A 72,089-nucleotide genomic window follows, 5' to 3' on the forward strand; every position below is an offset into this window, starting at 1 on the left:
GTTTTTAAAAAAGAAAATCATTTATTTATACAAAAAATATTTTAATACAAATTGATATTAATAAACAGATAATAAAATTAATTTATTTACTTCAATTAATTAATTTACAAATATTGTAAAACATTTTAAACATTTTTTTAATCACAAAACTAATTGCAATAATTATATAAAAATATTGATAAAAAAATAATCATTATTATAAAATTAAAATATTATAAAAAAATTTAATAAATTACTAAAAACAAATTTTAAATATCAATATAAAAAATTCAACTAAAATTTGATTAAAAATTAATCATACTTTGCAATGATTTTGTATGCAATTTAATTTGTTGAACAATATCACTATGCCAACGAATTTGTTGAAATTTATAGCCGATAAAATATGCGGCCACGCTTAATAAGAAACTGAGTAGGCATAAAGCAAATTTCCCTGGCCATGGTAATACTTTGAAAACATAGTAAATCCATCTGCCATATTCAAAATATGTACCCATTAATCTAGAATAAAAATTAAAATATATATTAAAAATAGTCATACAAGAGTTCTTTTTCAAAGTGTTATTATTAAACTTGGGGACACTGACTCAAAATTTCAAACCAATTGTTACATAATAGCAGTAGTCCATTAATGGGCCATATTACGTAAATATCCTGTAGCCAAAAAATAACGTCTAAAACAAATTATAATATTCATCCTTCGGTTAGTTTCCGGCGACCAGCGCTGTAGTTATCATTTTCCTTTTAACAATTACGCCATTCGATCTATTAACGAGTCGCCATAGTGTAACAATGAGACTGAAATTTTCTATTTTAAATCTAACTTTATGAAGTGGCAATTCGAGCAAAATGGGATTATTCTCACTAAAAAACCAAAAATTTACTTACACAGCAGTATAAACCACATGTACAGTTGCCAATACTGTTAATGCATCTTTATGATGAGGAAGATGCATTTTACAAAATAATAATTCCACAACAACAGGAATTATAATGACTGTGTGGAGTGCATGATTCAACCATGATGGAACCACGGCATCTAATACTTCAGATAATACTAATTCACGATCAATTGACCATAAAGTCCAAAACATACAAACCACAAACTAAAAAAAAAATTCAAAAATCATTATTTTATCCGAAATGTTTTCATTATTTAATGATAATTTATGAAATATTGAAGTTTTGGAAAACTTTATCTGTTTATTTTCAGACCTGTTTAAAAGACCTTCAATATTTCACAAACTCTCTGTTTTACAGAGAGACTTACAATTGTCGATGGGGCAACCAAACATGTAAATATGTATCCTTGTAACCTGTTTGTAAATATTTTAACACGTGATGAAACCCAAGGCTTGAATACCTTCTGGTGAATTGTTGCATTTACCAATGCTACCATTAAAAATAATATTTGAAATCCCTGGAAGGAATAAAAATAAATAAATTAGAAAATTTATTCTGGTTGGAAGTATTTGAATTTTAGGGGAAAATGACAAATATTAAGGTACAATTTTTATGTTTTGTTTACGTAGGTACATATTTACGTAGGTATACATTAAGGCTATAAATTTTAAACATTCTTTGATTGGCGTGAAACTTTATAATTTTAAATATTGATTGGTAAAAAAAAGATTTATAAAGAAAAGCAGTTTTGCAGATAAGAATGATTAAAGTTACAATTGAATTTCACTATGATTATACCCTTTACTCTATCGATTTAGTCTCAAACGAAAGAAAACTTTTCTTTCACCATTTTAATGAGAGGGTATTTTTACCTGCTCCGGAATTTTTCTTATTTCACTGTACATAGTTGAAAATGAAAATTGGGAAAATTAACAACATTTTCAAAAAATAAACCACTAATCAGGGCAGATAAAATATGAATACCTATAACATATCCAAATTTCAAATCGATAGAGTAAAGGGTATAATCGCAGTGCTTGAATTTCAACTGTAACTTTAACCATTCTTATCTGAAAACAATGCCACCCTTCCTAACCACCCTTCTCATAATTTTTTAAACAAAAACAATGCCATTAGGGGATATTCAGAACTTTCATATAAAAAACAGTGTTGATTAGGGGGTAGGTAAAATTGAAAAAATAAAAATTATTTGAAGTTTTGAAATCGATATGCGATTAACGAGTCCAATTTCGTTCTTCGTTAATCAACGGTTGTAATTATGAGAATTTTTCGATTAATATAAAAGAACTTTATTCGAATTTTTACCAATACATTCACTTTGCTTTTTTTATGCAATAGTTTTGATAAAATAGATATATAAGTATTTAACTTCTTACCACATTCCATCCAGTAAAAAATCGCTTTGAAAATAATTTTAAATCGTATGCACGTTGATCTTGCACTTTTGTCACATCCAAATTTTCACAAACATTAAATGCAATAATATGACTACATAAAATTGCTACACGATACAATTGCAAGAATGCCATTATAATACTTTACTTCTTGCTAAGGTCTAACAAGATTAATTAATCTAATTAAAATGAAATAACTATCGACTCTTTTTTATATTTAAATAATAAATAAATTTAAAAAATGTATAAAGATAACACAAAATGTTTGAAAAAAAAATCATAAATAATAATAATAATAATACGTTGTTATCGTTCCATGAAACTACCAGACGATTTGTTTTGGATGTCTTGAAATGATAAGATATAATGAGTATAACCAAAACATTTCATTCAATGCAGATCTGCTCCCGGATTTATAATCTTTTGGGGTTATTCAACCATTTTATAATATTAAATAATTTTGTTTGTTTAATATAAATAATGTGGCCTTAAAGTATTAAAAATGAGGTCATTCCAAAAATATTTAATTTTTTTCTTCAATTTTTTATAGTTTTATATTTTTGATTAGTTATTTTTTATCTACGGTCATAACTATAGGAGAGGCATAATCAATTAACCAGTCAAATATTAATAAACTAGAATTTTAGTAGGGTTTTTCAATTTTCGTTACTTAATTCGTTTAGTTAAAAATCCTTCAACTAGCGCTGCTTCCAAGACATATTCGAATTGTACCCAGTGATTAGTATTGTAAATAGCTTGTAGCATACAGAACACCTCTTTAGCTCCTCTTTCTTCATGGTATAGTTGTTGGGAAAAACTTCGACTCCATAATTCATGGATGAGCTGAAGTTGTGATATACTCTTATCTAAGGAATTATAATGTGTCTTCTGCAGACTTGAGACTATTTCAATACAAGTACAGTCATTATAGATAGATTAATAATATACCTTGGAATAAATAACTAAGGGTAAATATTTTTTTTTAAATCATAACTAAATAATGAAAAATGATCGAAATTTTTTTAAATACACCAAAAGAAAAGGATGGGAAAAAAGCTTTCAAAATACATCAAAATTTTGAGAATCATGTTAAAACTCACGCCATTTTGATTACACCGTATCCGAAAGCTCATTAGATACCTCTAAACCTGAATCGAAAATAAATTTTAAGGTAAATTATTCATATATACTTATTCGTCAATTCTGGGCATGTTACGCAAACATGAGTACAGATCCATAAAGAGAGCTGTAACATTTGGCAGAGAATAGATAATTACGAAACAAGTTTAAAAATTGAAACTGCTTTTGCAATATTTAATATATTTTTAATATATTTGAAGCATTACATGTTTCGTTTCAATCGAGTTCGTTAGTCTCCAGCCATGGGTACTAAAAACTAAAATTTAAGGGGACATGGATGAATAACTGACAAAAATATATCATTTTTGTTTTGAAATTGTTCAAAATTTGAAAGAGTTTTGTTCGGAAAGTAAGGGTTTTGTTTGATAGGTAATACAGAATCAAATTCAATTAATGTAAAAAACACAATGTTTTCATATAATAAATGATTTTGTTTTTTACTTGCCCACTTCCATAGACAAAGCCAATTTTGCAGATCTTATAAGGCATAAGTATTTCTCCCCTGCTCTCTCCCAAATGGTAGTATTTCGTTTTGATCTATTTTCATCTATCATGATGACAGACGAATGATTTATAGAAACAAACTAATTAAGTTGCAGACTATGAATACTTTTACTCAAGGCAAACTTTTTACACCCTCCACCAACCCTTTTATTTTGATTTTTTTTTTCTTTTAGGTCTCAGTTTTTTTGGATGCATTAGTGTTCAAAATTTTTCCCCGATCATTTTCGTACTTTTTTTTATCTTAAATTTGGGGAAAATTGAAAAAACTATTTATTTGTCATAAACATTGTGTTTTGAAAGCTACATAAAATTTTATTGAACATAGAATACATATGACAGATTGCAGCGAAAAATGAGTGAAAAATTTGAAAATTTGTTATATGTTAAAAGTCTGATTTTCAGCTGAAAATTATTCAAATGAAAATTATGAAATAATAAGTTTTTTACCAATACTCAACAAAATGTAGTTGGCAAAAGGTGGTCGCTTCGAAAATTGTGAAAATTTCTTTTATCACGTGACTGATTGTTATGAAAATAATGTTAATTATTCCAATGAAAGTTTTCAATGTAGCCCAAAAAATTAGTTATTTCTAATGTAGAATTTACGTAAACTCACTAAAAACCTTTTTTTTTTTCAGTTAAACAAATTTGCCCTCAACTTTGGGTAAAAGAAATATAAGAAAATGATCGGGGATAAAATCCTGAACACGATGCACATAAAAATAAACAGTAACCCATAAGAAAAAACGACCAGAGTAACGGCGAGATGATTTGTCTTCATTTCGCCATTTTATACCTTATGCAGGCTACGCTCTCTTTGGCAGTCGGGTAATAAACGTATAACTTTTTAAAAAAATTTTGTAATCCTTTTCTTTATTTTGATACCCTACTCGATACCTAGCGTATTACTATTTCGCGCCCAAAAATCCACCTTTTTTTTAAATCTATAAGAACATTTGAGCTTTTTAAGACGAATATAACTTTTAGGTATAGTACTGATGAAATCCATTCAGCCATTTGGAAGAGGTAATAAAGAAATGCAAATTATTTTTTGTATATTTCAAAATAATATACAAGATTCGCGCGAAAAACATAATTACTCCTTGACAGTCGGGTAAAAATAGATCATTATCTATTTCTCATCAAAATAAATTATCTTTACATATTGCACAATAATATAAATAGCGTAATAGTAATAGGGTTAAATATTATTTAAAATTTTACATTTTTTTAATAATTCTAAATGACGTAGTATATTATAAAACCAAAGTTAATTACAGACACTAACGAATCATGATGTATATAGTCCTTAGGGGCTAGACCAATAACCCTCAATTTAGTAAAGTGTTGTACTCATTGATAAATTATAGTAAAATTTATTTTCTGTTACTTAGCTTAATATAAATCAAAGATAATATAAATATTTTACTGATAAAAATTTATATAAATCGTAAATATCGCTCAAAATATTCGTTACAGGAAGAAAGGTTTGAGGTAAAATTTAGTTTAGAAGACTAATTTTGAACTTATTGCATTTTTAAAAAAAGGCCAAATTATTCATTGTCTATATGAGAAGTCGAAGGCTAAATTATGTAATTAAAATCGCTTAACGTAATCACAGCAATCAAATTCAAATGTGATTATTTATATGAAACCTGTGAAACTAACTAATATATTGTGAAGAGTAATTTGGAAATTTGGAACCAATTTTAGACGGTGCTATTCGTCTCGCCGATAGATTTCAATATAAATTATCAGAAATTATTTTTTTCCGATTTAATTCAATTCATTTCGATTCAATATTTTAAATTCAATACTAATCAATACATGAGTAATAAATTGCAATGTTTTTCTTAGACCGGCGATCGGATACTCTTGATTTAATACTTTTCTAGAACGTGTGACATCTTAGCCCTTGTGTGCGCGAACAACTCCTTTTCTGTTAATACGCACCCGGGGTATCCGAGTACCCTCCTCCAATTTTAATTACGTACTCTTCAGATGTGAACAGAATAATTATAGATCGATTTAATTAATTGTGTGATCATAATTAAAAAGTAATTAAGCTATATTCAAATAGCTTAATTGAATATAGCTTCAATATTCAATTAAGCTATATTCAACGTGAATGTTAAAAAGTAATGTCCATTTTTAATTATGTTTAATAATAGGGATGATGACTTCACTGAACAGACTGAAAATTAAAGTTGATTGTTGAAAATGTTTAGAAGTATGCAAAATATGAACGTTTAAAACTCCTAATTAAACAAAGAGTAAGATATAGATTAGTGACGTCATTGATCGAAATGACCATAGAGATTACATATAAAACTCGCTTTGCGTGAAAAAGGCGGACAACAATCTTTGAATGCTTATCATTTTTTCGTTTTTTAATCAATTATTGAATTTATTCACTCATTATTAACCAATATTACCTCAATGGAACATTTATTAACATTAACATTGATTTACAGGCATTTTGTTTTCGAAACAAATAGTATGGGAATCTTTTCATGAAGTGTTAAACATGCTAGATCCGGAAGAACAGATCGAAAATTTTTTTCAAAGAATTTCAAACAAAAATGCGACGAGATGAGTACTCGGTACTCGGATAAGAACACACGCCTTAACGTAAACTGTGCATATTGATCCGCTTACATACATACACATCCAAACCTACATTTTTTTCGACATTGTAGTTTTATGGATACAAAATTGTTAATTTACATTTTCAGGGTGAAAGCACGAATTTTCTATCAGAAAGTTAATAATAATGTTATCAGCATGTATCATCAAACCAATAACATATTTATTTTAATTAGTCTAGACTCAGATACGAGAGAGGAATAATGAATTATTTTTCTATTTAATATCATCACAATTTATAAATTTATTTCCGTAATTAATTGAACATAAAGCTTTGTAATGGCTTCATTAATTACTCTTCAGTTTAATACTCTCGAAATAATATAATTTCTACATTTTGTTTTAATTAATCACATTTTTTTTAAGCACTACATCAGAAGATATGTTATTATGATCTTTAGATTAAAATAAAAGGCATATTTCAGTTTTCAAGATGACATGACGTTAGGTAGCTTTACAACACTAAAATTTAAAATTATGTGAAATGAGACCCTAAAATATTGGAATATCTACAAATAAACTTTAAAACTAATCCAATTTTTAAGACTGATTATAGAAATGATTTTTATTAAAATCGAAGGGTATTTGGAAGAATGCTTCTTTTCGTGGCTCATGTTATGCCTAAAAGTACAATAGAGATTTTAAATCTTCATCTCTAATGACGCAATTATAAAGATGTATCTACATTTTTATATTCTACTAGAGCATTAGCAGAAAAAACATTACTTAAAAGCTTCTCCCCATTATTCCATCTCTTGAAAGCCTGTCAAAAAAATAGCTGTCTATTACTGTTAGAAATAACAATATTTTTTCATATTCAAAGGTAAACAGCTACCAGCTCCAGGCTAATAATTTTTATCATCGGAGCAAGAACTTGATACCATTAGCGATTCATTCTGAGCGTCGATATATCAGTAGCGACATTGCCTATTCCCCTCCAGATTATTTCCCCCATCTAAAATGTTGAGTACTCCCGTCTAAAAACATTCATTGATGCGATTATCATGCATATAAAATTCATAAAATTAAAGACATAACCAGGAAAGACAATTGTAAGTCCAGGAACTTCCTTAATCTATAGAACTCGGCATTTATTCCTGCCTGATCTTATTACAACTTTACACGGCGTGATCTTGTCTCTGCGAAAGAATCTGTTAGCATTAAAGTCCATCTCAAAGGTACCTAGTTATTATATTCAATGTCTAGAATCGCGAGGTCCTAGGTAGACGTGCCTGACTCATTGATAGAAAAAGTTTTTTACTATTTTCAACGCAGATAGAGTTTTACTGAGGCTTCGCTCGCTGCTGTAGTTGGGAATGAGCCGTATGTCTCAAAGCTATACTAATATTAGTAAGGCTCCTTGCAAGTTATGATTTCACAAATGATATAACAAGTCGAGTGAACTTGCTTTTTCATTAATTTCGGTTACTACCTCTTTAAATACGGCAAATTTTTATCAAAAGTCACCTGCTTTCAAGTCTTTTGAATATTTTCATATTAGATCGGTTCCATTTATCTATGCTGATCTTTGGATCCAACATGGGATAAGTTCATAAATCAACTTAGGCTGTGCTCAAAAACCTACTGGGAGTTTTAAAATATTTTTTTTAAATACATTATATTATGATTTCCGAGACAAGTTGCCCGAATTGCCCCTCCCCCTACATCTTGGGCTAACAGCTACAACAACGACTAACCAAATTTTCATAGTTCAAATATTTCAGCTATTTACAATAAAAAAGCATTTTGTCTAGATTTTGACCAAATTTTTTGGTCATAAAATTTTAATCTTCAATCCATCACTGCTAATGCCTTTGATATTGTTAATGCTACCTAAAAAAAGGAGAACAATGATATTTTCCGTAAGTATGCACAAGAAACATGTCATGTCACTTCACCTACAGAAATAATGGCATCTATCTAAGTCTTAAACGATTCAATTTTGGATACCTATTGGTTAAAATGGCGTATGTATAAACCCTCGTTTCTCAACCTGCAATTTAGTTTAAGGTGTGTATTTACCACTTATTGATGTAAATATGAATATTATGACTTACTATTTAACGCAACTCTAGCAAATGATCAAAATTTTGCTGATCTCGTCTGGCTCTTGGATAATAAAAACAATGCTGTTTCTTTAAACAAATTTAATGATATTTAAAACCAGGTAAGCAACATGTTAAGTATTTTGTATGTAATAAAATGCACAATACATTAGAATACAAGCGTTGTATAAAGTAAAATATGCTTCCAAAATGTTAAAACTGGAAATATTGTATAAAACCAGAGTCCTGTAAAATACTTTATAGCATATATCGAACAAATAAGACAAAAATATAAATTATATAAAAAACATTCCGATACCGGGAATCGAACCCGAGCCTCCTGGGTGAAAGCCAAGTATCCTAGCCACTAGACCATATCGGAGTTGCTTAAATACTACATAGTTTACGTATTGTTCTACCTTTAACAATAAGTTTTCATTGCTCATCTGCGGATTAAAATTAAGTGGGTTTAAACCAGGTTAACTATGAAGTACCCTTATTTAAAATACAATTTTTTATCCTTGGCCTGTAAGATAAGAAGGAACACTTTCATACAGTTGAGATACTTTTTAATGTAATGTATAAAAGTGAAATGAATTTTTAGCACATTTTATCGACAGTTACAAAAGACGTTTAATTTTAAAGTAACGCTGCGCTGTAAAAATACGCCAACTCTTGTTTCGTTGAAGGTTGTAGATGCATTCCTCTGCCGCTATTATGGGAAATAACATATATTAATCCAACTAATAGATACAAATGAAGAATAAATAAAATTAAATTATTTTGCAAAATTTCCACAAAATTTTTTAATTTTAAATAATTTAAAATAATATTGTTACAATTGTTTTAACCATTATCAAACAATAATTTATTGACCATTTATTGTTTGATAATGGCCGTAGTTTCTTTTAAAATATTTAATATATATAGTATAAATTTTGCAAGATAATTTAGTTTTATTTATTTATCATGGAATTTCACAAATTAACGCTCGAAAAAATTAATAGAGTTCGAAATGGTCAACGTGTATGATAGCCTACATAAAGCTTCTGTACGTTTATGCCTATTGTACGAATTTGCCTAATTTTCCCCTATGGATGGGTAAACGCGTGTGTGAATTTTATCAAAATCCTCCCAACTGAAAAATCTAAAGTTTCTGAAGAAGCATATCATTCTAGTTTCAGACACAAGTTAGCATGACATGGGTGTTAATTAAGCATATAAGCTTTTATCAATAGAAAATTTTTCAATTTTCTCCAAAGCTGTTATAAATAGTCTTCAGTAGTCTTTTACAAATATAGCTCATTAAATTCATCTTTTTAAGCCTACCTCCCTCACTTTTTGCATGTGATCTATACAAATATTAAATCAATATTCCTAAAATCCATATAGATCCTCACTAGAAAAAACAAAAAATTAAAATCGATAATTAAAAATGTATGCCAGCCATTTGCTAGACACCTATAAATTTGTACTAATTGTTTTGCTACGATTATTTTTATATTTTCACTTATGCCGCTTTATACGAAAATTTATAAATTGTAGTACCAATACATACATTAAAAACAGTTAAATGTCTACAGTGAATGATAACTCCTAAATGTGGATCATCTGCAGGTCTTATTCCACTCGAATAATTGGATAAAATTTTAATCACCAATAAATAGTATGTACATACAAAATACATACACAACTAAGCAACCCTAGCATTTTTACTTTAATTTCAAAATAAAAATAAACATGAATGAAATTTATTATTTGATTTTCCATTAACCCCATAAATAATCAGATAAATTTCTAATAGAGTTTTCGGAAAATCACTCATGCTTATCATTAAATAAGATACATAATAAAAAAAACCTGCCAATTATATTAGAAGCACTTTGATAAACGTACCTCCTCCCCTTTGAAGGTGATACCTCGAAACCAAAAATTTCAAAATTCAGATTACTTGAATGTGCCTATTTTAAAACATGACAATCCTAAGAGAAAGAATCCTCACATGCCTTGGCCATATAGTCACGCAAGATTTATTTACAAAATTCATTGACACACTCAGATCCGATATGGTCTAGTGGCTAGGATACCTGGCTTTCACCCAGGAGGCTCGGGTTCGATTCCCGGTATCGGAATTGTTTTTTTAACTCTCAACATTTTAGTCTTTGAAAATCAACATTACAGTCTTTGAAAAGCAAAGTAACATTAATTTCCTTTTTTCAGATTCGATCCATTATTCTGAGAAAAATATCCACGAACAGGAGGTTTATTGATATTTTAGAGGGGACAAGATAAGAAAAAATGTGGCCACAAATCAATTTCAAAAATATTAGTTTAAAACAAGTGAAAACAAACAATTGACTGAGTTAATTGTTGAAATACCATGCATAGTCAGTGTTGATTTCTTTATCACATTACACATACAAACATGTGACACATACATAACTGATAATCAAGTATAGTACATATTATAAAATTTCCGCCTAATTGGCGCCCTCACGGGTAAACAGTGATGTTTACGAAAAAATGTTTCAAACAAAAGTTGTTTAATTTTTGATAAGAAACATTTTTTACATTTAAACTTTTGTTCTATCTCTAACGATTTACAAGATGGGTCCTACGGACCCAAGACCCAATTGACCTATGATGCTCATTTACGAACTTGACCTCACTTTTTACGTCCTGAGTACGCTGTAAAAATTTCAGCTCCATATCTTTTTTCGTTTTTGAGTTATCGTGTCCTTAGACGGACGGAAGGACGGACAACCGGAAATGGACTAATTAGGTGATTTTATGAACACCTATGACAAAATTTTTTTCCTAGCATCATTATTTTTAAGCGTTACAAACTTGGGACTAAACTTAATATACTATGTATATTTCATATATACATGGTATAAAAAGACTTCAACAAACACACCTACTTTTAAGTAAGGTATGACAATTTGTTTGTTAGGCAACACCTACTACTTATCGTTAATTTTATTGCCAACACTAAAATAAATGTAAAGGAAATTTTTTTTTTTTTTTTTTTTTTTTTTATTGTTTTTAAAAATTGAAAGAATTAGGTGGAAAGTTTATTTATCTTAGAGAGTTAGAAAAAGGATAAGCGGATTTAATTTACTGATGATGTGGCAAACTGTTTTTAACATTACGAGAAATTTTCAGCCACGTCCCTATCCGTTGCAAAAAACTTTTTTTTTTTCATATTTGGCTCTCAACTTTGACTAACCGTCTCCGGTTGACTGACTGATGTTTTGGCAAAAGGTTCTTAACATTCTGACAAAACACCAGCCACCTACCTAGTCATGGAAAAAATAAATTTGTTCGAGTAACCTTGAATCTTCATTTTCCGCTACAGAAAACTCACGTACGTGTTCGAGAGTAAAACTTGCATGTCCTTCTTGCTCTAGAGTAACGAGTTTGGACTGATTATATATCGAATTTTACCGTTTATTTTGGACACCAGAAACCTCGTAGACCAATTCTGATACGATATTCGTGTTCAGCGACCCCAAAAACCCTCGAGAACCAAATTGGAATCATTTTCATCACTAATAATGACAGAATTGTTAATTTAGTATATTTACGGTTAATTTAAAATGAAATTATGAAATGCAAAATCGGATATTTTCACAAAATTTCCTGACGGTCTATCGAATGGAATGCAGAAATCCGCATTGAAATCCGTCTTACTGTTCAAATTTTTCAATATGAGATAATAAACGGTGGTCGTATAAAAATTTTACATCATTGTGTAATAATACGCAATGGGAAAACCCTAAAGAAACAAGTTTTAATAATAACATTGTGCAATACTAGAAATGTACATAAACAGGAGACACTTTGATGTTAGTTATAATTGATCGGGAAGTTTGAACTATTCAATAATACTGTAAATTACTTAATTTATTTTAATTCATTGTTGTGTATTCCTGTGATTTATGATGGTTATCCTGTAAAATATTTGTGGTGAAGAATCATCATAACCTCACTTTTAAAAAGGTAAGCAAATATTTTCTTTCGCTGAAATTATTGCTTTTATTAAGCCAATTTTGTTGTTTTATTTAATTTTGTAGGTATTTGAATAATCATGTTTAAAATATGGACGTAATTAAAATTTATGATTCATATTTACTTTGTTTATTTTCTAATCAATTCTTAACGCATCGATCACTAAAACTGAAGCTTGAATTTTTTTATCCCTAAAAACTAAATTATTAAAAAAACTTAAAAGATTTCATCTGATCTGGTTTGATGGGGCTACAAAGTAAAGAATACACTTTTCAAAAATTAGAAAAAGCGATTCTGATAAGATAAGAATTTTATATGTATAAGATTTTGCATTTTGATGAGGTATCGTTTCGAATTTAAATTTTTATTTTGGTATTCTACCTCTTACCGTTTAGAATCTAAATTGACTATTAAAGCAACCCGAAGAACTAGAGGCCCAATCTGAAGTCAGAACATGATGTCCCCCACCAGAACACAATTTTTTTTTGGAGTAACTGTTTGGTTGGTTAACTAAAAAACGTACTATTAGAGCTCCGTACACTTAGCAGATAAAATTGTTATTTTTCACTCAAACTACTTCCATTCATTTTGGAATCTTTTGGGAGGATTTGGAAATATAATTTTAGAATTTGGGAATTATTAGTTTTCCTGTAATTAATGATTCTTTTTTCAGCGAATAGTTAGCAGGTAGAAAATTAAATCCACTTAATTTGTATGTAATTCGAAAGGAAATCATTTGGGAATTACGATAAACACGGTTTCAGAGTTTGAGAATGTATAATTAATTAATTACACCTATTTTTTAAGTTGATTTAAAGGTTATATTAATTAACCGCACACCTGAACCATTAATTGTTATATAGCAGTATGGCGCCAATATTCAAATATTACTGAATAATTTTATTTTTTTCATTTATTTAAATGTTAGGTTTTATTTTACATTAAAACCATTCTTATTCAATTGGGAATTGTTTAAAAAGATTTAGGAATATAATTTTATTATTTAGGACTGATTAGTTTTCATGTAATTAATTAGTTTTTCAAAGCGTATACTTAGCAGGTCAAAAATTAAATTTTCACCATTTTTATGTTATTTAATAATAATTTACATGGAGACTAATCTAATTTATTTGGGAATTACATTAAACACGGTTTCATCATTTGGGACAGTATAATTAATTAATTAATTACATTTATTTTTTAGTTGATTTTTTATGGTTATATGAATGGCGGCAATATTCAAATGTTACATCATTTAGAATAATTCCCAAATTCTAAAATTATATTCCTAAATCCTCCCAAACGATTCCCAGATGAATGGAAATAATTTGAGTGAAAAATAACAATTTTATCTGCTAAGTATACGGAGCTTACTATTAGCCATTATTGATTAAAATGACCCATCCAGCTTCAGACAATCTTTTTGTTTCTTAACGATTAAATTAAATTCATATGAACTTTATTCATATAATTCATTTTGTTAATCTGCCATTTTGTCTTTTCAGGTTCTTTTATAGTGAAAGGGTAATGCAATATTTGCTCTCAAGAAAAAGTCATATCTTCAAAGTAACCCGGGATAATTATTTTATTGAAAATGATTCCCGATTATCTAGAAGAATTTAAAGTATGGGAGCTTTGGGAGTTACCAGATGATGAAGAATTTTATACTTATGAATTACAATCTTGGGAAGAAGAAGAAAAGATAATAGAATTAAATGATGACAAATCTTTTTTAAAGGCGTGGGAACTTTGGAAAACAGCCGAAGATCAAACTGAAAATGAATCACGTATGAAAGCTTTTGAACGACTGGAAAATTGTGGAGAACAGTTATTTCTAGAATTTTTATACTTAACAACTATTCCCAATGTTTATCCATATGGATTAAAGGAATTACATCTTGCAGATAATCATTTAAAACAAATTCCAGATAATTTACCTGAAACACTTGAAATTCTAAATATGGATAGTAATCAAGTGTACAGAATTCCAGAAAAATTACCATCCAATTTACGGGAATTACTATTGCTTAAGAATTACATAAGAAGTATTCCAGAAACATTACCTGATTCAATAACACTTTTAAATTTATGCAATAACAAGATTGACATATTACCCAATAAATTACCCAAAAGTTTAAAAACATTAAGTGTGTGTGAGAATCGATTAACAAGTCTTCCAGAAAATTTACCTGAAACCTTAGAAGAATTAGAAGTAAGATCAAATAAACTTACGTGCTTGCCAAATAATTTACCAAAATCATTACGTTCGATTTTCGCAGATTTTAATGCAATACAATTTTTACCCAAAAAATTACCTGAAATGTTAAAAACAATTACTATTAAATCTAATAACTTAACTTGCTTACCAGAACAATTACCCAAATCGTTAGAAAAACTACACATTTCGTGTAATAAAATAACCGAACCAAAATTAGATTTTGAATCCTTAATTGAATTGTACATTGAAAATAATGGCATTGAAACAATACCTGAAGATAATTTTAATTTACCTAAATTAAAAACGTTTTTCGTTTCGGATAATAAATTAAAAATGTTACCGAAAAATTTACCCGAAACATTAGAATGGTTATACGCATGTAATAATGAGTTTACAGAAATTGATTTACCAAAATCCTTAAAAAATTTGGATTTGGATGATAATAATATAACTACTTTATCAGCAGAATTACCTCCAAATTTGGAACGAATGAGTTTAAACTATAATAAACTTACGGAAATTCCTACAGAATTGCCCGAATCATTAGAATCATTATCTTTATACGATAATCTGATCACTGAGGTATCACCAAACATTGAAAATTTCCCCAATACTACATTTTATCTGGGAGAAAATCCACTATCTGAGACCAGTTTGGAGTATTTACGGTGGTTAATTCTTACTACAGGTCGTCAAAATATTTGTTTTAATGGTAGTCATGAGTATTATTTAAACTTTGTTGAAGCAGGAGCATTAATTGAAGAAATTCCAAATTGGTTGGATACGGAATTAATTCATCCATATTGGAACACCATTTCTGAGGAAATAACCGCTAGACCGTTTTCTCGTTTATTGTATCGAATACGACAAACACCAAATTTTGAAGTTGCACAATTTAAAGAAGATATGTCAAAATGGTTATGTTTATTAGGAGAAGATAATAATTCCAAGCAAAAGTTGCGTGAAAAAATATTTTTAGTGGCGGCAGAGGCGAATGAGTCATGCGATCATCGTGTTGTTTGGTCCTTAAATCAAATGAAAATACTAAGCATCGCTCAAGAGGTGGAATTGGGTAAATATGACAATAAAATGGAAGAATTGATAAGATTAGCTCGTGGAATGTATCGATTAAATGTTTTGGATCAAATTTCAAGACAAACAGTACGAAACTTAGAAAATGCTTGTGATGAAACCGAAATATATTTAGAATATCAAATTCGTTTACGTGAGGTATTCGATTTACCAATTGGCACATCGAAAATGAATGAACATTATTCATTTGTTTTACCCGATGAAGATATTGAACATGCTGTGAAAGAAATAGTTAATAAAGAACGAATTGAATTTATTGATTATTTATTACTTGATTGGCAACCTTGGAAAGAGGTCCTTAAACGATGGAATGATGATCAATTCGTAAAATGTGAAAATGATATTAGAAATGAAGAATTTTTTAAACAAACATTGGACAAACGAAAAATGGAATATTTATTAGAAACAAATATGTCAGATGAACTTCCGTTGGACGTTGAAATTCAACTTGGCTCTCAAGTTCAACGTCAAATTGAAAAAGATACTTGGTTGAAACTAACGAATGAATTCTTGGAAAGTAAAAACTTAGGAAATATAGAAAGACTGTGATTCGATTTTGAAGAAAAATGTAACCGGGCTGTGATATTAATTTTTAATCAACTTTAAAAAGTTACATTTTAGTTTTTAATATAAGGCAGATAAAATCTAAATGTTACAAATTTAAAAAAATTATTGATATTTGAATAATAATTTATAGTCTAAGATCCCAATTAGGATCGACCTTCACCCATCTGTTTACCGGATGAAAGTTATTTTTTATGAAATATAAAATGTTAACAAATATCCCTGCAATGGGTTGCCTAAAAAAATGTGGTCCAGACTACTTTTAGTGAAAATATCAAGAGTAAAATTTTTAGAAATTTTTCACTGACTTTCATATCTAACGAATTTTGATCTACTCGAAAGTAAAAGCCATAAAGAATATGCAGCAGCTATGCTGTCTACCTCTTTTCGTTCACTATTTTCGCATTTATACAAGTTGTGAATAGTAATTACGTTCATCTGTTAATTCATTGCCTCACATATATAAATAAAGATAATTTTATTGCAAATACGGTGCTATATGATTGTCCACAAAATATCAGTCAAAAAATAAAATTTACAAGCTTTCCAAGTTTTGATATTTTTATTAAAAGTTGTCTGGACCATATTTTTTAGGGCAACCCACAACAGGGATATTTGTAAATATTTTACATTTCATAAAAAATAACTTTCATTCGGTAAACAGATGGGTGAAGGTCGACCTTAATTCGGATCTTGTACTATTATTAATTAAAAAATTTCTTGTATTTTTATTTTTATACACCCTGTACATATGTAATTTATATCAAGATTTGCTAAGTTTGTAATGCCCGCATATATATAGTCTCCCTGTGGCTACGTTCTTGGTTTAAAAAGAGTCAAAATGGAAAACTAAGTTACTTAATATTGTATTCATTCAAAAATTTCTATTAATAGTCCGTTACAAACGAATGCGCTATGTGTTTACTGGTGTATCGGGGTTAAATTTTACCTCCACCATGCCACATTTGATATTGGATTAATTTGGTATTCTGGAACAATCCTCTTCTAATGTATATCTATCAAACGTCACAGGAAACAGCACAGCGAGCGGGAAGTTGGCCCCCGCATATATAAAGCCTACGTGTGTTTTTGTTCTTGGTTAAAAAAGAGTGAAAATAGAAAACTAAGCTACTTTATAAGTAATCTTTCAAAAAATTCTATTAATAGTCCTTTACAAACGAACGCTGTGTTCACTCTTATATCGGGGTATTTTTAGTTTTCCGTGTTGTTTTGGAAGCACGTCCATTTTTAATCAGCATGCTAAATAACACCACATATTAAAAATTATTAATAAACAGAATATTTTGAGAGTATACAGCTTAAAATTGAAACATAAATATATACTGAATATTCAATATTTATAAACAAAGACTGAAAATAGGTACATGTTTACATTCAAATTGTAGCTATTTACGCGCTAACGTTATTTATACTTTAGTACATGCTATTTATGCAATATCAGATCAGGGTCGAATATCAAATTTTTTGAGAACAGTCTGATTTTATTCGTAATTTAATTTAGAAACAAGTGAAAACAAACAATTGACTGAGTTAATTGTTGAAATACCATGTATAGACAGTTTTGATTTCTTTATCACATAACACATACAAACATGTGACACATACATAACTGATAATCAAGTAAAGTACATATTATAAAATTTCCGCCTAATTGGCGCCCTCACGGGTAAACAGTGATGTTTACGAAAAAATGTTTCAAACAAAAGTTGTTTAATTTTTGATAAGGAACATTTTTTACATTTAAACTTTTGTACTATCTCTAACGGTTTACAAGTGGATCCTACGGACCCAAGACCCAATTGACCTATGATGCTCATTTACGAACTTGACCTCACTTTTTACGTCCTGAGTACGCTGTAAAAATTCAGCTCGATATCTTTTTTCGTTTTTGAGTTATCGTGTCCACAGACGGACGGACGGACAACCTGAAATGGACAAATTAGGTGATTTTATGAACACCTATGACAAAATTTTTTTCCTAGCATCAATATTTTTAAGCGTTACAAACTTTGGACTAAACTTAATATACTATGTATATTTCATATATACATGGTATAAAAAAAGTGGCAGAATATTCAACTGCAATTAATTTTGTATATATTATACTTACTAATGTTAAGTCGATGTAAATACCTTATTTATGCCTCGATTAGTCTCAAGAGCGAGTATATATTTAGATGTCAACAGTTCGAAATTTTATACTAGTGAATTTTACAAAATTTAAAAACCCCGGCCAATTTTTCGAATACGGAACCCTAAACTAGCACTTGAAGCATATCTAAGAATACTCTCCATCAAATTATCTTTTTCCTTAGGACCTTCTCCAAACTGAATTAGAACCGAATTAGAGGATCATAACCAATTTTTTTTATTGTTCCGGGTACGGAACCCTAAACTCGCACTTGAAACATAGTTAAAAACACTCTCCATTAAATAACCTTTCAAACGAAACAAAAGAAATCAAAATCGGTTCAGACAGGATATTTCCGTTGAAATCTGAAAGTCAAAATTTTCACGATTACAATACTTTCTTTACTCCGATCAAAGAAGTATAAACTTGAATAAGTTCATTGTACCATTTGTTAATTAGTTAAGAAATCGACTGAAATCGTATGCTACAGGTACGGAAAATTTGTAAAATTAAGTAGATTTTTGTGCAAAAAGTTAGTTGACACTCCATTTCCTTTGTGTGAACAAGGAATTAATGAATTTTGTAAATAATTTTTATACATTTATTAATTAATTTCTGTATTTTTATTTACAGTAAATATATAAATCAAAACAAAAATTTTACATTGTATACAAGATATTAATTATTAATTAATTTACTAGAAAAGTTTTTTAAACAAATAATAATAATCGTAAAATATATCAAATAAAAATACTGTGCATATCAGATTAGTTTTTCATGATTATATTTGGATCGAAGAAATCACTGCTTAAAAACTTTCAAGAAAAAATTAAAACTGTTCAAATAGATAAAAATCCCAGAGATCCAAAAATAATCAAAGTCTTTTAAAACAATTGAAAAAATCAGAAAAGTAAAGTTGGATTTTTTAAATAAATTATTATTTTATATAAATAAGTTTGTATTTTACGATTTCGACTTTTTCAATAATTTACAAAGACAAGAAACCGCAAGATATTGTAAATGTTGATTAAACTACATAAAAACTTAACATTTAAAAAATATACATTCATTGATTTTTTAATAATCAAAATTTGTAAATTTTACAGGAGCGTAGTCAGTGAATAGTACTGTTTTTTCTTCTAGAATATGTTTCGAATTAAAAAGAAGTCCGTTTATGAATGTATTTAAAGTGACACAATAGATATAAAATTTTATTCGCCTTTTATATCCAGAGATTTTAAACGATTAACAAGCTGTACTTTTTAACTATTTTTGAACTATATAGAATGCCCAAAAAATTATATACGCTGATGAAATTTAAAGATGTACCAACTCAACTCACAATTACTCGTTTGTGAGATTAATTTGAGAAAGAAAAAACTGTCTGGATATTCTGGATAACCATTCTGGAATACCGCAATATTCCTCCGACACCAAAGAAAAGTTATCTGAAAAAAAGTTGCTGCAATCTCCTATAAAATGAGTTCCGCAAACTCCTTTTGTCTATGGGATCACGTCAAATACAATCTTTATAGCGCCGACCAATTATAATTGGTTATCTGCATTATCTGAACGATTTCGAAAAATGAATGGCACTCTGTACTATAGACTAATGATATGATTCTATATATTTTTCTGACTGATTAGTTTTTCCGCCAAAAACGGAAAACATCCGCCAAAATCAAAAAGAAAAATCAAGAATTGCGTTCGGCTAACTACGATCCTGTATTATAAGTGGAAAAAAACAACAAATTTTCTAATCAAAATATTATAAAAGTATTGCTTCTAGATACATTCCATAGCATTTTACAAATTTTGATAAATTATAAAATAAATAAAGAAAAAACACAACAATTCGCTCTAGAATGTTTTAAACTCTTTCAACTAAACAAAGAAAAATTTCATCTTTTTTGATTGCTTTATGCAGAGAAATTAACTCTAAGGTGCGTAAGAGCATATTATCATGTTTATAGCATGATTTTTTTTTATTCCTTATCTAATGTATCTGGATTTGCATCATTATCTTGCATTAATTCATCAGTCTGTTAAAAATATACAAAAAAAAAATTTTTAAATACCTTCAGCAAATTTGCTAAGTTAATAACACTCAGAAAATTAAAAAGTTTCCAAGTACATATCTAAAATAATAGTTTTTTACTATCGCGATCGTAATTCGATAACAGGAAAGAAAAAATGGTATACAAATATTTCGACATTTTTAAATTTGTTTCATGCATTGTTTGGCGGGCGATTTCCAATGAGTTTCGTCATAAACACTTATTGATAAATAAAATGTAAATTGAACATATACAACTTCAAGACATCCCATTTTTACAACATCCCTGGTAATTATCCCAGGAAAATGTCAAAGATAATTTTAAAGGCCCATAAATAAACCACATTTAAGATATTTAAAAGTGAATTTAGACTATAATTAAACGAATATTTAAAAAAAATGGAAACTTCTTAATTGACATTATAACGTTATTTCAAAACTTACCTCATCGTTTTTAGCAATTTCGCTTGTACTTTCAACTTTATCTTCATACGATCCAACACTATCATCATCACTAATATTACCCTCTTTACCTTCAACCGGCCCATGGCTTGTGGAAGGTTCAATTTCATCTCCATCAACTACATCACCATCACCAGTGTTTGCAGCATTACTTTCTTGAGCGGGACATTCAAGATGGACACAATGGAAAACCTAAAAAAAATCGATTTAGCTACTTTCTAAGCTGTTTGGGAGCTAGACTTGAAAAAAATAAATACTTCGTTTGCTGTATTATGAGTGCCAACAATTCGTATAAATACAACAGGTCGTGCAGAGAATCGTATTGTTTGCCATGATCGGCATGGTACTCGTGTACGATCGGCGACCAATTCCCAATTCCATAAATTTACAGATGTTTCCACATAGTAACTGTATGCGCGTTCATCACAATCCCATAATAATAATCTTATGGACGAAATCATATACGGTTGTCCTAGAAAAAAAGAACATTTAGTCCATCCGTATTCAAGTTTAATTGGTAGTAATATTGTAATACATAGCGCAGGAGAGTATTAAAGCAGGTAACGAAGCCAAGCAATTTGGCATATTTTTGCCAAAAAAGAGCCGAGTATTTTTAAAATGAAAAATGCAATATTGTGGCACGATTTCAGAATGTAAATATCAACTCACTAAACATGTTTGATGAGGCTTTCGAGTGAATATCAAAAACTATGCAAATGCCAATTCTCATTTTTTTTTATATTCCGCATCTGGTCTATCAAGAATTTATTTTGGAAGAAAAAATGATCAAATAATACTATATTGAAACTTAATATAGTTTTTTCAGGACGAAAGGTCATGATTGCATAAACCAGCGATAGTTAAACGATTTCAAGACCGAAAACACAACTTAAATGTTCAAATTGCTCGACCCTAACGAATTCTTCATGGCATTCACTAAGTTTCGAAGATTGGAAAAACTATGACATATTGAGGTTCTCTGAAGACGAAAAATATGTATTGTAAATTCAAAGAAATGACCTGTTTTATATAATAGCTCTCACTTTTTTGGGATAGTATACAGTCGATAATTTTCTTTAAAAAATATATTGTAACTTACCTAATTGAACCAAGATTGCACCAGATCCTAATTGATGACAGGTGTATCCAGAATCCCAATCATAATGTTGTGTATCTCCATTCAATAAAGCATTTCTTGATCGACTAACACCTTCAATGACGGTTGCACTTAATTCCAAAGTAGCAACATTATATTGTGGAACAACATAGCCTTTAATTAGCGTGGGCATGCGTGATGTATACATTGCTTCCATGGATACCACATGAAACACTTTGTTTACTGTGTTATTAGTACCAACGATCCGTATGTAATGTACGACCTTTGGCGTAAAATATAAATGTTGCCAAGAACGACAAAATTCTTTGGAATAATTAATTACACGAATCCAATCTTTTTGATCCATTGATACTTCGATGTAATATGAATATGATCTGTAATGAAAATGCATTTTCATTTACAATTCGTTTTTTTATACTAAACAAAAGTTAATTATGTACAAACAAAATCAATCGCATTTTATAAATTCTCAAAATACACAACAAGTGTATTTTATTACAATTTTGAAAGAAAATTATGTATACAAAGATAAAATTAAAATCCAAAAATAACAAAAATCGATAATATTTTTTGGAATTGGTGATTTTCATGAAATATTGCCAATTTTTAGCATGAATTACGGCATGAAATGAATGCCAAATCAGAATAAAAAACATACCTTAAATCACGATCCCACAGCAATAACTTTATATGATTTATAATACAAGGTGATCCAAGTTGAACAATAATACCACCTGGGTCCGTAGTACCGCCGCCAGCAGTAGCTGGAGAAGGTTCACCAATAGCATGCCTAGTATACCCGCGTTCCATGTCATATTTTTCAGTTTCACCTGACAATAAAGCTTCGCGAAGCTCACCAGCAATCACGGTAGCACCATGCCGTGGACATGCCACATTTTCTTCAAGTACTACACAAAAAAAGATGAAAAAAAATAAATAATGTGTCATTTAAGTCTAATTTCCTGAAAATTTGCTTTATTTTTTGAAATTCTGGAAACTAAATTTGTAATTTGAATTGAGTGTCATGTTCAAAATAAATTTAATGAAAGTAACAGGAAATTGGACGTAGAAGATATTTACTACTTCAGACGTTTCGAATTAATTTAATTTTTCACTAGGCTATTAGCAATTACCTTAAGATGCTGAGGTGAATAATTAAGTCCCTTCGAAACGTTAAGTTCTAGATCCAATTTATTGGTAAAACACCAGAGATTTTGAAAAAATAGGTGAAAGTTTGGTTTAAGATTTTTGTAAATTACTTACACATAAGACCACGATGAGGTAGCGAATTATATCTGGCACGAGTACGTTCTCCAATGGCATCTAATAAAGCATCTGCAGACATAAGTCCTACAGGACGGACAACTGTTAATAATTCAGCAACTGACATTAATGTAAGTCGTACGGATGATAGAGGACTCTCAAGTGAACTTGATGTACAATTTTCTGCATACTGATTTGCTTTAATCCAATTACAAACAGCATGAAAGATGTCCACTTCAGGCGCACAAAATGAATCTCGTGCTAACAGTTCTGCTAATGCTCCCTATAAATAATAGTTCAAGAAAAATAAACATAAAAATCTCGCCAAGTTTTAAAAAAAAAGATATAGCGCATATCGGTATTGAAAAAAATGACAATCAATTTTTTTGTAGAAATTTGAAATACTCAGTAAATGGAGTAATTTTGACTCCAAAAATCCAAATTTCGTGTCATTTTAAAGACTGTTAGAGGTTTTTGGTAGTACTGCGAAAATAAGCTGGTTTTATCCCGGTTTTTTGTTTTCTTGAGTTATCGGGACTCAATATCTGGACTCAAATCTAATTAATTTGTTTTTTAGACGAATATCTTCTAAGGATCTCCGTGAAATTGATCCGAGTGGATTTTTTACGATATTTCAGAAACTATGCATCTAATAATCAAACCCGGTTTTTATATTTTATGGATTAGAATTACCTCCCTTATACATATATTGAGTTTAGCAAAATTGGAGACAACCAAGTTTTATCAATTTTCTGGCACCCCCCTTAGAAAAAATTTAAAAAATCAACAACAATTTTTTGCATTCAGTGATAAAACTCAGTATTTAGAGTAATTTTGACCCAAAAAAGTACGAAAATCGGGTCCATTTATCGATGGATCAAGTATTTTCTATGATATCGTATAGGACTGTAGAAACATATAGGATCTAGTGATGTTGTTATTTTAATCATTTAGTTACGGAACCCTAATAAATATACATTTATGGATCAATATATTGACGCCCTTTGATTGTATCTTGTTTTCATAATTCATTTATTGTTTGATCTGTAACTAGATCTCATTTTGGTATACCCCCATTTCTAAAACTTTTGTTATTTTAATTGGAAATTTCTGTGTAATTATGGAGCAAGCCGAGCCTATGGAAACGGAACAAGTTCCGAGAGATCCGACTCCTAAAGTATATAAAACAACAAACACATTTCGCTATTTGGGACCACAAGAGACGTTTTGGTAAGCCGCTGATGAGCCAAATTTCATTTCTAATTCTTTTTATCACTTGGAAGTAAAGAGTAAAAAAAGTTGTCGAATAAATAATGCATAGTTTACCTGCGATAAATTATAAATCGAATCCATTTTAAGAATCTGAACAGCGTGGCGATCCATAAAACGATGGCAAACACGAATCAAGGAATTCAAACGATACAGCCTAGCTGCATCTAATATGGCACACACATTTGAGAGTGACAAAGTATGACGAAGATGAAAAGAAATAGCATTTTCCAAATCCACAAAATTATACGCATGTGCCAAACCTAGTGCATCCAAAACTGTGTCCTGTTTCATCCCAGATACACTCATATGACCAGTATACACATAATTCAAAAGTGCCTTGAACGCATCCAAAGGAGCATCTAGCTCAATTTCAGTTTGAGTCGATTCCTTCATTCCACCATACAATAGAGCACGGAAATAATCGCTTCGAGCGGCTAAAACAACCTAAAAATGCCCAATTATGTAGAAACAATAAGGATAATAATATTGTTTATTTACCTTATGAGCAGGGAGTTTTTGACCTTCAACCACAAATGTTACATCTGAATATTCTTCATTAAAACATAATTTCTTCAAATGTTCAGCTAAAAGGGCACGATGTTCAATGTCACCTCCGGCACGATTTGATACATTTGACGTTCCTGAATTTGGTGAAGATGATCCCCCAGCTCGCGATCCAACAGTGTTGTTATATCCATTTGATGTTGTTGATTTCGGCACCGATAAGTAACCCTGATGTTGGTTACTCATACTCTACAAAAAATTACATAAACAAAAACATTTTGAGTTCACGACCCCAAAAATTGTAAACATTAAGAAATCACGTTTTTATCATGCCCAAACTAATAAAAACAAATTACGTACGTATTTTGCGAAGTCAACTTATTCCAAAGTTATTTTTAATTAACGAAAAAGAACTGTCTAGGAAGCCGGTGAATAGAACGCATTTAGGTAATATAGAAAACATAGATATATTATTTAATAATCGGCCATGACATGTCTGTCAAAAATTGATACATATTTTTACAATTTCGATTTTAAATAAATGTACAAAATAACATTTCAAAACGGATACAATCAATAATTAATAAATACTTACGGCTCTTAAATTTATATATAAGATTAATTCTGTATGTTTTCAAAACACAAATAATTATATTTTTATTGAGTTCTGAATATTCTAGGTTATCAAACTAACTTACGAAGTAAAACAACTGCATTGCGCATGCACCAATGGAAAGGTTCTAAATTCAAACCTTTAAATAAATTTCTTTTCTTTTCGAATTAATTCATTCTATTATTATATTAGAAGTTTTCAGTTGTTAGCATAAATAATTTAAGAAATATTATAATATTTTCGAGAGCAATTCTTTTTTTAAGTAATTTTATCATATTTGTAAACGAAAGTCCGGATGGCTATATTCGTGATTAAAGGTTCAGTAGACACACTTTGGTGCAGGGAAACCCGAAATAGAAGATAGTAAATGTTCCATTTCGTACAGGGTCTAAATAACTTTCATCTTTGGAAACTTTATAATTAAAAAAGTGTTAATTATCATAAGTATCTGAATAACAGGACAGAAGAAACATTTTTACACTCGTGAGTTCGCGGCTTTGGGACTTTACGACGGGTTCCGATAAGAAATTCAACCAATCAATTGGTTTACAATTTAAATAAAACGGAAATTAAAAATAGCGATTTGCAAGTATTCACTTGGCTTTTGAAATAAACGATATTTTCTATAAAATGTAAACTTTAAGTTCAAAATAGACTTTTCAAACACATTTTTTTAATAAAATATATAATACATATATCATATTTTGTAAATTTCGATCAAAACGCGTGGTTTTATAAATTTATAAACCTTATTACAAGACTTCATCTTTTCAATTTAATTATCAGTCGAAATCATCGAAATCGGAACACTTGTAGGAAAAGCCAAATTCTTAAAACCTTTCTTTGTATTGTTTAGAACATCTAAAAACTTGCTTTTTATATTTCTAGTTGTTTTTTTTACATAAGATGCACATAAACTTAAATGGTGAATTTGTGACCGATTCGCAAACAAAATTAACAACTGTTAACGCTTAAAGACCCCTGGCATGAAATATTAGCAGCCATCGATTTTATTAAAATAGACAAAATATAACATACACTATTGCTATGAGTCGAATATCTAGCTTTTATTCATTTTTGGGTTCCTCATTTATGGTACAACATCCTTATGAAGAACTCTTTAGTAGAACTCTGTAGTCACGAATTAGATCATACCCATAGAATTACATTCTTTGTGAATGATGACAGAAGATTTACATTGAAATTCTTTATTGTCATTTTAATGTCTTCATATTTAATTTAAAGTTTTTCTTTTTAAATATAAAATGGATAGGTTATCAGGATGTTGTGAAAATATGAATCTACCCCCATGCGTATGGTTCGAAGGGGATAAAAGAAATGCTTATGCTGCCATAGTTTCTGGTTTTATGGTAAATAGATTTTTTTTAAACTCTTATCTTTACCTATTGTTTGATTAAGAATTTAGTAAGCTTTTTTTAATAATGTTTATTGTGTAGTTTTTCCTAGGATGGTGGCTTCTAATTGATGCTGCAGCAGTCTATGATAATGGTATTTCTAATGTACATTTTGTATGTGGAATAATTGGTACAATATCACTTCTTATGGTTAATTCCGTTTCAAATGCACAGGTATTTAAAATTATGTTACCAAAATTTACAAACGTAATGTATTAGCCAATTTACAGTAGTTGACAATTTAAGGTTGAAGACAATTCCATTCAGAAGATGTATCGAATGTTTGAATTATGAACTATATGTGATTATTATTAGCACGTATCCGTGTATACGGACGTGACGGTTTTTTTTTGCTCTTGAGCTTGAGTTCACCCTGTGATTCTCGGTATGACCATGCTGTTATTATAATCGATTTTGCACGGGGAGCCAGCACGGGTCTACGAGTCTACATTCGAGTTCTACCGTCTACATAGGTACATTCGAATAGTACACCATTATCAAAATTTTTTCATTATTATAAGGGTTTAAAAAACGGAGTTGCCACAAAATCAGTGAGTTTTAATCATCTTATTAGACAATGATTTTTATCTAAATCGTATAAACAATCTTATTATGATTTTTTTTTATTTTACCGCTGTTTATTACATTTAATAAGATACCATGAAATACAAAAATTTTTTTGTCTGTATTTGTGGAATTTATAGGGTAAAACCTTGAAAAAAACACAAAAGTTTAGTTCATTTGATGACTAGATAACAAGTTCTCGATACTCCGTCGAAAATTAAACTAACATAAAGGGCCTCATATAGAATTTTGGACGGTGCCATAGAAAATTCTCCCCCAAATCAAGTATTCTAGATAATTTTAACCCAAAAAACACAAAAATAGAATTTACTTAATGATTGGACTAATATTTTCTAAGATATCGTCCAAAATCTTAGCCGAAAGACGATTTATTGATTGATTTCAGGAAATTTCCTAGAAAATATTGGTTTAGTTATAAATTAACTGGTTTTCCATGATTTTATGAGCTAATTACTTTAGAAAATAAAATCGAGGAAATTGCATTTTTTGCGGTATCGCAGAAATTTTATCACGACTTTAATGAAATAAACAATCTTTTTTTTTTTTAGATTCGAGGTGATGCTTATGATGGTGGATGTCTAGGACCCAGAGGAGCACGTATTTGGCTCTTCCTTGGCTTTGTACTTGGTTTTGCATCAGTTATTGCATCGTGTTGGATTTTATTTGCAAATTTTGTGAATCAACCAAGTAAGTATCCAAAAATGTTCAAAAATAATTTCTCCTTCAAACATCCTGAATATCGTTTCAAGATCGTTAAAAATTGTAAAAACTGCATATGTGTGTTTACTAGACACGTGTTTGGTTTGAAAAGACGAAAAATGTGATTCAAATGCCTAGGATTCCTTTAAACAACGGCTTTAGCTATAGTAGGATGATTTTAGCACACTCACTTTCTATAAATTAATGTTGTAGCTTTGATCTGAGGGAAAACTTAATACTTTATTCCTCGAAATAAGCAAGGGTAAAAATTGTGTGGCGCTTAAGTCATAGATTGTAATGAACAACCCATTTTTCAGATCAGAGAGTTTATTCTACATACTCTTTTGCACAATAAATTCAAAATAATCCGCTAAACTGAAATTATCATCTAATTCTAACTTTTTCCATTTCAGATGTAAAAACATATCCAGGCGTTGCATTATTCTTACAATGTGCGTTTATTTTTATCGGCTCAACAATATTTAAATTTGGACGATCGGAAGATTTATGGGGATAAATGATTCATCGATTCTTTTGTTGTTTTTATTTTTTATTATTATTTGTTGTGATTAATTTAAAAAAAGAAATCTATTAATCTTTGAACGGTCCAATTTATAAGATAGAACAAATTAATTTATACTTTTTTTCTTATTTTTAATAATTGTTTTTAAGCTTTTTATGTATCTACTAGTTTCCTTTTCCATAGTGATGTTTCCAATAAAGTTATCGAATTGCAATAAATATGGATTCTAATTTATTGGATATGTAACGGTAAAATTGATAAATCAGTTACTTATCAGTTAATAATTCACGATAATAGATCCCTAAAAATATTTAATAAAGATGCGGACAGGGTAAAACTCGGTTGGATCAACCAAAGCTCATAATTTCCGACTAAATATGGAAACGTCGCCTTTTAGATTGCAGAATTACTAATAGGGAGATTAATCTCAAAAAACTAGTATCAAATTTCTATTATAAATTGAAATATCGGCTAGTTACGGTACTCAAATATTCAATTTTACCGCAACAAATACATCCTAAAATCTGAATTAAGCAATACTCTTTAAAAAAATACTATCTTAGAAGATAAATAATACGATTAATATAATTTATTAATGAAACGTCCAAGTACTTTCTTTATTCTTTCTATCACGTTCTCCATTACATTTATAAATATACACAACATTTGTTTGAATAAATTATTTTTTAAAAGCCATAATTGATTAATGTAATTTGTGTAAAGAAATTTCTTAATTGCAATGTGTAAATTTAATGAGGCTTATCAATTTTTTTAAGTATATTCAAATTTTGTCTAACGTATTAATATTGTGATTGTAGAATTTCGAAATATATTAAATAAAGTGAATTTCATGTATAAAAAATAAATTGAGAATTTTTTTTACGTGTCCTCAATAATTCTACTTTTGTATGCAAAAAAAATTGGTTTTGGAAAGAGTACGATTAATCGAACAACGAAGCACAAAATAATTATATTTGTGAGATATCGATTTTCATAAATTACCCAGTAATATTTGATGCATGCGGTGGAAGAGTAATAATGTGTTGTGACGCAGCAAGGGACATTTTCAAAGAAAACTTTACATTCGTGTTAGCAATACAAAAATATTTAATAAAACATCTGCTTTACTCAACAATGTCTTTACTTTATTGGTTTAATTTAATAGCTAACATAACTTCTTAACTATTGGGTTTTGGGCAAAAGTATATAAGGCACTTTCGACTTGAAATTGTCAAAAGAATACGCTCTTAAACTGTGATACCGAGTCACGGAACACCTTGTATATTAGAAACGCTTTTATCGCCATCTACTAAAATCAACAACATACAATTTCTTGCACCAAATGCTCCCTTATTCATATTATTTAAAATGTAGTTAACTTTCTATTTAGTATCGGATTTGATTGTTAGATGTCTAAATTCGTCATTGTATATTTCTTCGATGTTGTATTTTTTAGAGTAAAGAGAATCTTGTTTCAGAATTTAAAGATTCAAACCATGAATTAAAATTAAAAAGTTTGAAAATTAAATCTTGATGAAAATTATTTTTCACGAAAACAGTTTTTTCTTAAGCTGTCGTAATCTTATCGTAAAGAACGAATTATTGGATTTTAGTACGTCTGTTGTAATAGTAAATACGAAAACCTGAATTGTTTTCTTAGCTAGAAAACTATACTAAAGTTATTTTACATTTTTTTTAACAGTACGTTTTTTAAGTACACAGTTTAATTTGAAAATTTGTGTGTTATTTCTCAAAAGTTTAGGCAATTTATATTACATTTGTGTGAACTTTTTGCACTGATAATCGCTTGAAGATTTTCATTGTTCAAAGATGTAAATAATAACAATATGATCACAAGAAAAAAAACCCTTGAGTACTTACAGAAATCTAAAAATTTTTACTATTGAAGTACATGTTTTCTAAATTTTTTGACTAGCATCGTTAGTGTTAGTTCAAGATCGTTTTTTCGTCCTGAAATAATTTCGATAATCATTTTTGGGTCAAATTTACATATACCATAGAAAAAAGTCCAATATTGCATTTAGTATTAAATAAGAATTTGAGATAATAAGTTTATTTGTTCCAGCTCTGTTATATCCACCCACCCTCTTAACCTCGTGATTACTTTTGTCCCATATATGGGACAAATATTTTACAACCATTGAGCACAATTGATATATGCAAACAATTTTCTTTTTCTTAAATTTTGAGTTGAATATTAATCTATCCGATAATTTGCAAGTTTAAAAATAAAGTTAACCTAATTGTTTTTCAAAATTTCCCGTACTTGGCACATAAAATATTATGGTTTGTGATTTTCCGTCATTTAAAATTAAAAATGATCCATATTTGAGATAAAAGTTATCAAGTGGTATACCTAATAAGTGAAATTTACAAAATTTAAAAACCTTCGTTAAATTTTTCGGGTACGTAACCCTAAATTCGCACGTGAAACATATCTAAGAACAAACTCCATTAAATTGCCTTTTTCCTTAAAACCTTTTCAAAGCTAAGCCGATTTTGAAGATAATCGCCAATTTTTTAGGTTTTTCGAGTACGGAACCCTAAACTTGCAGTTAAAACATAACTAAGAACACTGTCCATTAAATTACCTTTCAAACAAAACCAAAAAAGTCAAAATCTTGTTATCCGTTTAGGCGCTATGATGCCACAGACAGACAGACATACACACACACATAGCGATTAAACTTATGACACCCCTCTTTTTTAGTTCGGAGGTAAAATATGAATTAAGTGGCTGGTTATCATGGGGTTAATAAATGAAAAAACTAGATTGAAACGTTTAGTAAAAAACCTTGAACTCTATAAAATAATTTACTATTTAAGACTAACTCAACCATAAAATTTTTTTGCTGGAGGTACCTATCTTTTTTATAAACAATATTTTCAAAACATTTCATTGTTATTGTTTAGATTATAATAAACGCACGTGGTTAGTGGTTGCCAAAGTGGCGCTACAATCTAGTAATATCGGTGACGCTTTGAACTTCTATACGACGCTCTTTAGTTGTAAAATACACGCGATACAATTCGGTTGTATATTTTAGAATACGTGTGTAAGCGCTTAATATTATTATTATTATTATTACTAATAATAATTATTTAAATAAAAAAGTTTTCAAAAGTGTTTAAAAGAACTGTAATTTATTAATTTAAGTGTTTTTTTTTTTTTTTAAACAATTTACTTAGAAAAATTGGGTTGTTTATTTTACTTTGGTAAACAAATTTTCCAGTGAAAGCTTAGGGTGAAAACTTGATGTGATTCTTTTGTGTGGATTTTCATACTCAACTTGAACTTAAAACGTAAGTAGAAAATTAAATATTTACGATTTTAAATTTGAAAAATTAAACATTTATAACTTTTACAAAAAGTTTTTGTAATTTTTCTTAACTTCGTTAAATAAGTAAGATATTTTAATATTATGTGTTATGATTTATCAGGGTAAAATAAGTTAATATAAAGTTTGTGCAAATAAAATAAAAAATACATTCAGTTAGGTAGTGGGCAAAATGAATCTGAAATATTGATTTTACATTTTAAATCATAAAAGTTTTGACACATAAAAGTTAATTCTAGATAGAAATTTTGTTTGAAATTTATTTTCGTAAATTCAATGGATTTTATGCATATGCAGGATATTTCAGCAATTGACAATATTAGTTGGTACATCACTTTGTTTTATTATACGATAGGTTTGGTTTAAATACTGCATAGCTTTAAGTTTTTACAAAAGATTTAGTTTCGTTTCAGAAATCGAAAAGAATCGAGAATAAAAAATTTCGTAAAGAATCACTATAATGAAAAGAAATTTGAAAAAATTACGGATCATATTAGGATATTTTGAAAATTTTCCACGTACTGTAACTCTTATGATTTAACGAGAGGCCTCTTAGGAAAACAAATTCGAATTGGCTCTCCACACATGAAGAGTTTCGACATAAAAATCTATCTTTTAAAGCGTAAGGGATGAAATTAAAATTAAAAACAAATAATTCCGCTTTTTAAAAACTTAATAATATTTTTTGAAACTTTTTTCATAATCTTAAGGTATTAACCTTATTACTATTTCTGACAACATGCGTGTAGCTGTACATAATACTTATACATCGTATGTATACATATACAAATTATACAAACACAGCTGCTTATTATATAAATAGAGAAGTTGCATGTTTTCAATTTTACATTTTTCAAAATTTTACTAAAAATGACTAAGAATAATTAAAAAAAATTTTTTTTTAGTTGATTTTTTTTGTATTTTTACAATTGAAAGTAGTAGTCTAAACTATAACTTCAAACGCCTGTGACGTCAACACATCGTTTTAGTAACGCCACCGTACGGAGAAATGATAAAGTAGCATACAGAAAGATAAATGGCTTGTCTCTCAACTTGCTTTCACTATATTATAACGTATTTTTCCATAGAAACAAGGCGAACAATGTGAATTTAGGGTGATTTTGATTGGCTCACAGCCTCAACGGGTGTAAATACGTCACAATATAAGTCGTTTTCTTTATTCAAAGATATATTTATTTTGTATTAATTATTAATAAAAAATGGAATTATTAATTTTATAAAAAAACCTAAATGTAAAGTTCCAAGATTGACATGACAGCGAATATGTTTTTTAATTGACGGGTAAAAGATTTCGAATCTAGTAATTCTTAAGGGAACGGTTATTCTTAACATCTCCGTACGTAAAATTTTATTACATTTTGTAAAAAGGTGGGTTCACGAACATTTTATCTTAATAAGACTCAAGTAAATCTTGAGTATTCAAATAAAAAGTTCAATTTCTTGTTTTATTTGTTTGAATTTTCAGAGTACGTACTTATTTCTTCGAGCTTTTAATCTGCACTGTACATACGTGTCTAACCTTTAGGTAGGATTAACTGGAGTTATAATAAATCATAACAGCGACAATATTTCCTGAGCTATATATGATTACAAACCATTAGTTTAAATGCAAATGCAACTTTATATAAAATATAGTAGATATAATAAAATAATATATCTTGCTGCAATCATAACTTGAACATAAATCCACCCTTAGTCTCTTAGCTTTTCCATGGGTTCGTATTATGTTTAATTAAGACTAGGTACTTATGAACTATTTATTAAAGGTAATACACATCCTTTAAAGCCCTAAATCTCTTTTACAACACAAATATTGTCTTAATTAAGATTTATTAATTTGTTGAAAAAAATTTTAAATGTTAAAATATGTCAATTTTTTACTAGATTTCGTTAATTTGATCGCTTTTTAGCCTGATTAATTTCCGTAGAATTAAATATTTACAGATATCAGACAGGGGTTGATTTAGGTGATTGTTTTTTTAACGGGAAAATTGTATATGTCTCCATTTCAAGTAAAATAATTGTTTCTAAGTGTATGCAGATCGAAGCTTGATCTTTGATGTTTACTTTGGGCTAAATTTCTTCCGTCAGAATTTGGTGTTTGATGGATTTTATGACAGTGCTATTAGGTATTTCAAAGATAAGCATGTGGGGATTTAAACAAATTTTTGCAAGGTATTATAAACATCTTTTATGAATGGTTTCGAATCCAAAGAGTTTATATACATAGAGAACGCGAGGGATCTGCTAGCCTGTAAGTGGATGCGAAATGAGGAACGAGAGAAAAGACTGCCAGTTCCTCTGTGTCCCTGTCACAGTCATATGTCATAATCATATGATGCATAGAGATTTTGTGTCTGCTATTATATTTGTTTTGTACAAAGAGGTTATATAGAGTTTTGTATTATTTTTTGCTGAAAAATGAAAAAGTGTTTAATATGCAGAATTGCATATTCTCCAATATGTGGTCGCATTTTAAACTGAGTAAACAATTTGTTTTTTCAGAAAAATGGTAATTGAAATATTGGTAGATGAAAGTGCACTTAAATTTAAATAATAATTAAGCTCAATAAAATTTTTAGTTAATTTTATTAAAAATTAAACTGTTTATATTGTGTTTGTTATGTAAATAAAGTTTTTTTTGACGTTTCTACTTTTGAATAACTTTTAATGTATTAAATAATATTCCATAAAACGTTTTTTAACTATTTACTTAATAGCAATAATGTAAACAATATGTAGCCAATGTCATATAGATTAGACAGGGACACAGGAGAACTCACTGCCTTCTCTCTTATTCATCATATCGCAAGTTTTGGGCCCTGGCGTTCTTTAGTTTTATAAAGTCTTGGTATACATACTATGAAATGTCACAACAGATGACGACATGATTCATGGCGCACGATTCTGAAGTGTTTTAATGTCACAATTTTTTTAAGTGAGTATATTTATTGCAAAACACTTGAATGAAAATATTTTATTATAGGAATGAATTTTTTGGTCCCTACAATCGATTCGACGTGTTTTTGGTACATCGAAAAATTTACTAGAAATGTTTATTATCAGAGCTTTTAAAATTTTGTAAAATTACTCGTTTTTACATATTATATTTTATGAGTCTATATAAATAAGTACTTCATTTGTTAGTATAATAAAAAATATTTTTTGAACAATGGTTCTCTTTCTGACATGAATTGTAACACATAATAATATAATTTCTATTGTATTTTATATTATAATAATTTTTAAAACACTCTCTTTCTTTCCTATGATGCCATGCTGTGGGTGGTGTTTGTTTTTATAATATAGGAAGTATCCATACTGTACATCATATTTTGTCTGTTTGCTCTGTTTTTTTATTTTTTAATAATACCAAATCATATGGTTTTATATATTTGAAATAGATATAAGGGATGTTTTTTATGCATTGTATAATAAGGGTTATCAACCAGACCATACGCACTGTATATAAAATAGATATCAGATGTTTTGATTAAAATCGAAGGGCAATGCTGTGCCCTTGATAGCAGCTGTGTCCTTGAATGTCCATAGTTCTTAATTTTAAAACTTTTATCGTAAAATTTCTTCCAATTAAGGATTTAGCTGACTGATATAGATCTCTTTTTTATAAATTAGAACTAACAGAATAAAAATTGGTATATGCATTCGCTATGATGATTCATAGTGAAAAAACATTTTTTATTTGGAAAATTTGAAAAGTGAAACGTTTTCTTTTACAAGGATCCGAAAAAAATTTCCAGTGTGCTATAAATTTATAATTGATAAATATGCAGATGATTTGATAAAAAATTCAAAAATTATTTTGTACTGTACCTTAAAAAATAGAGTTCCGTCGTTTGATCCGAAACTTATAATTATAGGCGTGTTGGATGATCGACACCCCAGTTTTGTACAACCACCCCCGTTTTGTACCACCCACCCAGTTTTGTAAAGCAGCGGACTAAATGACTTTTGGGTTTGAAACTCAATTATCTTCGTATCAAAATAAAATAAAATCGAATATTCAGAAATTATAACGCTGTTGAAACATTCCATTTTCTATAATTTTCCTAAAATTAAACATGCTCGAATTAACGAAATACCCAAGCTATGAAATTTCAGCTTCTTATGAAATCATTTATGAAAAAGCAATCCCAATCCCACTCTGTAACATTTTACATCACAGAACCTATTACCCACTTATTTCTAGACAAGGAGTGTTTTATGTCTAAACATAGCATTTCTATTTCCTATAAACTTTCTTGTCTTAGTATTTATCCGTTCTATCGTAGCTTTTAAGCGTATTGAAGGATTGCAAAACGGTTTTTTAATTTGGAAGTAAGTTTAGTCAGGATGCAAATAAACTATCTATGTTTTTTTTGAAAAAAATTATGATTGTTTGAAAATGATTACTCCTTTTCTAAGTTTCTCCCTAATCTAAAGCCGTCATTCTCAAAGTGGTTTATATCGAAGGGGTCGATTCAAAGACGAAAAGGGTCTATGATAGCGAAAATAAGAATGGGGGGGTACATGAGCATAAAGCATTGAGCATTCTTGCGCAGACCCATCGAAAAAAAATTCGGTGAGGGCGCCTAAAAAAGTAGCAGGTGGTGGATGAACAGAGGATTCAAGGCAAACAAATAGTGTTGATGTACTTGTTGACTAAAAAAAGGGAAAGAGTGCAGATAAATTTATGGACGACCCATAAACGAAAAAAGCTCCACACTTGTTTCGTTTATAGGAAAATGGGTTGATTCACAATTACCAAAGAAAAAAAGTCGCCTGATACAATTTATTACGGGCCTCACGTTTCTTAATATGGCATTGCGTGGCAGGAAATCTATCTGATTATTGAAACACGAGCAAAAAGTTTATAAGACAAGGAAGTATGATAATCACTAGTCCAGAGTTACTGTGAGATGTTCGACATTTTAAAATTTTGAGATAGGGCAACATTAAGATATCCGACATTTTAATTTTTTAGGTATGTAATTATATTCTTTCTACACTGTAACGTTCTAGCCCCGATAAAATAAAAACACCACTAGATGAAATTAATTCTTTGAAAACTGATATTTTAATGTTTATTCCATAAAAAAGCACATTTTCCATAGAAACCACGTTATATTTTTGTTATTCGCGCAGCTACCGTGAATGTCAGATTTAACATATATGTAATACGTAAACATATATGGTCAGTTCCTATAAGTGGAAGGCGTTCGGACTAAGTGAAACAGATAGTGTATCGTTCTCTCACTCTTCCGATCGCATTTGTCAGCTCTGCGCATGTAATACATATTTTAGAGAATTTTCAAGCATGCGCAGTATAGATAAAATGTCTCGAACGAGAGAGAAAACAAATATTGTCGGCACCGTAATGTTTGGACATTCTTTCCCGTACCAACTGCCCATATAGGAGTATATTACATATATGAGATTTAATAACATTCTTTCTCGAAAAAATATGCACCGCCACCAACAAACAAACTGAAAATATCAATCGAAAAATAAAAAAATTATTTTGAAAATATAAAAAAAATTTACTTTCTGTCAATTGAATTCAGTCAGTTTGGGGTTTGGCCAGATTTTCTTTTTAAATATTGCCATTTACTTCGTAATAGTCTGCTTAATATTTTACAGTGCACGAAAAATTTGTCCAATGACATATTTTTTCCATAAAACATACGGTATATAAAATATAATTGGATAAATGAATTATTAAGTGGGCCAAAGGGGGATCAAACATTTACACATTGTTTGATAACAAAAATTTGATTATAAACCAATTAAAAAAAAAAACAAAAATAACTCTTGATATGAAATATTATATTTATTTTTTAATATAAATTATATAATTTTTAATTTGTTTAATTTTTTTCAAATTTATTCAAAATGGCGTATAAATGTTCAAAAGTTATTTATTTTATTTTCAATTTATTGATTTTTGAATATTTATAAAAATATTTGTTATATTAATAATAAATATTTGTGATAAATTGATTTTCATAAATATGTTTTCTCAATAATATGTATCAAGAATTCTGAATAGATAATATTTAAAATTAATTTTGCAAAATTAATATTATGTTTTAAAGGTATTTTATTTATAGCAAATATTATTTTAATGTGGGGTGGTATTTAATTAAATTTATTATTTGTTTCATAATTTAACAATTGACAACTAACAATTGACTGAGTTAATTGTTGAAATACCATGTATAGACAATGTTGATTACTCTGTCACACATATATAACTGATATTACCATATAATACAAACAATACAATTTGCGCATAATTGATTGTGATGTTTACGAAAAAATGTTTCAAGCAAAAGTAGTTTATTTTTTTATAAGAAACATTTTTTACATTTAAACTTTTGTTCTATCTCTAATGGTTTACAAGTTGGGTCCTACGGACACTCAGACTTGCCTCAATCCGACTTGCCCCCTCAAGACCCAATTGACCTATCTTGCTCATTTACGAACTCGATCTCTCCTTTTACTTTCTAAGCACGCTATAAAAATTTCACCTTGATATCTCTTTTCGTTTTTGAGTAATCGTGATGACAGACGGGCTGACAGACGACAGACAGACAGACAACCGGAAATGGACTAATTAGGTGATTTTATGAACACCTATACCAAAATTTTGTTCATAGTATCAATATTTTTAAGCGTTACAAACTTGGGACTAATCTTAGTATACCTTGTATATTTCATATACATGGTATAAAAATGATCTAATTTGAAATTAAATATTTTAATTAACAAATAATTTTTAAATAAAGTTAAAGAAAATATTTGATTAATTAACACAGGAACACCGATATATTCCGCTTCTCAGTCCGTGCTAAAATATTCTGCAATATTTTGGAGCTTCAATTAATATTAAGAAACCAATTTTTTTGAAGCCGAAATTTTCGCCACTCATTTTCATCCGTCCACAAATACTTAATTTGGAAAAACAAAAACATGTGGATTTACTTACTTTATGCTCAAAGTAGAAATTGAATAAATAAATATTAGGAAAATCACTGATGACGTCGAACAATCAATATGGCAGTCAAAGGCAGGCTTTATTCATAAGAAAATTATCAATAATTTACAAAATAATTAGACCATTAAAAGAGTAGGCTATTAAGTTCATTCGTACATTTGAACAGTGTCGTTATAAATTACTATGAGCTCTTTTTGAATACATATAATATCCATTTATTTATTCAGCGCCTACTGAAACCCTGTTTAAGTCTGTGGTGTGTAATTATATTTTCAACATCACAAAGGCGGTTTTTGAAAATTTTTAGAAGTATGCAAAATATGAACGATTAAACCTTTTAGTTAAACAAAGAGGAAAATACTTAAAATTGACGTCATTGTAGAGTATTGACGTAATAATTACATATAAAACTCTGCTTTGCAAGAAAACGACGGCCAACAATCGTTGAATGCTTCTGAATGAATGACTTCTTCGTTTTTTAATCAATTTTAATTTAACTTTCAAATTTTGGTATTGTATCAAAGCTACTTTAACATTTTTATGGGTAATGTGGCGGTGTAAGTTACAAGCATTCAAAGATTGATACCCATCTCTTTCTTACAAAACTGAGTTTTATGAGTCTCTTATAAGTATCTCTTTGTTTAATTTAGAGTTTTAAACGTTAATTTTTTGCGTACTTCTAAAGAATTTCATAAACCAACTTCACTTTTCTGCTCGTGCAGTGAGAATTCTTCATCTGAAGTGATAGTAAAAATTTACCCATTTATTCCACCATTTTTTGAAAAAAATATTCTCAGCACCTACGCCACTCATGTCAGATACAAACACCAAATTTTCATATTATCAATGGAAAACCAACTGCTATCGGTCATTATATTCGTGTTTCAGGAGAGCGGGTCATTGTGAAAAAAATCTTGAGGTAATTACAAGCACTTGACTTATGGACTTATGATATAATTCTACAATTTAAGATTTTACTACTACTACTTAACAATTGATTCAACAATTTACCACTTTTTTGCCTGCTTTGTTTTCAATATAAGTAGCTTCTTGGTAACAATAAATCTCAATTAATTTGATAAAGTTGTTCATTTGTTAATTTTAATTAACTGGAATATCCAATTCGGTATGCAAAAAATACAAATAAAATTTAATATTAAAGAAAGAATACCTTTTGTTTAAATAATAAATACAATACAGTGAATCTACGATAATTCGACATAAGTATGACATTAGGTTGGAAATTAGAAGGAAGGCATATATATAGCAGGGACGTAATCATGAGATTATTTCACGCTTTTTTGGTGGGAGCTTACATATACTCCAAAAATTGATTTAAATTATGATTTTGAAATACGTTAAAGGCCCAAAAAAGTAAAAAATGGAATTTATTTAGTACAGATTCAATTTTTTGGTACTCATGGAATCTATTATAACTTACTAGAGTTGTTTGACCTAATTTAACCGCCTAGGTTTCCAGGGAACATTCAGGCCAGTCATGCTAATAAATACAGAAATTTGTTCCGCTATAGTCAAGGTCGTGCCTAGTAAGTGTTTCTTTATGAAAATTCGTATAGCCGGATAATTTTCTTGAGAATATCCGGACAATTTTTAGTTGCATCCAGAACTAAAAATTTATGAATATCTATCTGTTGGTGGAAATATTCAAATAAGAATAATTTAAAAATTGCTTTTGCTGGACATGAAACTTTTTCCAAGGTAAAATAACCTCTTTAGCTGCAAGTTTTTTCATGTAGGACAAAATTGTTTGGAATTATTTTACCAACAGAAATTTTCGACGTTTTTTAAAATTTCAGATCAGGTTTTGATACAATTTATCATGATAGTCGCAAGAAATCTATCTGAAAAGTTTTTTTTTACTAAATAAACTATCTTGAATTCTCCGACTTTGCTTACCCTCTGATGTATGTGAAATAAAGCACAATATTCGTATTTGTAATTTTTTCATTATTTTGGTCTGTACTCAAAATTATTGCAAGTTTAATTATTAATTTTATAACTATGGAATATAGGTTAGGTTCGAGTGGTTGTTCTGGGGTGAGACACACTTAGACTATGGAATGTAAAAACTGGACAAATTGATAATTTAATAGTGTTATGTATTCAAGTATTTCAATAAGCTTGTAATAATTTTAAGTGCTGACCAATATAATGAAAAAATTATAAATGCGAATATTATCATGAAAATCGGTATATGGGTATAAAAAATATTTTAAGCAATTTTTTCTAATAGTTTCTTCCGATATCTCGAACCATCTCTGGCGCTATAGGTCAAACATTAAGAATTTTCCCTATTCGTCAATTTGTAGTATGATGAGTTTAAGGTTCAGGTTTCTGTTATCTTAAAAAATGTAACCCATCGCTCTTTATTACCGTGCAAATTTTCAAATCAATATTCCTATAAATGACGAAAGTGTGAGGGTGTCTTCATCTTAAATGCGACACACTGTAGAAACCGGGTCATTATTGGTTCCACTACCTTATAATACACAATAACACTTGATTGTTCAACAATCATTAATTAATAAATTGTTGATTGAATAATTATACTACACAAATATTTATAAAATAAATATATAAATGGATATAATGAATACATATTGTTTTTATCAATTAAATTTTGCACAGCAAAAAAGAGTTCTTAATTAATCAAAAAAATTTATATTTACAAAAAAAAAAATGAACTCTCATTATAACAATAATATTGTATATCGTTGATAAATTCATTATTTTTGAATTTATTTATACCATGATTATTGTGAATGAAATTGACAACGGTTGTTGAATTTCAAAAAATATCCACAGACTTTGTTTTTGTGTTTTTTACATTTATAAAATAAACATATAAAATAAGTAGTGTTTTTTTTGTTCGTGGTCTGTAGACCGGTTTAATTGGCTTACAATTTATGTCATAAAATATTTATTTACTTTTTGATAGAAAATTATTGTATTCGTCTTGAAAGTCGAAATAAAATATTGTATTATACCTTAAATTTTATGGTAGTTATAATGTTTCAATACAATATTATTGTCACATAAATGGGTGACTCAAGGGGATAATATTTTTGTACTTTTTATTGCAATAAAAGCGGTTACTTTATTTGCTATTTAAAACTAAAAAATGTATTCGCATTCATTATTAAATGGTGGAAGCGCCGCGAAGTTTGTGATAATTATTGTATGCCATGGCATTTATACCTGCCATTCGATTTTTAGTTGATTGTATTATTATTGTAATCAGATTCGGGTGGTAAAACAGAGACAAGAAAAAGTAACCAAAATAATTTAGAGAGAACTAAAGAATTCAGAATTTCTCGTTTTATTTAAGCGAAACGAAAAGATGTAGAAAATAATATTTGTATGAAATTATTACCAGACAATCTTTTCTGTAAGTCTTATTTGCGAATTTAGGATAGAAACAAAATTACGAAGGCTTCGCTTTTATATTCAGATTATGCATGCCGAATATCATTACATTTGGATAGTTATTTTCAAATTATTTCTGAAAGATAATTTCTAGAAGAGAATTTCGAAAACAAACCCTCTTAAGATATTTCTTACGATCTTACAAATTTGGAGGGCGGAAGTGCGGCTGTTTTGAGAAAAACCGTGTTGGCCTATAACACCGTAACCGTGGACTTTAGACCAAAAATGGCAATTATCTTTACTGTAGATAATTAAATTGTCTATCTTTTAGTCAATTTTCTTGATCGTAAACAAAATTTCAAGGGGTAGTAGCTGTTGCAGCTTGCAGGTAAATAGGCAAATTATTGATTGCTAATTATGTCACTATCATTAATAATTGTTCATATATTTATTGAATTTTTATCATTACACCATCGTTTTTATTAATCTTGCACTCAGTGGTTGCAACACAGAACGTGTTATTAATTTTAGAAAGAAAAGTTTAAAGTAAAAGTTTTAGGAAATTAGTAGATTTAAAAGTTAAGTTAATTAGCATTTTATTATTTAAACAAAAATTAGAAGATAAATTGACCAAATAGTCAATAAATAAATCGCCATAGTCGTATAAACTATAAACGGTTGGTAATAAAAACAAATTTTACAAAAAAGATAGAAAATTTAATTATCTACAGTAAAGGTTATTAACATTTTTGGTCTAAAATGCACGTTTAAGGAGATATAGACCAGAATAGTTTTCCCTTTTAAGTTGAGGCACTTCCCTCGTCTTTTTTTGTAAAGATTTTGTGAATTTACATTCAGTACGTGATACTGAACCTAAAAAAATAACTAGCGTAATTTAGTGCATTATGGACAAAAGTATCGAGCTTCTATATTAACTTTGATAAGAAGTAAATTGTGCAAACGGAAAAGTTGTTCAATTTTCCTGTGTGCTGTGATCATGTGCTGCTTGCACACGCTGTACTGTGTGCACAAATGAGTAATATATGAGAGCATTCTTAAATTTACTGCGCTAATACAACTACTATATTTTTTCTCTTTATGAGACATCGCCCTCTGTCTCACTTCAATAAAAATACCTAAGACCAGGCGTGGGCGAGTTATTTTAAGTCAAAGCCTCCATTGTTATAAGTTTATTGCGTGCCGTAAAGTTTATTGTGTGTCTCTCTATGCAAGTACGCATTGCTCATAGAGGAGGAAGCGAGACAGGTATACGACTCTTCTACATATCTCAGTTTCTCTAATAGTAATGAAATAGGTAAAAAAAAAAAATGTTGTCTCTCTGTCTTACTCGTATTATTGGTTGACACTGGTTAGGGTATCACTGACTTACTCGTATGTTAGATACAGAAACCTCAGTGTCTTGTCTAAGCCACGTTTGCCCATGGATGCCTTAGACAATACAAAATTTCGTAAGTAGTATTAGTAAAATAGAAATATATATATAACAATAATTTACTTTAGAATGTTATTTATCTGACTGAAGGTAATATCCCGCACGGATTGTATCATATAATATTTATATAATTCTTTGTATTGTTTTGGTATTGTTATTGTATATAAAATATCATCAAAAACCGCGTAAAAACAATACACGTCTGTCGCCTCATATTATTTTCAATGGACAACATATGTATGTATTTATGTATAGTCAGAGAATGTAATTAGTGACTGATCTAGTTAACGTGATGTTGAATTGCCCGCAGGTTTAACGCGTGCTTCCGTGTATGTCATTTAGCATGTTTGGTGGTACAAGCGAGGGTGAGTTACTAAACATAGGTACAATTTAAATACGATACACATATATTAAAAGGGTGCGTGGGTGTTCAAAATGGGTTGAAATTTCTTTTTTGATTTTTTTTAATGACTTTTGAACTAGAACTGGCCCCAATCGTTTTATTAAATATTTAGGTATTATGTTATTCTCTATTCAAAAGAAACCTCTAAAAATAGCACGAAGATAAAAAAGGAATGAATTATCGCGTCTATATTAATATTAAAACGATTGAATTTTCAGACATATGACTAATCTCTTTATTAAAGGAGCTGTCACTGGGGCCTCCTTGAGATTTCGTCACCAGAAATATTAATTTTGGAAACTTGCCTATTAGACCGTGAGCACAAATGAAACAGCTCACTGAGTTTCAACTTTTTTTTTTTAATCTAAAAAACAGAAAATACGTGACATCAAAATACATAAATAAAAGCACCACAAGAAGTATTGAAAATTGAGGAGAACTTTTCTACCTTTTTTATTGCTTATACAACTTTTTATCATTTTTACCTATTTTGAAGTGCTTCACAAAAAAAGAACGAGAGGTGTCGTGGAACACCTGGTAGGAACTTCCTTTCGTACCTTGGTATATTATAATGTAGCGCTAACTTTTTTATGTACAATATATTTTTTTGAAAATATAAGGTATTAATTTTAGAAGTCAAACACTTGTTTGATTCATTAAATAGTTTAATTTTATAGCTAGGTATGTTTTTACTATAGAAATTGTAGTATTAGTTTAAAAAATACATACTTCTGATTTAGTAGTCAACCCAATATGTGCGTGCATTACGTTTGGTTTGATCAGTATATTTATCATGACATAAAAATTTCATTGTACTTACTTTAAATTATCTTTGTTGGCTTCTTTAACTTCTGATAACTTTCAAAACCTAATTTTTTTAAATGATAAAACATAAATTTTGACAAAAAATACAAATTGACAGTAATACGATTATTTTTGCATTTGCTCAAAATTCATGGCAAGCTGAATCGATTGAAAAAGTTGTAGTTTCCTGGGTAGCCTAAGCACATGTTGGCTTTTTGTGGTTTTACCTCCCAACCAGCAAACAAATCAGAACAATAACGTGCGATAAGGAATATAGTTCGAAAAATAACGTTGAAAAACCCAAGGATTAAAATTAGAAATCTACAAACTCTATTTCCAAAAAGACGACCCTCTTAGGTAAATTTGAATTTTCTTTAATACCAGGCTGACATTTATCAATCCTCTAACAACAAGACAAAAAGAATAATAGAATTTTCACTTCATTAAGAGTTCACGGCCAATTTTCTTTCCACGACTCTTGTCCCTTGAAATAAATATGAAACACAATTACTTACATAATCTAGAAATTATGAATTTTTTAATGTAATACAATCGATTAGGTGATGCTGTCACATATTTTGAAACAATCTACATCGATCATTCTGTAATCTTTTCAATTAAACAAAGTTTTTGGTCAATTTTTATTTTTTGTACAAACCATATTTTTGTGGAATTAAATTAAATTGATTAAAATATGTGTTCATTATAATCATAGTTAGTTAGTTATTATAGTCTTTTTATGCTTTTTAGCATGGCTTCCGTCTGCCCAATAAATAAAATAATATGTAGGTATATGAAATTGACAGTAAACATGAATCTCATATGTACATGTAATTCGGTAGATTCTATTTGAGTTAAGAATATAAAGATACAATGATTTTATATCCTGATAATATAATTCTTCGAATGACGATATATGGGAAAGTTATGTACCTCGGATTACAATTTACATATTTTGAAAGGATCTTTTTAGTATTTTAGACAAAAATTCGACGTTTGGATTATTTTTTTTTTTGGAGAAACTTTATTATTTACAAGAAAAAAAACATTATATTATTATATTATTAAAAACACACCTTTAGTACACGTTGGCGATGATGACTTTAAAAATTGGCGCCACTTTAGAATGGCTTTCGGGATAAGAAACATCAAACAAAATTTTTGTTAGTGATATCGTCATCTAGCCACTTAATATCAAAATTTATTATAATAAAGAAACAAAAAGTTACACATGTTTAAAAAAAAAAAAAACAAAATTGTAATAAAAGAAATTTTTTAATCTTTTTGGCAGATTTTGGACTTTTGTGGATTGGTTTTTAGTTAATTTTGAGTTGCACAAAGATTCGTCATAGGTTTTTTCAGAAGCGTAGGAACCGTTTCGTAAGCCCACGTTTTGAAGAAAACTCAATATCATATGTATCATTAGTCAATGAATTCCGAACCATATAGCCAAAAAATTGTGATAACCTTCTTCTTTTTCCGCAAGTTGCTGTTTTTTACCTTTTTAGTTTTTAAAGTGATTGCTATTGCATGCGTTAAATAACAAGCTAAAAATTGGTATTTTTTGTTTTGTACTTACAAAGCTTTATTGCTTTATAATTTTTGGAATATATTCTAATAGTTAAGACACATTAAATAATAATTTTCAAAAATCGATTTTGAAAAGGAATCAAAACTGAAAAAATCCCTTAAAGCCTTTTTTTAAAAAGATAAAGACTGTATTTATTCTTTATTAAAATATCCATGATGCAAGATCGTAATTAAAACCTCATGTGCGTTGAGTCTCCCTCCCTCCTCTAATTGTATCGTAATTTTTGTAATTTTTCATTTCAATTTTTCAAAATTGTAATTTTTAAAGGCATCTTATTCTAAACATGTAATTTTAAAAGATTTCTTAGTCTATGAACGTCCAGTTACAGATTTAACTAATATTATTTCATTGACACGGGATACTTGGTGTGGTGTGTTACGGGGTACGTGGTGTGCTAACGTAAAACAAAGGAAACTAATGAAGTTCATTGGTAGCTGTTAATCATTTTCTTGGTTGTTTGACCTCTGCGGTGTAAACTTTATCTTCATGTAGTTTCTATCTCATAAATAGCAATATCATCCGGTCACCAAGGTATTGAACTTTACCCTATATTGATGAATCGTTTAGCTCCTGAACATCAAAAGAAATAGAAGGTGGTCTAATTTAATTTATGTTTATGCACGACTTACGGTATAAGAAATACTTCCAATGAAATATATTTTCAATATCGAATATAAAGTTTATTGCGAGGAAGTATGTGTCTAAAGGGAATCATAAAAAAATCGGTGGAATTTATTTTATAGTATTTTCATTTTCCATTCAATCATTTTCATGAAAATTGAGTTTGATTAAAGGATACATCCACTCCTTGGCGTTCCCAATATAAGCACACTAATTCTAAATCAAGTAGTTACCAATATTTTTAAAACTATTTTTCGAAAAGTGCTATTAAATGCCTCACAAATTTTTTTTTTTGTCAAAAAAATTTTAGTGTTTGAACAGCCATACAGTGTATTCATACGCCTTGAAATAATTTTTGTGAAACCAAAAGTTTGATTAAAGGTCAAAATACAATTTTATTAAAGTTCTGAAGTTCTGGGCATCTATCATTTCACCTATATTGCATTCTGCCTTCTCCACACTCTACTTGCCAGTTCGCGCCTTTCATTATCCAACTTAGCTAAAAACGCGTTTTTTTGCACCCGATTCAAACACAACATTCTCGTGTACTTCTGTAATCCAGTTCATAAGTTTTGTTAGAATGTACAGAGAACTACGACAGCAGCTGTTCGATGTCAGCCATGGCAATGAGATACTTGTGAAATACATGGTATGGTATAGAGACACGTACTATGAGTATCTATGTTAGCATAAGTAATATTACGGTATTGAATAGGGCTATCCACCAGACGTATTGTGATTATTGCCAACCAGTATGGACCTGACGCCCATAGTCCATTGACTCGTCCGCTATAACTATTGTAAATGTAACTTAATCCTCAATATAGTACACAGTATGGCGTTAACAGCGATAGTGACATAGTGGTATCCATAAAAAATTTCTTACCGTGTGACGGACGGAGACGGAGAGTGTGAAGGTGAGTGATTTACTTCTGCTAGCATTGGCGGCTTTACACGGCGAAGATACTCCGCGAAAATGTCGTCGGGGGTTAGCTAGTACATGAAGTTCCTGGATTTTTTAAATAAAAAAATGGTCATAGGGATTGCCGATAGAAGTTAAAACTTAGAACTTTTAGTATAAAAATTTGCAATTTCATAATATATGAATTAAAATTATCAACATCAATCTGGTTTTCACATCTATTGGCACTTCAAGCAACAATTATATGCATGTTTATATGGTTTTTTATTATTTAAACATATTACGGGCTGTACAAGATTATGACAAAATATAATTACAATTCAATTGAAATAACAATTAATATACAATCATATGATTTGTGGTATTTACATGAATTTCTATGTACTTGTTATATACGCAGCACTAATGTTACACAATACGTCAGCTGTATAGCTATAAGCATGTCGGTGCGCGCACAGCATGTCGGTAACGTGAACCCATAACATTTTCCTCTACCAAAAATGCCCAACGTCGCTTAAGAAGTTTTCACTTCAAAAAAGAAATTTACAAAAAGCAAAAGAAAGAAGTAAACCTACCTGCGTATAAAATATATTGGTAGTAAGTAAAAATGATAATTCTTTATTCAACTTAATCATTTTTTATCTTAAATATAGAAATTTAATCAATTCTTCTAACTTTTGTTATGAAAGAATAAATTGTCATTTTCATTCACCTTCACACTATTTGACGTGAAATTTGAAACACTCATCGAACTCTTCCTTATGATTAATTTTTCGAACTGTTATAAAAAAAATATGCAATGAAAATCGATTTTTATCAATTTGAATTATTAAATAATTCATATATTTGTCTTGGAAATACTTACTTATCGAATTAAGAAACAACATATTGTGTTGAAGATATTTAAAGGATTGAGATGCTTTAAGCAAATTGATCCAGTAATTTGCTTATTCTATTGTAGGTAGTGAGTATTTTTAAGAATGTTTCGCATTTAGCTGAGGTTAGCGCTCAGTTTATTTATTGAACACTTGGTGAAAATTGAGCTAACATCGGCACATAGTATATGATAATCTATTTTTTCTTAAAGATGCAAGAGGTGCCAGTGCCTACTACCTTTCCCCTCAATATAGTTTACTATCGCTGGACACAGCCAAAGAAAGAGATATTCTCCAAAACTAGTCGGTGGAAATTAAAAATAAGAAAATTTAAATTAAAGTTAATTACTAAGACTAATTAAGGATGTATGGGCACAGTAGTGGGGATACAAATTTAAAAAAATATTATTTATGTTTTAACCTGACAATATAAGACAAAAAGTAAGAATATAATTTTTCGATATCTGGAGTACCTAATTTTCAAAATATCGAAAATTGAAAATAATAATTATTTAGCTTTCGACAATTTCAATAATCAAGATTGATATTGAAAAATTTTATTCGTATTTTTCGTCTATATTCATGAAATTGATCACCAAAGTTGAAAATAGGGTACAAATAATTTCAACCACAAGTCTAAACTTGCCTCGGCGCCCATACTACATTAAGAAACTAAAAACTTGGACAGTTGTAGAAAGCATGTAAAAACACAATTAAGAATAAATTATCCCCTGATAATTTTTTCTCTAAAAATAATATTTACAATACATATCGCTGAAAATTGATATTTGAACCTTAACATTTTGTTTCCCCAAATCCCGGGTTCACACAATTCTCTTATAATACAATTACATGTTTTAGACACTTATAGAAAAGTTTTTTCATCATCTAGGCATGTAGAATTTGCGTATTAAAAGGTGAGACTCACATGAACAGCATATTTTTTAACTACAAACTTTTTAAGCTGCATACCTTTTTCAAGGTCAGACTAAAGTGCCCGACTAAATAAATACAAAAGATTTCTTGGAATATATAAAAAGTTTAACAGCAAATTAATGACGTAATTACTGATTTAATCTAGAATGTAGAATATTTTTTTTCTTGCTTCTAACATTTATCTTTTAAATTGAATATCATTAAAATTTAATACGATTTCCTATCAACCACTAATTTATTTCATTAGAAAATTTCAGATTAAAATTGGATTAACATATACCCTATATCTCTTTTCATTTATTTCGAATATGTCTTGGGCCAGAGTACCATTGAGACAGGGCAATAATTTGAGATGCTGTTGTTAAAATGTCTTATTTAAAAACTTTTTCCTCTACGATAATTTACATAGATGGGGACTGCTCATTCAAGGGATTTGGTAAATTTTTAATTGCTTGACAAACTTAAAATTGATGAATATTTATTGAGGGGGATATTAAATGAAGAATGCTATTGATTAGCAGGTATATCAAAACAATCATTTTGTCCAACACAAAAGTACTACTTTTTTTCAATTCTTTTTAATTAAGATTACTAGACGAGATATTTGTCAATATTAAATTTACGCCTGTATGTATCATATTAAAGACATCAAATATAATCGAGAGACCATGATGTAAATAAATATCGTATGCATGATTAAAAGTAAACAAAAACAAAAAGTAAGAACTAGATGTCAATTAAAGGATTTACTCTACTTAGTTGAAAGTCGGTCAAAATTATTTTCTCATTTGAAGGGTATAGGGAATAACATGTTAAGTCATAAAACATTGAACATGCACTGTGTGAGGAAATTTAGATCTTCATTTTTCACTACTACTACCCTTGTCACTACCCGTACTAGCGCAAAATTTTGCCGTATCATTCAAAAATGTGACGTAGCATATTCTTTTCCTATTCCCATCAATCGTAAAGAATTTTTATACCATGTATATATGTAATATACAGGGTATACTAAGTTTAGGCCCAAGTTTGTAACGCTTGAAAATATTGTTGCTACGCACAAAATTTTGGTATAATTTTGGTGTTTATAAGATCACCTAATTAGTCCATTTCCGGTTGTCCGCCCGTCCGTCCGTACGTCTGTCTACTCGATAACTCAAAAACGAAAAAAGATACCATACTGAAATTTTTACAGCGTACTCAACAACATAGGTCAGTTTAGTCTTGGGTTCGTAGGACCCATCTTATAAACCGTTAGAGATAGAACAAAAGTTTAAATATAAAAAATAACCAACTATTGCTTGAAACATTTTTTCGTAAACATCACTGTTTACCCGTGGGGGCGCAAATTAGGTGTAAATTGTATTGTATGTATTATTTGGGAATATCAGTTATGAATGTGTGACATATATGTATGTATAATGTGATAGAGTAATATCAACACTGTCTATGCATGGAATTTCAATAATTAACTCAGTCAATTGTTTGTTTTCACTTGTTCTTCTTAAAATCGGTATCAATCAAAATTCATAAATTTAATTAAAAATTTTCCAGTCTCGTTGAAGTAGAAGCTTCCTCCTATCCAAAGTTTTTTGAAGGAAAAAGTTGTTAGACACGAATATTACAATACCTGCTTAAATTAATTGCCAAAATGTATCATGGCCCATACCCTAGAACTATAAATCTATCTAAAAACGTATCACAAAATTATTGTAAATTCTCTATATAGGTATATATCGATATATTTGCGTATAAAATATACCTAACAAAAGACAAATAGGCTTTAAATGTTGAAAATGAATAAACAAGTTAACCACCAAAGCAATTTGATTAAAATTTTCTAATTAAATTAACAAAGTTAAATTAGATAGAACACGTCTGGTAGTTGATTAACATTTTAACAAATAATTTTATATCATTAGTAATAATTTATTCGCATTTACATAATTTATACAGTTGTACACTAAAATTTATTGCTTACTTATTTGTTATAGTAAAACCTGTGGTAGAGTCCAAAAGACCTGAGACAGTGGGCCTTATCGTTTAAGTATGTCCTATCCGAACTATTAGCGTTCTTCTGCAATTATAAATAATTGCCTCACCTTAACAAAACGGTGTCAATAATTTAGAAATATTACGATTGAAAAAGAATGCGATTATTTTCCTGCCAATATTTGTATAAAGTATAATTTTTGTCGTCTTTCCGTACTTAAGATTTAATGAAACTATGAAACTGGTCCAATACGATTCTTCTCTTAAGAAAGCATGTGGTCTGTGTTTATGTCCAACCCGACATGTTTTGTGTGCTTGGTGTGCCGTATTATTTCCCACTAGAAAACCATTCCTTGTACGGTCTTTCTTTGACAATCTTTGAGAGTTAGTTTTCCTCCTTAGAATAAGAGAAACATCGGTTTATGAACATGTACTCAGAAGTGCTCTATTTCTAGGATAAAGCACCGTCATATACTATAAAAATAAATATATTTTTGTGTAAAAATGGGTAATCAATGATATTCATCAAAAAAGGGAAAAAAGGTCGTGTGAATTGAGGGCTTTCAAATCATTATCCAATTGAATTAACATTATGAAAAGGTTGGAGCATTATGAAATTATTAAAAAAGTAGCAAAACTTATAACACGTGCAAAAACTACTTCAAATTCGTGAAATCATTATAAATAGTTTTTAAATAATAAATGAATTTTCAACGCTTGTTGAAAAATGCTTTTCTAATTTATATCGGAGATTTTTTAAATTCTTCAAACAGTTCATTTTCATATTTTAAGATTTACCTACTAGGTTTAGTCCCAAGTTTGTAACGCTTAAAAATATTGATACTAAGAACAAATTTTTGGGTATTGATAAAATCAACTAAATAGTCCATTTCTGGTTGTCCGTACGTCCATTCTTCTGTCTGTCCATCTATCCATATGTCTGTCTGCCCGTTTTGTCAACACGATAACTTAAAAACGAAGGGATATATCAAGCTGAAAGTTCTACAGTGTGCTCCGAGCGTAAAAGGTGAGGTTTCAGTTCAATGAGCAACAAACGTTAATTTGGATTTGGGTCCGTATGGCCCATCTTGTAAACCGCTAGCGATAGAAAAAAAGTTTAAATACAAAAAAAAAAACAAATTATTATAAAAATAAACAACTTTTGTTACAAAATTTTTTTCGTAAACATCACTGTTTACCCGTGAGGGCGCAAATTAGGACAAATCTTGGTGTGAATTTTCTCCAAAACTATAAAAGACTCAGTGTCAAATTTGCAGGTAGCTTCAACTAGCGGTCTCGTAAATGATTTGAAAACCAAAACAATATCGCGACCGAAAGGCTGCCATAATTGTGTTGATTTTTTAAACACTTCTAATTTATAAAAAATAATGCAAGCATTTCAATACTTTCTATAAGGTATTTCAACAATTAACTCTATTGTTTGTTTTCACTTGTTATTTTCTAGACATGTTGGAAATTAATAAATGATTAAAAAGTGCTTTTGAATTTTATTTCGAAGAAGTTTCAATATAAAAACTGTCTTCGAATAAAAAGATTTGATGTAAAGTTACTTTATACTATTTTAAAACATCAGTAATAAAATATCAGGCAAGATTCATTTCGAACATTTGAGTAAATGTAACTAGTTTGGATTATATTTTACTTCAGACTATAGATATTGAGCTTTAAGTGAAATTTTATCAATAAATTTATTTTTTACTAGCGTTGCACAGGTTAATATACACACAAACCATAATATATATTAATTTACAAGCGTGCTGTACTAACCATAGTCAAATCGACATTGGGGGAGGCGTCCAGTTATCATCCATCCAGACATACACATACCCTGATTATAGTCCATTCGAAAACGTCGCGTCGTCTGCTTTTCTATAATATGTACATTCATTCATACACCACCACATACAATATAAATGTACTTGTTTGAGGGTGCATCCTTAAATATCATGGCAATGAAAGGCAACAGCAATACACGCGTACAACAAAGGTATATTTACAGGGTGTAACATGATGATTGCCAATAAATTTTTAGTAATTTAATTGTTATTAGAAACAAATTTGACATAAAATGGATTGATTTCATTGTTAGTAATAAGTAAGATATTCGTGTCCCTAGATTATTTAAAGAGATATGCAAGCCATGAATAATACGAGGGATTTCAATAAAACTTTATAAATACATTTTTTGATTAACAAAGTTTCCGAAAATCACAAAAAATTCCTAGGTATTCGGGCTTTTTATTATTATTGTATCGTTCAAAGTTGGCTGCAAAAATGATGAATCATATAGGTTATTCTTTTCAATTGGATATTTTTTTATAAAAAAATCTAGGAAGTGTGATAAAAATCTATCTTAAATATTTAGACAATCTTGACGTTTATAATAATACCATAAAAATATAAGGTTGTTGATGATACAAAAACAATATTTTAATTTAATTATGAGTTCATCGAAGATCCATCATTTGATGAACAGAGACGACTATAGTTAAAGTATTGATGATTGAAGAGAGATATCTAACAAATTTATAAGCCTCACTTGCACACAATATATTATATATTTTTGTAGTTGCGTGGTATTGTAAAGCTAAAAAGAACACATTACTTGACAACAAAGCATCTATTTAGTTTATGTGTATGTACCGTGCAATAAACCAAAACTTTTTTACAATACTGTGGGTTTACAATCACCTTAAGGTAATCTTTATTATCCAGCTAATTTTTCACATAGATGATTATTTATCGAGAACCGCTTCGTTTGTACAGGATTTAAGGAGATATCTTAAAATCTACTCACTCAATTGGTAAACAAATTCTATTTTTGGGTAAAAATAAATTCCAAAACAAAAATTTTATCGATTTTTTCAGAAATTTGAAAAAAATTAACAAATTTTATTTGCCTTTAATAAAAATCATCTTGATCTAGAAAATGCAAAAATCGGGTGCAAATAACAATTGGACGTACAATTTCCTAAATAGTATACGAAAACTATATCCCGAAGCAATTCCAGAAATCTTAAAAAATTATCGTCTTTTATCAAAATCAACTCGATTTTCGTGTTTTTAGAAAATTTAGGCTTAGGATAATTAATATCCAAATTCTTCGAACTGTATATGCAATATCGCTCCAAAATAAAAGCTTTGCTTACATGATTTTAGACGGCATCTCAAAAAATACTTATTCAATCCTTAAATGAACCAACTTTTAGTTTCTTTCTTACTCCTTTATAAATGGCTTCTAGAACCTAATGCAAAAAATCGCATCACAATCCCTGTTACTTTAAAAATTTTCGTGGTAATATGTTAAATTTCCTCGTCTAATGAGCAACTAATAAGTAAGAGTGTGAATATACAATTATAAAAAATTTTTATGATAGTGTCCCTCCAATCTAAACTCAAATCTACATCTTTTACAACTTTTACAACTATTTGTACTGACTCACGGTAGCATTTCAAGAGAAACAATAAGACATATTTATTTTGAAACACCCTGCTTTCATATATAGAGTAAAATACCCCCTGTGCAAGCGTTGTTACGTTATACACGGGGGTTGTATTGAACGTTGTAATATGGCATATAGAGAAGACCGACATAGATCGACTCTTTCCCCTATCTATATTATGTATGTATAAAATATGTACAAGTCAATTTATAGTAGTAAAAAATTATACTTCGACTGTACCGACTGACTACTGACTGACTATATTTACTGTCACTGACAGTATCCACTGTGTATATGGTCTTCAAGATAATATGGATTTTCTAGGTATTCCCAAAAGTAACTCTATTTTTATGTATTTTTAATATGTTATAATAAAATAGTGCGTGATGTTTGTGTTAAATGACTCGACTTTTGGGTATATTCACCTTTTGGGTGTACCCCACGTGGATGTTTAATGTATACAAAGGGTATATTATGTGTTAGAGATTCTAATTCGATATTTGAAAATGAGGTCATCAAATAACTTTTAAAGATATGGAGTGACTGAACTTAAAAATAAGCCCGATTTTTAAAGTTTAATAATTCTCAATACGAAATCTCATCACAAAATAATTTGGAAATATAAAGTAAATGAATACATGTTTATATTTTTAGCCTAATGGGGACCGAAATAAGTTTTGAGATTGGAATACCGCTCATTATACTTTCAAAAATTAAACCCGTCACCATTGGGAACTAAGGGGTCACTCATTAATAACATATGCATGATTTTGACGATTTTAACTCTCCCCGCCCCTTCTGCCAAAATAAGCATACATAAGATTTCTCAACTCTCCCCTCTCCCTTCTTACGTAAAATTCAGTCTCGTTTTGCCGCATAATATAACACTGTTAGAAAAGAATCAGTTACACTAAAACTAACAGTTTGACGCAAATTAAAGGTCTTTTATTTTTTAGATAGACCATATTTCGCGATGAATAACGTACATACATTATTTCTTATATATTAAATATCAACTCATAAAATCTTACATAAAATAAGTTTGACCTCTTCCCTCGATAAGCACATGAATAGATTTTTAAACCCCCTCTCCCCAAAATGCTTGAGTAATTAATGAATGGCCCCTAATCACTTATCACATCAAGCAGTCAATATGGCCGACATAAGTAGACTTAAATCTTAAAAAAGCAGCAGTAGCTCTGTGGATTGACTAGATCAATTAAAGAATGAGGAATTAAAAATAAAATATTAAAATTTTTAAATCTGTTTTGACGTGATCTTGTTAAGTATATATAAGAAGGGTTCCAAGAAATCAAAAAATTTTACGGCAATTACTTAAACATTATTTTTAACCGACTTCAAACAAAAACGGAGGAGAGGTTATCAATTTGACTTTTTTTTATGTTTGTTACCTCAGAACTTTTGACTGGGTGAACCGATTTTGATGATTCTTTATCTGTTTGAAAGCTGGTGCTTACCATGTGGTCCCATTTCATTTTGGTTCAGTTCTGACATCGACATCCATGCGAAAACCATAAAAGTCTTAAATTTGCATTAAGTATGCACGACAAGAGGACGAATAACTCAATATCAAGCCAACCGATTTCGATGATTCTTTTTTTAGTGACAAATTAGTTAGTTCAGATTCACTAAAAATCACAAAATAAAAAAAACTTTTAACAAAAAGAAAACAGACTTCAAAAGAAAAGCTTTTTCAAAATAAATTAATATGCACTAAAAAGTAAAAAAATGACGATAATATAATGTAGTTAAAATTATTGTCATTTTTGGAGTCGGTGTCGGCCAAGCTAATGTAGCAAACTGTTCTATCAGAGTTGTTTCCTTGGCTGACACCGACTCCAAAAATAAAAATAATTTTAACTACATTATATAAGCGTTATTATTTTACTTTTTAGTGCATATTAATTTATTTTGGAAAACTTTTCATTTCGATTTTTTTTTTTTTTTTTTTTTACAATGAATACTAAAATTTCAGAAAATTTTCTGAAGAAACATTTGCCAAACTTGTTGAAAAATTAAGATAAATTCTTTAGAGCGTTCAGAATTTCCAGGAGTAAGAGTTTTTTATTGAAAATTTCTTCCTCTTAAAGAATTTTTTTTTAAACTTAAATATTAATATTTATGAAATATTACCGAAAAACCAAATACTTTTTTTTTATCTTTAAGTAATTATAATAACTTTTGCAGTTTTTTTATGTGCTAAACACGCTTCTGGCACATTTTTCTAGTCACCATTCTTTCTAATCATCATTTTCAATTTGCCGACTAGACTAATAGATGCTTAAAATTTAGACGTCCATACATACTTTCAACAAAAATTAAACTTTATTTTGGAGCAATCGGATAAACATGAAAAGTAATTCAAGAGAGAATTGTAGGATAATTTTTCATTTTTTTACGTTACTGTTACACGAAAAAAAAACTCTTTTATGAAAATTATTACTCAAAGATTTATGTATCTTGAATTCCGTTTTCTGAAATGCATTTCCTTTAATATTTGATGTAAATGATGGTGATATATTTATTTGATAGAGGCATAATTCCCGAAAGACTGTTCTTCCAGAGACTTATCTTGAAAAAAGTGCGTGTTGTTATCTGTGATAAATGAAAACATATGTATTTTACCTTTGGTACCAACAAAGTGAAAATAAAAATGCATTTATTTTAATATTTAATGACATAGAAGACAGTGAAACATCTATTTGACTATAATTTTCCATTTAAATAAGTGAAAGGTATAATATTGTGTGTATGTTGTTTAACTCTCACCCTTCATGTTATTAGACAAATACAATTTTCTCTATGTATTTCTGTATTTTATATTTTACAAAATAAAATCGATGTTTATGTAATCTAATATCCATATTTGTTATAGATATTGCCTATATTACTATAATATCATTTATTTAACAATAATATTTATTTTATATTTTTAAATAAGGCCAAAGTTTAGTTCAATGATGGTATACAATTTTCAAGGTTTTTATTTTATTTATTTGGAAAATCAATCAATGAAAAACCTTTCACTAAAAAATACTTTTATTAAATGGAAGATATGCGAAGAAAAAGCAATTTAGTTTTAGAATCAATTTAGTCATAAAATTGTATTAAAATTCGATTTTGCTTAAATCTTTCGATTTTCAGCTGTCTATTTCGCCAGGAGTACCGAAATTTTAAAGCCGAAGACAAGTTAATAAAAAATGTGGTAATTATTAAATAAACAAGCCGTGGCTAGGATGATTGAGGTGACACGAATAACTTCCTAGCATAATAAAGTTATAAAAAAAAAAGTGAAAACAAACAATTGACTAAGTTAATTATTGAAATACCATGTAATGACAGTGTTGATTACTCTGTCACATTACACATACATATATGTCACACATATATAACTGATATTCCCATATAATACATACTATACAATTTGCGCATAATTTGCACTCTCACGGCTAAACAGTGATGTTTACGAAAAAATGTTTTAAACAAAAGTTGATTATTTTTTAATAAGAAATATTTTTTACATTTAAACTTTTGTTCTATCTCTAACGGTTTACAAGATGGGTCTTACGGACCCAAGACCCAATTGACCAATGTTGTTCATTTACGTGCTTGACCTCACTTTTTACGTCCTAAGTACGCTATAAAAATTTCAGCTTGATATCTCTTTTCGTTTTTGAGTTATCGTGATGACAGGCGGGCAGGCAGACGATAGACAGACAATCGGAAATGAACTAAGGTGACTCTATGAACACCTATACCAAAATTTTATTCAAAATGTCAATATTTTTAAGCGTTACAAACTTGGACTAAACTTAGTATACCTTGGTATATTTCATATATTTGGTATAATAAATACTTGACCGACTCGACCGAATCTCAGGAAATTCTTTTTGGATCATATTACCATTAATACGTTTCGATCGGCAACGAAGTCGATATAATTTTTTGTTCGCGCGATTTCGATTAGGAAAGAATTTAAGAAAAAACTCGGAATGCTGTGAAATTTATTTCGGATCATATTTCCTTTAACGCTTTGATTTGGACATGTTAACGAAGTCGATATCACTTTTTGTTCATGCGATATCGATAACGACAAAAATGACCACAAACTTATGTACGTACGAACGTACGCACACATACTTACTCTCCAAATTAGTGTTAATACCTTTACAATAACTTCCTGTAGTGTGAAGTTAACAAGACTTGGAGATTAAAGCTTTAGCCCAAACCAATAGAAAATAAACTTTTAGCAATGTAAAAATAATTTTAGAAAATGTACGCCAGCTCTTTGACTATATGTAGAAGAAAGTCAAAAAGTATACCGAAAATATGCGAATATTTCGTTATTTGTATGCTAATTTAATTTCACACGAATAAAAATGTAGTATTATGATTAATTTCACAAAAAATGTTGTTACAATGGTTGTGAAATAAAATTTTATGAATAAAAGTTTCTTAGGGTGTATATTTTAAAGTTACAGTTAAAGTCTACAGTTTACAGGATTGTATTTTAGAATTTTCCTTATCAATCTTTCTACGACCAAATAATATTGGTAGTTGACAAAGTTAGTTATCATATTACCCAAGTGATCTGATGTATTATAATTGGGGAGCAATTTTGTAATCTTTCCATTGAATATAGGAACTTGAATCCATTAAAACTGGCAGAACAAAACATTCATTAATTATAGAACTTAGGCTACCACTTAAATAAAATCATAAGAAATCAACGCAATTTTTTTTATCGTCGAAGGAAGTTCATGAAAACAAGGCAATGATAACGCTTACTAACAACACAATCATAAGAATTGACTGACAACGCTATATATTCTAAATCTGATTGCCTTGTGTTTAGACAGTGGCGCAAAAGTGTCAACTTTTTTCATATCCACCCTCAAAATATGAAAGATATCTCTATAACATTTAATTCAACAGCAAATTAAATTAAAAGTAAAAAAAATGTTTTTTATTCACTCAAGTGAAATGGTTATATCAAATTTGCGTAGAATTGAAATACATACGCATTCATCTACTTTGTTAACTCATGAAAAAGACACCAGTAATATGAGCAACTTTGAAGTGAGATGATGATTCCTTTAAACATTTCTCCATTTGTTTTCAGCAGGTTACCGACCCTACAACAAAATAACTTTTTTTACTTAAACAAATACAGAGTGATGGGGTAAACACTGCAAAAGCAAAAGAAAAAGATTCACATTTTTTTTTTGTCAAAAAAGGAAATAAATTTGATATCGTTGAAAAAGGGCATGAAACTTTGTAATCATTGATTGTTTTGATCTATCATGTAAATAAATGAACCTAAAGATACCCTGTTTTACTATCCTCTCGGATCCAAAGTCTTGTGAAAGTAATCGAAATCTCTGGGTTCCGAAAAAGTTGCTTGTCTGTCAAGACGTACTCTGTGTCATAGCCATTAAATGAAAATGATTTCCATTTTATTTGATTTTTTTAATTATCGTAATTGTAATAAAACTATAAACATATAAAATAAATGTACAACTCGACATTTCCGTTTTACTCGATTCCGGAGTAAAATTCAAATAAATTGATTAGAAGTTACGATGGCATACATAAATCAATCAGACCTGATTTTGCGACAGACCTGATTGTGTGCTCCTAAACGGATGAACATTTTGATGAATATTTTGATTTTTTGTTTGTTTAAAAAGTCATTTGATCGAGAATGTTCTTAGCTATGTCTCAAGCGCGAGTTCAGAGTTCTGTACCTGAAACAACTGCAAAAGAGGCGGTGAAAAATGCCGTGATTAAAAATGTAGCGCTTCCTTTTTTTTATTTACAAGATATTTTTCTGAAAATTTAAAGTATTAATGATAGAAGTCAAACTTGTAAAAAAGAATTTAATTAGTATTAGTTTAAAAAAGATATACTTCTGATTTAGTAGCCAGCCCAATTTGTGGGTACATTACGTTTGGTTTGATGAGGCTATTTACAATGATATTAGATAAAATTTCAATTGTACTTACTTTAAATTATCTCTGTTTTCTTTAACTTCTGATAACTTGAATAACTCAATTTTTTTAAAATTATAAAACATAAAATTGTGACGAAAAAATACAAATTGACAGTTATAAAAATATTTTTGCATTTTCTCAAAATTCATTACAACCTGAATCGATTGAAAAAGTTTTAGTTTTTTAGTTAACCTAGATTTCAGTTTTATTGTCTGTTGCAGTTTTATGGGTTTTAACTTTCAACCAGCAAAAAAATATCGTGAATAAGGAACGTAGTTAAAAAATCGGTTCATCTGTTTAGCAGCTACAATGCTACAAACCGATTGATAAGACCTGGTTTTATGTCGGTGGTTTCTTTAAATTTTTAATTTAATATTGTTTATTTGTTTAGTAGTGGTTAAGCTTCCTAGACTTTCTGCCATAAACTTGTGAATTTAAAGTTACATTCATGTTGTTAATTGCAAAGAATCTTATAGACAATGAAACTTAGCTGGCACTTGTTTATAACCTGTACCCCGTAAACAAAAATTTTCTTATCTTTGATTAGTTTTATCACCTGTTGTTATATTTGAATAATTTTTCCCCAAGCACCGTGTATATCCATCCGCATGCTTGATAATGACTTGAAGCATAACGAAAACGTGTATTATTTCACTATAGCAGTTTGTCGGTGGATATAAAACACAATCTTCGTTTGTTAATATCAGAGGAATTGTCTGTATTTACTGACAACATTTTACTGATGCTGTCCCACATACTTTTTTCATTTTTTCCAGTATTCCTAAGTGTATATGTTTGTTATTATATGCATACATAATTCCTCGTTTTTTTTTTCATCATTTCTATTCATTATTTCACACATCTATATTCCAGATTTATTTGTGTTACGGGAAATTATGTCAGTTACAGGCGCAGGCAGCACTTTCTATTTATTAGCTGTTTATTTTATCTAACCGATGTATATATATTTTGTTTTTATGTTTGATTAACTTTTTCGTGCGGTGTTATTGTGGAAAACTATTTTGTTTATATGAGGTATTTCAATATGCGAATATTATCCTATTCATTTTTCGCAGCATAATATTGAATTTTCATCAATCTTTGAGTTATAACATCAAGGTGTACTGAAAAAGACTGAAGAACTCAGAGGATAGAAATTCGCCCAGGCGTTGAATGAAAGAAAGAAATAAAACTTAAATTTTTCTGTCAATATTTAGAAAATGGAAATTTTGATAAATAGTAAAATTGTAGAATATCAATTAAAAAATTTATCTCCAGATTAAAAAAAATATTTTTGCAAGTGACGAGCTATTCATCCACGTCTTTTTCACAGAACGTGTTTAAGGTTGTTATGCATAAATTTTTTATTGGCGTGAAATATTCTTTGATCGGCGTGGAACTATATTTTTTTATCTGTCCTGGGACTATAAAAATTTTATACTTAAAAAATTAACAAGATTTGCTAAAAATAAAAAGTATCCATGACAGGTAGAATATTAATATCTATAACTTATCCAAATTTCAAATCGATGGAGTAAAGGATATACTCGCAGTGCTACTTGAAATTCAATTGTAACTTTAACCACTCTTATTTGGAAAACCGCTTTTTTAAAGTATTTTTTCCCCCACCAATGAATATTACATACGATTTTAAAAAAAAGATAAAGTTAACGCCAATCAAAGAGTGTTTATTTGTAAAAAACAGCTTTAACGTCTAAGCTTCACATTCTTACTATAATCTAATAAATGCTTTAGAGTTTATGGCAGGTATGGAAAGATATTTTCAGCGTCTAGAATTTGATAGACCATAAAAGTTTTAATCACATAAATAGTTTTGTTAACGTGGCTTTATTTAAGAAAGAATTTGGGAGAATAAGTTCGGGTGATGAAACTAATGGGAATGATTTATCATTGGAAATTCAAGAGAATGAAATAAGTCGCCGTTATATTCTTGGTAGATTAACGAATTTTTTTTCCAAAAGTCAATGATTTCAGGATAAAAAAATGACTACCCGCATGAAAATCAAATAAGCAACCAAACTTCTGGAACAACCATAAAATTCGCGTTCCGTTTATATTCCTGGTAGATCAACGATTTTTTTTTTCTAAAAGTCTATGACTTCAAGCTCATAAAATAACTACTCACAGGAAAAATAAATAAGCAACAAAACTTTTTGAACGACCATAAAATTCGATATAGACAGCGGGTCTACTCTTTTCTACACTTCTAATTATGGAATTTTTCAATACTGCATCCGAAAATAAAATTTTATTAAATACACATTTTATTATCGAGTGTAGGCGTCTAGCTGTTTTTGAAATATTAACATTTCAATTTAATTTTCTCCAATTATGTACATGATCAAACCCTCATTGAGATGTCAAACATATCGAATAATTTATGGTTTTCAAAAAATTGTATTAAATATGTAATTTTTTTTTCGAGTTTTTAAGGGTACCTTTTTAAACATATGAAAAATATTTATTAATAACAAAATTATTAATAATTAATCACTATATTGATATATTTTGGGTACGTTATGCATTAAATTTCAAAATATCTATTTTATTTATTTCAGTCACGGAAGAATAGGCGTACCGTATGTGAATCAATTCGAACATGTGTGTATGTGTGTGTGTGTTTTGGACAAAAGATTTTTTTTTCACCCCCAATAAAAATTTTTTTTTTGTTAATAATTTTTTGTTTTGCACACAATGATTGCTTTCGAATTCATTTGATTGTGTTGTAGTTGACACGTTAAAATTGTATTGTCAAAAATCAAAAAAACCGAATGAAGCGTGTTCTCTTTGAACAATTGTTATTATACGCGACACTTTGATTGACATAAACAATGGCGAAACAAAAGAACTCTTAACATGTAGGTTTCGCGTTTTATGTGATTTTTTATGTAGCTTGATAATAATGTACTGAATATTACACCCGGTCATGGATAAATTGTAATATTTTAATAATTTTTGGTACTTTGAAATAAATCAAAGACATTTTTTTATTCTCCATGATTTTCCCTTGTGCTCATACACAATGCTGGGAGTTGCGTAACATAGTTTTGCTAAGGTATATAAACAAATTTATTGGACTCGGGGAAAAATTTCTTCAGTTCATACACAGTAAGAAATTTTTGTGCGAATATCACTATATCAGTGTCGGTGTGAACGCCATACTATAACAGTGTTGAAGGAATAGTAACATTAGCAATAGGTAAGGCGGACGAGTCAATGCAGTATGGACCGTCAGACCTATACAGGTTGGCGATACTCACAATATGCCTATCCACCAGACGTATTGTGAGTATCACCAACCAGCCCTATTCAATACTGTAATAGTACTTATGCTAACATATATACTGTATGTATCTGCCCCTATATCATACCAGCATCGTAATAAACGTCATAAATTTCTTACCATGTATCACAGAGATTTTTCGTTTACAAAATCAACAAGGTACTAATGTTAAGGATTATTCTGGGAAATAAAGACCTAACAATGTAATAATCTTTTTCATTTGACGATCAGACAAGTATTTTACGAAATATCTCCAGAGTTACTTATAATTTTCATAAATAGAAGCCTTTCTTTAGGCAATGTTTAAAACTATTCGCCTAATTGCTGTCTTAATCAAATTTTGTTTTTTTTGGGGTAAAATTAACCCAAGAATATTAAAAACAAAATATTTTAGTGATTTTCTCGATTTTTTGAAAAGGGTCCTACCTCGATTGGATAAAAATCTTTTTTATGGTGAAATTTGGTGATATCTCAGAAAAATATTGTTTATTCACAACTAGGTTTTCGTTTCTTTGCATTACTTAGGATCATTGAGACTCAAAAAATATGTATATACAGTTTGTCGCATTTAAGATGAAGACACCTTCACACTTTCGTGATTTATAGGACTATCGATTTGAAAATTTGCACAGTAATATAGGGGGGTGGGTTACATTTTTTAAGAAAGTTAGTTAAAAGAACCCTGAACCTTGAATTCTTAAAATTTTGTCTACCGCCAGAAATGGTTAGAGATATTTTGGTCTGCATTCAAAATTATTGCAAGTTTACTGAAATATTTGAATACATAGCATAATTAAATTATGTCATGAAAATCGGTATATGAGCATAAAAAAATATTCTAAGCAACTTTTTTAAATAATTTTTTTTGACATCTCTAACCATCTCTTGCGCTAGGCAAAATTTTAAGAATTTGGCCTATTTGTCAATTTGTAGTAGGCTGAGTTCAAGGTTTAGGGTTCTGTTAACTGGCTTAAAAAATGTAACCCACCCCCCTATATTACTTTGCAAATTAAATGCGACACACTGTATATATAATCATCCAGCCTTTGTTTGACGATTATATACATATTGTTCGAAAAAACTTCAGAAATCGAAAAAAAAATTCTGAGAAACTCCCAAAAAATAGTCGTCACCCAATAGCTAATTTGAACCCGAATTCGCGAAATCGTACCCCATTGCATTGTTTAGATCAATTATTATTTGTAAGATTGCATATATACTACAAATTTTGGGAGACAAAATAATATTGCTAGAATCAAAAAAAAACCCGAAAAAATATCAACTACGCACGTACAAGGAAAAATATCAAAAATATCACGTATACTCACATCGTATGCCATTCGTTTTTTAACTCACCAAAGCCAATTATTTTCTGAAGAGTTCGATAAGTGGATTTTCGTTGTACGGTTTTTGTTTAAATATTTGCAAAAATGGTTCATATCATTTTATTTTTATAGTTTAATGATGATCGTTTTCCCTTTTTTTTTGAACTTTTGTCATCATTTTATTCGAATATTATTATTAAATGATTGGGAAAAAAAGTATTTTCTAATACACTTAATATTTATACAAATAGGACGAATAACCCAATAAAAAAAGTTAAATAAAAAACTTTTTCAACCTTTTTTTCTCGTACGCATAAGAGGAAAATTGATATAAAATTGACTTTTAATATTAGTTCTGTTTTCCTAGAGCATGTGAGAATTGTGCCAATTTTGTATTTCAGATAAACAGGATGTTTCAGAGGAATTTTGTAGATACCTACTTTTGTACAATTTTTGATTTATTCTAAATACAAAATTATAAACAAAAAATAATTTAAAAAATAAAAAAATCAAAAAACCAGACTGCGTTTAATTAAAGGAAAAAACAAGTCCAGTATTTTAAATAGTGACTTTAACAGTGGGGACCCATTATTGGCAAGATTTGAGGCGATCTGGTTTTAAATGGGTCCCCATTGTTCAAGTTGCCATATGTAAACTACTGGACTTGTTTGTTCTTCTTTACATTTTTTTTGGGTGGGATGTTCAAATACCTATTCAATGATCCTCACTTAACATAGTTCGTCGACATTCGTTTTTTCTTTTTCATAATATGGCGTCGGGCTGTCGCCATATTGAATTTTGATTACTTCCATGCTTTCAGTGACACTCACAATCGATTGACGTCAGAATCATCAAAATTGGTCCACGTGTTTGGTTTCTAGTGTGCCGCAAAGGAACAAACATACATATAGACTACAAACCCACGTTGAAACTTTTCGGGTGAAATGAACCACCTGGAATCATGTTCCTAAGACGCTTCTATATGTAAAAGTAATTTTTGAGAAGTTAGGAGAGAATATGAATGTCACACTCCTTGGTCTCACCTCTGCATCAGCAAATATATACGGCGCTGCTGGATACTAACTCTACTAATAAATGCCGTACAGAAAAAAACACGCAGGGCTTCGGAAATTGACGAGAGATCAAAATCTTCCGGTACCGAAGGTAAATATTTCTTATACGACATTTATGTAATTCGCTTTGAATACCTATGCAGGATTTAATCCACCAACCCCGTACATATTTGTTGATGCAGGGGTGAGACACCAAGGGGTGTGACATTCATATTCATACTTGTAGTCACTTGTATCGCGCAAAACTAACGCCATGGTGCTTAAACTTACTTTCACACACAAGAGCATCTTTTTCAACATGATTTTCGGCGGATCATCTCATCCGAAACATTTTAACATGGGCTTATGGTCTAATATATAGACTGATAACACAAAACCAAGCCTATGCGTCGCGCAGTTGGTAAAAATAATGAACGGGGTAGTTCAATTTTCTCTGGAATTATAGCTTCAATTAATTGCAAAATAAAATTTTTTTGGGTGGAAAAAGCCCAAAGCTTCCACTGTTTAAAGTTTGAGTTTTGGGACTAATCGTTTTCAGCGAGCAAAGCGGTGAGTTCATTCCTCTTAAAGAAATGCATCTGTGTATGAATTGCTTTAAGAGCAACGAATGAAGCAAACCGACCTCAAATTCATGTATAAACTTTATTTTGTCTCATTAGATTTTTTTTTGCAAAATATACACTTTTATTTGTAGATAAATTTTTCAAAAGCAACCTTTTTTTGATGTTGCTAAAACCATTCTTTGCTTGGATAATTTTTATTTTCAAAATTCCGCCATAAAATGATGTGGTATTTACCTCTAGAAAGTTTAAATATCGCTAAGAGAAGTTGAAGATTTTCAACTACTTAGCGACTATTTTGGTTTGTTAATTGAAATGGTGGATGCTTTCATTTTTTGATATGTTTTAGATTTTCTCTGAAGCATTGTGTACATTTTTTTTTTGAATTTTCACTTTTTTATGTTTCTCAAAAACTGTTATTTAATTTGGTAACTGAAGTCGAAGAACTGTTATGTTATACTAAAATTGAAAATAAATGTAACGAAATTTCTTGTTCATGTGAGAATTTCATTAATAAAAGTTAAAAAAAAATACGTTGAAAGGTAATGAGTTGAGAATTGTTATCGAAATACAATTACTTGCTAAACATAGCTTTCTATTTTCTTATACAAAATCAAAAATGTATTGTAAGTGGGAAAAATTTCGGTATGAGATTTTAACGGATATTATTTTATATATGCATTTTTGCTTTTTTTTGCATCCCGTTTAAAAAATGATCCTGAACGTAACAGTGCAGATTGCCAGTGGGTAAAAATTTGTAAATTTTTAAAAATTTTTTGCGATTTTCATCTTTCAAAAAGTGTATTAAAAAAAAGATTTATAATATTTATAAAATTTTTATTTGTAGTCTAAGGCTTACTCAATAACATCCCGAGCGCGCGAAAAACCACCCAAGAATAACGATTTTCTGTTTTAAAGATACAAAATAGATGAAATTTTCACCAATCGACTCGAAATAAAGTCAAATAAACAGTACAGTTACAAAAATTTTATTTTCCACAACGCAACCCGCCGGAAAAATGGTGTTTTTCGAAGCAACTCGGTAAAAATTACTTATGTGTTAAAAAAAAATTAGTTTGAACAATATCTTACCGGGTTACCCACAACTTATACGTTCAGGAGCAGTTTATAAACGGGATCCTGCAAATATTTCCATCCGATAATTATTCATGCTGAATAATGGATTTTACCGAGCCTATTTCCGTTATTTTGAAAACATGTCTAAATGAAATCTTTTACATTCAAGCTTGATGGTTTTGTTTATTCATGTCTTATTATGATGATGGGATCTTATTATGAAGAGGGAAATATACGATTTAAATTAATAGATCAATAATCTACAAGCTTAAACTTCGGCGGAGTGAATGAGTATCCATACCGACCATACCTGTACATATCGTATTTATAATATGAAACAGAATCAACGTTAAAAGGTTTTTCTTTTTCCCACACTTTAAATTATGTATGGATTATAAATAATTTGTAAAATAATTTAATTTAAATATATTAATAATCTCATAATTAATAACCACAGACAGTTGACATTTTAATAAATAAATACAAATGTCCCAGATAATAAATTTAATGTATTATTTAAATTAGTACAAAAGGCCAGTTGTATGTAAATGCCGCATTGAATAAGTAATTTGAACCAGAGTTAATAAATTTTATGTAATTACCGCATACTTACAATCCAATGATAAAAGAAGGAAATAGAAAAAGGAACTAGCAATGGGAACAAACATCGATAATTCCAATACACAACGGAAAAAACCCCGTTTCGATCGAAGTTTTCTTTTAGAATTTTGAGGTTACTCTTTCCAATGTACATTATTTTATTTCTTCTGTAAAAGTATAAAACACATTGTATTCTGGCTTAAGGTTTCATGATTGAACCAAAAAAGTAAGTTATTACCCCCACTTTGAATGGAAATTTAAAAACAATACAAGAAAATTAAACCTAACAATAAAGTTCCATCTTGATATGACGAATAATCGATTTCAATATTGTATACAGTAGGAAAGATAATCGTGTGTACCTACAACAGAAACAACCGCATATTTTGGAACCGCAGATTCGAATTTCTCTTTTGAGCTTCTTTTCAACTTGTAAGGAGTGAATTGAGACTGTATGATAAAAATTGAATTGATGTATGAATTAAAATTTTGTGTCTGTTTGAGATATAATTTACTATACAAGGTAAATTAATTCCGAAGAATTTGGCAAATTTTTTGTTCTTTTTGTGTCCAATTTACCATTTACTGTGAGTTACATTCGAGTTGCATGACTAATGTAGACTGTTGCATGAAAACTAACGTGGACTTCACGATTTCCCTAGCTAATAGCTCGTCAGCACTCGTGTCATCCGTTCGGTAATCTTTAGTCGCATGGTAAGAGATTTGCTCACGCGTTCTGTACATGCGTCAAATATTTCGCGATCTTCGAATTTTTATAATTAAATTCAAATTATGTTTTTATATCATCGGCAATCTTATATTTTTATGGTATTATTATAAACTATAAGAGCTCTCCAAGTATTTTAGATAATTTTGCATCAAACTCTCTAGATTTTTTGACATTGAAATATCGAATTGAAAAGGATAACATATATGATTCATCATTTTTTCAGGCAACTTTGAACGATAAAATAATAATAAAAAGCCCGATGACCTAGGAATTTTCTTTGATTTTTGAAAACTTTGTTAATCAAAAAATGTATTTATAAAGTTTTATTGAAATCCCTATAGTATTATCCAATCCTTGCATATCTCCTTAAATATTTTTTAACTTTGTAAATCCTAGCCTCTACACAATTTTAATATAAATTTATTTTTTAATGTACTAGCTAATTAATAGTTTCATTACCTGATTATTGAATGATTTTTGAGAGTGTTAATATTAGAGCAGAGAAATAATGTAAATAATTAAATTCATTTTAACACATGTTTTTAAAGTTACTGAGTACGATTTATATTAAACTAACCAAAGTACATGAACAAGTCCGAAAATTTGCGCAGTTAATATTTTTATGCCTACACCTTTACTCTCATGATGAGAGAAATTCCCACAGTTTCTGGAGAATTTCAAAAGAAAAAAATGGTTTTTCAAGAACTGTAGATAAGTTGAAAAAATTTGAAAAATTCCTAATTTGAAAATAAATAAAATTATATGAAGTTGAAACAAATTTTCACCACGTATACCATTTGAAAAATAATAAATGCTCATAATGCGAGTGCTGACGGGATATAGAGGAAGTAAAAATATTGGTAAAATAAATCTTCCTGTTTGAATTATTTATTAAAATATTGAAATTTGAATAGAACACCAGACTGAATATGCAGTGTGTTGTAAACTGTACTGCATTTTGATTGTAATCTATGCTAAATAATGATATAAATGTTACCAGTTACCCAAATACAAAAGACATGAATGTTTGGTAACCTGATGATAAATCCTGTAATTTTAGGTACTGTTAGCTTCACTAAAACATTATACAGTGATGGGAAAAAGTTGCTTTCAACCCTGAATTTACTTTCAAACAGTTCAAGATAAACGCTTGAAATGATTTCAAGGGGATTATAATACGGATTTTAATAAGCTTTCCTTTCATTTTCCCTATTCCGCTATATGACATATTCTGTACAATGTATGGTAAAAAAGAATTAAACAGCTTAATCACTAACCCAGCATCCGTAGAGATAGCAGATCGTGACAATGGATGATTTGAAAGAATTTTTCAAGATATATACAATGAATTTTGAAAAATTCGCTACAACTTACCACACCGC

The 72,089-nt window shown here is 29.3% G+C and overlaps 4 protein-coding genes and 1 non-coding gene across 6 annotated transcripts; 3 read left to right on the plus strand and 2 right to left on the minus strand.

The window, feature by feature from the left end:
- Positions 1-284: 284 nt before the first annotated feature.
- On the minus strand, positions 285-2,506 carry LOC123301220 (androgen-dependent TFPI-regulating protein-like). The gene is made up of 4 exons (XM_044883955.1): positions 2,301-2,506; positions 1,271-1,420; positions 889-1,106; positions 285-501 (listed from the first exon to the last, which is right to left on the minus strand). The coding sequence occupies exons 1-4, from the start codon at positions 2,451-2,453 to the stop codon at positions 285-287; spliced, it is 738 nt and encodes a 245-aa protein (XP_044739890.1). The 5' UTR covers positions 2,454-2,506.
- Positions 2,507-10,713: 8,207 nt separating this feature from the next.
- Trnae-uuc lies at positions 10,714-10,785 on the plus strand. Its single transcript has one exon. It is a non-coding gene; the product is annotated as a tRNA-Glu (tRNA).
- Positions 10,786-12,481: 1,696 nt separating this feature from the next.
- Positions 12,482-16,607, plus strand: LOC123299935 (E3 ubiquitin-protein ligase SlrP-like). The gene is made up of 2 exons (XM_044882358.1): positions 12,482-12,655; positions 14,170-16,607. Exon 2 carries the CDS (start codon positions 14,259-14,261, stop codon positions 16,521-16,523), a length of 2,265 nt encoding a protein of 754 aa, XP_044738293.1. The 5' UTR covers positions 12,482-12,655; positions 14,170-14,258; the 3' UTR covers positions 16,524-16,607.
- A 3,707-nt stretch (positions 16,608-20,314) lies between these two features.
- LOC123299788 (BTB/POZ domain-containing protein 9) lies at positions 20,315-26,097 on the minus strand. 2 transcript variants are annotated; one of them, XM_044882143.1, is made up of 9 exons: positions 25,960-26,097; positions 25,359-25,613; positions 24,915-25,304; positions 23,589-23,871; positions 22,984-23,233; positions 22,308-22,699; positions 21,466-21,680; positions 21,191-21,400; positions 20,315-20,732 (listed from the first exon to the last, which is right to left on the minus strand). In XM_044882143.1, the coding sequence occupies exons 2-9, from the start codon at positions 25,608-25,610 to the stop codon at positions 20,676-20,678; spliced, it is 2,049 nt and encodes a 682-aa protein (XP_044738078.1). In that variant the 5' UTR covers positions 25,611-25,613; positions 25,960-26,097; the 3' UTR covers positions 20,315-20,675. The 2 variants fall into 2 exon arrangements, with proteins under 2 accessions (XP_044738078.1, XP_044738079.1); XM_044882144.1 differs by lacking the exon at positions 25,960-26,097 and adding an exon at positions 25,725-25,851.
- A 1,032-nt stretch (positions 26,098-27,129) lies between these two features.
- On the plus strand, positions 27,130-30,065 carry LOC123299789 (transmembrane protein 50A). The gene is made up of 4 exons (XM_044882145.1): positions 27,130-27,347; positions 27,435-27,566; positions 28,526-28,664; positions 29,090-30,065. Exons 1-4 carry the CDS (start codon positions 27,243-27,245, stop codon positions 29,191-29,193), a joined length of 480 nt encoding a protein of 159 aa, XP_044738080.1. The 5' UTR covers positions 27,130-27,242; the 3' UTR covers positions 29,194-30,065.
- Positions 30,066-72,089: the final 42,024 nt, after the last annotated feature.

The sequence above is a fragment of the Chrysoperla carnea genome, chromosome 5, assembly GCF_905475395.1.
Source record: "Chrysoperla carnea chromosome 5, inChrCarn1.1, whole genome shotgun sequence".
NCBI classification, from domain to species: domain Eukaryota; kingdom Metazoa; phylum Arthropoda; class Insecta; order Neuroptera; family Chrysopidae; genus Chrysoperla; species Chrysoperla carnea.

Excerpts from the sequence above, each read along its gene's own strand:
- LOC123301220 (XM_044883955.1), bottom strand. The coding sequence starts at position 2,453 with ATGGCATTCTTGCAATTGTATCGTGTAGCAATTTTATGTAGTCATATT. Across the intron at positions 1,107-1,270 it reads TGGTTGCCCCATCGACAATT|TTTGTGGTTTGTATGTTTTG; the intron begins GTAAGTCTCTCT and ends TTTTTTTTTTAG. Across the intron at positions 502-888 it reads CATGTGGTTTATACTGCTGT|ATTAATGGGTACATATTTTG; the intron begins GTAAGTAAATTT and ends TTTTTATTCTAG.
- LOC123299789 (XM_044882145.1), top strand. The coding sequence starts at position 27,243 with ATGGATAGGTTATCAGGATGTTGTGAAAATATGAATCTACCCCCATGC. Across the intron at positions 27,348-27,434 it reads CCATAGTTTCTGGTTTTATG|TTTTTCCTAGGATGGTGGCT; the intron begins GTAAATAGATTT and ends TTTATTGTGTAG. Across the intron at positions 27,567-28,525 it reads ATTCCGTTTCAAATGCACAG|ATTCGAGGTGATGCTTATGA; the intron begins GTATTTAAAATT and ends TTTTTTTTTTAG.
- LOC123299788 (XM_044882143.1), bottom strand. The coding sequence starts at position 25,610 with ATGAGTAACCAACATCAGGGTTACTTATCGGTGCCGAAATCAACAACA. Across the intron at positions 25,305-25,358 it reads AAAAACTCCCTGCTCATAAG|GTTGTTTTAGCCGCTCGAAG; the intron begins GTAAATAAACAA and ends GGGCATTTTTAG. Across the intron at positions 21,401-21,465 it reads CTCATAATACAGCAAACGAA|GTTTTCCATTGTGTCCATCT; the intron begins GTATTTATTTTT and ends GATTTTTTTTAG.
- LOC123299935 (XM_044882358.1), top strand. The coding sequence starts at position 14,259 with ATGATTCCCGATTATCTAGAAGAATTTAAAGTATGGGAGCTTTGGGAG.